Source organism: Littorina saxatilis, linkage group LG11 (genome assembly GCF_037325665.1).
Source record: "Littorina saxatilis isolate snail1 linkage group LG11, US_GU_Lsax_2.0, whole genome shotgun sequence".
NCBI classification, from domain to species: Eukaryota; Metazoa; Mollusca; class Gastropoda; order Littorinimorpha; family Littorinidae; genus Littorina; species Littorina saxatilis.
In genome coordinates this window covers 33,455,660-33,527,748 of record NC_090255.1, presented here as the reverse complement: position 1 = coordinate 33,527,748, position 72,089 = coordinate 33,455,660, and the positions used below count along the sequence as shown (strand labels likewise).

Genomic DNA, 72,089 nt, shown 5'->3' with positions numbered 1-72,089 from the left:
TCTGCCTGCACATAAGTTGACCTGGGAGATCGAAAAAATTCTTCCCCCCAAATATATTTGGGCGACAGTCTTTTGCGATCTTGAGTGTGATAATTAAATACTTAAACCTCGCAGGTCCTTGTTGTTCGCGACCGGGATTCGAACCCGCTTTGGACGCCGGCGTTTTATCCACTAGGCAATCGATTCCGTCAGCCAGAAGCAATGACCGAGCTAACACACAGGAAAAACAAACAAAAAGGACCTGCGAGGTTTAAGTATTTAATTATCACACTCAAGATCGCAAAAGACTGTCGCCCAAATATATTTTTGGGGGAAGAAGGGACAGTATTTACCTGTTTCCTGTGTGTCAATCATGGCTGCAATGATGGTTTCAAGATACAAATGCATGTATGAGTGATGGTTTCGATTGTTCAGTACCTGTTTATGTCTGTGTGTAAGAGTGTATGTGTGTATGTGTGTGTGTGTGTGTGTTTAATTATCACACTCAAGATCGCAATAGACTGTCGCACACATATATTTTGAAGGACGACGGGACAGTATGTACCTGTTGCTGATCAGGGTGTGTCAGTTAGTGAAATCATGGCTGCAAAGTGGTTCTGATGGATATGTGGGGGTGTCGATTTTTACATAACATATTTATGTCTGTGTGTGTGTGAGTGTATGTGTGTGTTTGTATTTACTGATCACACCTAAATTCGCAAAAGACTGTCGCCAAAATTAATTTTGTGGAACGACGGGACAGTATTTACCTGTTGCTAGGCACGGCGGGGTCAGCAAACAGGACAAGACATCGTAATCAATCGATCAAGGTGTGTCAGTTTGTGCAGTCATGGCTGCAATGGGGTTTCAAGGTATGTTGGGGGTGTAGCTTGTTACATAAGATGTGTGTGTGTGTGTGTGTGTGTGTGTGTGTGTGTGTGTGTGTGTGGGGGGGTGTGTGTGTGTGTGTGTGTGTAGGGGAAGGGCTCCTAATATGGACCACTTTTTGTTTTATGCTGATAACTAGCTTGATTTCTTGCGAAGAAGTTTCATGTTGTGTTTGGTAGTCCTTCGCTCTTAGGTTAACCGTTAGGTCTAATCAGAGTGAAATAGCTTTGATAGACATTCAGCAAAAATTAAATACAGAAAAAAATCACAAATGGTCCATATTAAGAGCCTGGACCAGTAAAGCGGCCTTCACGAATCACTGTAAAAAGCCCCCTATACTTCAAAATAACATGATACAACTTTGTGTACAAGTCAGACTAATCAAAATATGCTTTAGATTTAGCTGTTTCGGGTTGATGAGAGCATTATTTGAAGCACACCAGGAAACTAAAGAAGCTTATCAAAAACAGAGTGAAAATAAGTGAAATTATCAACTTCCACGAAAAGAAGATTTTTTTTATATTTTTGTTAAATCTCGAGGGCTAGTTATAGGTTATTTCCAGCAAGCTTCTTAATGAATTAATAAATATAGCCTTTAGCTTTTATTTTCTTCGATTTGTTGAAGGTGGTCCATTTTAGGGAACTCGCACAGTATACTTTGAGATTGTGCTATTTTTTTTTTTCCAGTAGAAACTCGGGGTCAATACTGCTAAAATGTAACAAATACGGTCTTAGCCATTTTTGTGTGATAAAAGCTTTGGCTGTGGACAGAAACGAGTCCGTTTTAGGCAGCAAATTTAGAGTGAACGCTGCCAAAAGTGAGAAAAAAAAAGAGAAAAAGCCCAACGGTTTTATGATTTGTGTTTCTGCAACTGTTTTGACATGTGCAAGTTATCCAGAGAGGGTGAATACAGCGAATAAAACTTTTTTGAGCGCTCTAGCGCCGTTAGTTTGTCAGAACAGGAGGTGGTCCATATTAGGAGCCGGTTCATATTAGGAGCCCTTCCCCTATGTGTGTGTGTGTGTGTGTGTGTGTGTGTGTGTGTGTGTGTGTGTGTGTGTGTGTGTGTGTGTGTTTTTTTTTTCTGTCTGTCTGCCAGTATGTATGTATGTCTGTCTGTCTGTTTTTGTCTTCGTTTATCCTCCTTGAATTTGTCTGTCTTTTTATTTGTGTATCTGTCGGTCTGCCCGATTCTTGTTTCCAGTCACTGACCTGATCATCGTTCACTGCATGCTGGCTGAGGTGACAATAAAGTTGGTGTCACACTTGCGTTACGTCATGATAAGTCCCCCCCCCCCCCCCCCCCCCCATAAAATAAAAATTAAAAAATCCACTTTTATTCATGTACCTGTAAGTCTAACCGGTGTTGAAAGACAGACACTGTGCCAGCGACCGAGCTGTGTTGGCGGGTTGTTGACACACGGGTTGAACATTCCCCGTTTGTCGATCACCGTAAAGTGATCTGGCATGCGGTTTGCGATCAGTCAAGGGCGTTCGATCACTGATCACAGGCGCTTGAAAAGACATGCGATTATCTAGCGATGGCAAGAGTAATGCATACTTCATGTACATAAAAGACCGTGAGTTGAGTGCGGCATATTTCACACATGAAAGTTGTAAGGTACTTTTCAAGTCGTTTCTTCACATAAGTCTGCTCGTTCCAGGAAATGGACGGACGTCAAAAAGCGGTGTTCATATTTAACGATCCTTCATCTGTGTTTTGGAAGGTTCAGCCCATTATCAAACTATTCCATGAAAACCCAAACCGACCCTAGATGTACCTTTAAACTCTGCATGAACTACGTAGTAAACGTCGCAAAGCTACACTGATTTTTTTTTTAAGTCAGAACCTACGTTGCTATACCCAAAGATTGGAGGTGAGATGGCAGGACCGGGGGCGAGTCGGGACACTCACCGACTCAATGTGGTTAGCCCATGAAAATGTATTGTCAATCGTAAACCAATGACTTTATGGCTGTCGAATGTGAGCAAAGACACGACTCGTGAAACTCCAGTATGAAAATTAAAAACTAAATACATCTAACTAAACTTAGTTACCTTATTGTTTTACTCCAAAATGTCTTTCATTTTTTGTCTCCAAATGCCGCAACCACTCTTGGTATCCGAACGATGATACATTTTGGAACGTCGGGCACGTTTGCACTATTTTTCTACAGATCCACTTTCCAGATATCCACTGCCAACAGTGCGAATTGTACTAATTTGTCCTGATTGTGTTCCCAATTTGGCAATACATGTCTCCTGGAATTATATATCAGTACCTACGCACCCTTGCTGACCTCCTGTTCGTGACCTCGTTCGTTCGTTCGTTTATTGATTCCGTTACCTTTCCAATATTTCTCTGTCACGAACTCTTTCGTTCTACCTCCGACAATCCTACACTACCGCGTATACTCTTTCCTCATAGACAAAAAAAACACGGAAAACAATGTTTTTGTTTTTCACCTTCTTTTTCTTCTTCTTCTTGTCGATCACTCAGATGGAAACGCCGGTTCTCCGCGCAAATGTTGCCGTGCGCTGTAGGTCGTCCAGACTGCCATAGAGCTTCCCTTGCACCGTGGTCGCCTCCGCCCAGATCTGGCTCCTGAGGCCATCGTGTAGTGGGCAAGTCTGCAGCAGGTGTTCCGTTGTCATGCTGCCTGTTTGACAAGGACACTGGTCTGACTGGCCAATTCTGAACTTGGTGAAAAGGTGGTGGTTCATTCGGTTGTGGCCTGTCCGCAGCCTGAATATGAGGACCTGCTCAGACCTTGTGAGCAGGTGAAAGGCGTCGTTTTTGTTGTAGTGTGGGTGCTGCTGCAACCACTTTTTGTGTTGCTTGGCCTTGATGATGGTCTTGGTTTCTTTGAAGGTGGTTGATCTGTCATTCTGGTCCTTCGTAGTGCCCTCCTTTGCCAGAGTATCTGCGGCTTCGTTGCCTGGTATGTTGCAGTGAGAGGGGACCCATTGCAGCACGACAGTGTGGGCTCTGCACAGGGAGGTCAAGGCGGATGACAGTTCATTCAGTTCTTTGTCTCTGGCAGTGTCTAAGGCCTGCAGGACTGACTTTGCGTCGCTGAAGAACACAACGTTGTTGGAGGAGAGTGGACTGTGCTCAATGTGGGCTGCGCCTGTCTGGAGCGTTACTGCTTCAGCCTTGAAATTGGTAGAGTAGAGGCCGGTAGCGAGGGACATGTGTTCTTCTTCTCGACCTCCTGGGTACTTTATGTAGATTCCGGCACCACCACTTCTGACAGCCTGGTCGGCAGATCCGTCAGTGTATACATGAGTCCATTGGCGTTGGGGGTAGGAGTTGTGGATGTGTTCAATGGGTTTTTCACCTCACCTTTCAGTATTTCGAACGACATGGTCCACTGACCCCCCTGATCAGATTAGCCCCGAGACCAATCAAGCGAGACTGACAAGAAATACCGCATGATAATTCTCTAGTGGTGGATAAACGCTGCGTTAGCGGTCTCGTAATTTGCACTTCAGGTACGGGAATCCAAAAACAAGAAAGGTTAGTTTAATCGTAAGCTGAACGAACCACTCACTCACAATATTAGAACCTCGCACTACATAATACTCATATATTAGAAATACAGAACGTTCAAATAGGTGTCACTCTATTCAACGACAGATTTAGTCATTATAATAGATGATACTACATGGCTTGCTCTGTCCTATCAGATTTACACGAGTTGTTGTTTTTTGTTAATATTAAAATGCGAGCGAAAACTTCAAAAACATTTATTGAATATTCTGATTGTTGTGTGTGCAGTGAGCCAACCCCCGCCCCCCCCGCCCCCTTCAGGCCCCCCCCCCCCCCCCCGACCCCTAATTGGATAGCAGTGCAGTAGGTTTTTGTATGTGTGTGTCCAGAACAGGGGCGGTTGTTGAAAACCTACACAAATCTACTGGTAAACGTAAAATGATTAGTTGATGATTATCCTAGGAAATTGACTAACCACTGCTTGGCAAAATGATAGCCCAGGACAAACTCCCATTTAAGCCAAGCGTACGTGGTTCCAGATAATAGCCTTAATGTATGGTGTAGCTTCCAAGATATTCCTGATTTGTTTGCAGATAATCGGATTCTAAGCTATCAAAAAAAGACCTTTTGCCAGTTCAGAAAAATATTTCCGAAGCTTTTTCTGAAAGTCTTCTTTGCTTTAAGGATGCATAGCTTTGCACTTTAAAAGATAGTAACATCTGAAGATTATGCATTTGAACGGCGCATATACAATAACACCCCGTCCCCCAACCCCAATCACCCCCCCCTCCCCTCCCTCCCCCCCCCCCCCCCCCGTGTTTACACGGGATAAGGCCATTCTTCCCGTGGCAGTTCCACTTAATTCCACTAAACCACTTATTCGGCGCAGGCCTGCAGAAAGCCAATTCATCGATTATTCAGAGATGTGGCATAGTTGGAATTGTAATTGACTATGGGCTGTAAATAGGTTCATGGGCTGATTATAGCCATGATATCGTTTTACCCCCCGAGGGTTAGGGGGAAGAATTTACCCGATGCTCCCCAGCATGTCGTAAGAGGCGACTAACGGATTCTGTTTCTCCTTTTACCCTTGTTAAGTGTTTCTTGTATAGAATATAGTCAAATTTTGTAAAGATTTTAGTCAAGCAGTATGTAAGAAATGTTAAGTCCTTTGTACTGGAAACTTGCATTCTCCCAGTAAGGTAATATATTGTACTACGTTGCAAGCCCCTGGAGCAAATTTTTGATTAGTGCTTTTGTGAACAAGAAACAATTGACAAGTGGCTCTATCCCATCTCCCCCCTTTCCCCGTCGCGATATAACATTGAATGGTTGAAAACGACGTTAAACACCAAATAAAGAAAGAAGAAAAAGTTTTAGACAGTCGAGTCCGCTTTTTCGTTCACTGCCAGTGTCGAGTCGAGTCGTGAGCATGCAAAATTCTCACCTTTTTGAAAAGTGCACAAAATAAATGTACACAGTTTTGATGTGTGCATTATATTTAAAAGGGTTATTATTATTTTCATTTTTGTTTAAATATGTACCGAGAAACTGTTGAATTTGTTTGCTGAAAGTTACAACAAAACCATTTGAGTCGAGTCGTAAGCATGCGAATTTCTCACCCATTCGAACAGTGCTTGACATCAATTTAGACAATGTTCTGGCATTATATTCAAAGTGTTTTTATTATTATTATTTTATTTTTTAAATATGTACCGAGAAATTATTGATTTTCTTTTTTATAGAAGCACAGGCGTATGAAATTATTACGAAACTGTTTGATTGCAGATTGGTGTCCTCCGTATAATTCCAAATCTGTCAAATGTTTGAGTCATTTTTACTCACATTCTAAGATAAGTCGCAGCATCAATTATAATTATTGCCTGTTGTGTCTCTTAATGGTTGGTTTTGTTCTCAAGTAGACGTTCCAATAATTTAACCTTTCTTGTTTCGTTTTGTTTTCCTAATAATTGATCCAGTAATCCACTTTGATAATATAGAAGAACTGAAATTGTACGACCACAACAATTGTACGATCACAACAACAAACAACAACAACAACAACAACAACAACAATCAATCAATCAATCAATCAATGACGAAATCATGCACGAAATCATTGACGAAATCGGTTGTGGAAATCATTGACGGACGAAAGCAATGAAGCGAGTCGAGTAAAGCGTGACGCTCAGCCGGCACGCTCTTTGACATCAGGGTACAAGTGGAACCCCCCCCCCCCCCCCCCTTTACGACCTAAAAAAAAAATCCGAGAAAATCCGGTCTTTAAAGGGAGGGAGTCTTAAAAATGGGGGTACATTTACAGAGGTTATGAACAGAAAATGTGAAGAAGCAGCGTCTTCAAAGGGAAAAACCTTCAATCGGGGGGCCTGAAAAGTCAGGCTCTACTGTACCGTAAAAATCCAATCACCCGCGAAACGCTCATTAATTTTTCACGCAGGAGTCAAGCCAGCGAGCCTGGCCTAGGCCATAGCTGCTACCCGGAAAATCACAGCTTGCATGACTGAGGCTGCATTTACCCAGTCTACCCGTATGCATACATGTATACCCTTGATTGCTTGCTGATCGCTAGGTAGAGATTATGGGTTGCCAGCAACAAAAACAAATATATGTAGAGGGGTAGAATTGCTTGGGTCTTTTGTTGTTTTCTTGCTTCATTGTGTGTGCGTGTGTGTGTGTGCGTGTGCGTGCGTGCGCGCATGTGTGTGTACATGGTTTGTATCTGTGTATGAGAGAGAGAGAGAGAGAGAGAGAGTATATAAGTATGTATATGTGTTTGTGTGTCTGTGTGCGTGTGTTAATACGTGCATGTGTCTGTCAGTCAGTCTGTCTGTTCTTCGCAAGAACAAACAAAAACCCCGACTGTTACCTTGTGTAATAATTTGATATCACTGATAACTCGAAGGAAAGAATACTTTTTTTTTTAGTTTGTCAAATTCAGCGTAAACTCACTAAATCAGTATCAAATTCAGTTGGTCAGGCCACTGCAGGAACGTCATAATGTCAGCAAGTTTTTCGGGGGCCCGGTAGCTCAGTTGGTAGAGCACTGGACTTGTGATCGGAAGGTCGCAGGTTCGAATTCGGGCCGGGATGGACACGGGTCAACTTTATGTGCAGACCCAGAGACGGAAGCCATGTCCCACCCCCGTGTCATCACAATGGCACGTAAAAGACCTTGGTCATTCTGCCATAAGTGCAGGTGGCTGAATACACCTAAACACGCAGACACCTGGGTAGCGCGACTCCGTTGCTGCTAGCTTTCCACTGGGAGGAAGCGACCCGAATTTCCCAGCGATGGGACAATAAAGTAATGAAAATGTAAAAAAAATTTAAAAAAATGGGTCAAGTGACCAGCTCAAAGCCAGAGTGACCGGTCATTTCAAGTGTTAACACGCCAATGACCGATGAGTGACATCTACCTTTTACTCTGGCCACAGCCCTATCGAGGAACCTAAATCGGATCATTATGCACCTGCAACGCCTAAGTTACTCTTGATCTTGCAAGATTAGCCCAGAGATAAGCCACACAACCGACCGCTTTGACAACATGAGCGAAATCAAGGGTGAGTGACTTTACAGCTGAAACTATTTGGCCTCAAAATGTGTTTTAGTTTAAAAGCCTTTTCCTTCTTTGATAATCCAACTTAACGCATCAGATCTGCCCAGGCTTTTACACGGTGTAAGACAATCTGTTCACTTGGACATATATCAAAATTCAACAGCCAGGTTGCTCTGTGTGCACAGTGGAAAACACACACACACACACACGCACACACACATACACACGCACACACACATACACACGCGCGCACGCAAAAAACGAACGCACACGCAACAACGCATGAACGCACGCAAGCAAGCACGCACGCACACATACAGGGGCGGATCCAGGGGGTGTCCGGGGTTTCTGGACCCCCCCCCCCCCCCCCCGCCCTAAAAAGAAAAATAATGGAGAGAAAAAAAATTATACGCAAAATAAATAAATTTGAACAGAAAGAAAAAGTGTTGACTCAGATTGCGCCTGATTGCTCCATTTTCCTTGATTTGTATCAATTTTTCCGGGGGGGGGGGGGGGGCATGCCCCCGGAACCCCTAGGTGCCGGCCTTAGTTTTTTAAAATGACGATTTTGGAAGGTAGTTGGGTAATTTGCTGGCTCAGGTTGCAACAAATCGGTCAATTTTTCTTGTTTTGATCCAAATTTGTCATCTTAAATTTACTTTTTTGAAGGTGTATTCAATGGAAGTTTATTGGTTCAGATTGCTCCATTTTTGCGCCCTCAACTAAACGCTTCGCGTCGTCGAATTGTCCCTAAAAGAAATTTGACCCCCCCCCCCCCCCTTTAAAAATGATGTGATCCGCCCCTGACACACACACACACACATACATAAACACACACAAACACTCACACACACACACACACACACACACACACACACACACACACACACACACACACACACACACACACACACACACACTCTCTCTCTCTCTCTGAAAATGTTTAAGAGACAGTCGCGTCCACACATCATTTGTGAATGAAATGTCTTGTTCGATTGTTATTTTGTTAAACATTTTGTACTAATGTTAACGGATGTGTAGCTGATCGGAGCAACTTATTCCCAAATGAAAGGTATAACTATGTCAATGTAATTTTGTAATTTTTTGAGTTCTCCTATGCAATTCCTTAAATGCACATTGTGTTGCATTCTGTACAATGTATTTCTGTATTTTATATGATTGAATTTATATTTCTAATGTGCGTCTGTCTTTATCTGTTGTATAAAGGACAGGTTGGAAGAATAGGCGTTGTCTAAAACCTTTATCCTTTTGTAATAAAGTTCTGAGTCTGAGTCTGAATCTCTCTCTCTCGCAAGCACGCTCGCGAACTTCACCGCTGAACATGCTTTATACGAGATTATCACGCGAAAATAAAATCAAGCTTAGAATCAGTCTTAGCAGAAAGGTGTACACAATAGTTAATGTCTGGTGGCTCCTGAACTAATCAATGTGTACGGTAGCAAATCTAAGCGGCGCGAGAGAAAAGAAAGGGAGAGAAGCAGACCAGAAAATACGCGCATAAATGTACAACTTAGTGTATATAAACACGTGTAGTCCATGAACTATTTTTTTTTTCCTTGCAGAATTTGATTCAGAGAAAATGAACTTAATTGACATCTGAAAACTAATCGGTGATCCTCAATCAATATTTATGAAAGCGATCAGCACAATATGAACACACAAGTTCCATTTTGAAAGGTGAACTTACCAAAATCAAATAGTCTATCACTACCTGTGTCTCTCTGTCTGTTTTTACAGGCAGGAATTAACTTTACTGGAACAGACACGCTTCGACGCACGCATCCAAGAATGCACGTGCGCGCACATACGCACACGCACGCACGTGTTCACATTCACACTAAAGAAACAAACATGTAAATGTCATCAAAATCATCAAGCAAGATGTCTCTCTCAACAAAAGATGAGGAATAAGCGGATACATACGGTCATACTTATAGAGAGTGAGGGGGGGGGGGCAGAGAGGGGGGGAGGGAGAGAGAGAGAGAGAGAGAGAGAGAGAGAGAGAGAGCTTTAAATCACAGATCAACAATCTTCAAAGTCACTCACAAAGCATTTTAAAAACCCAATCGAGACTTTCACACTCAGATTGCAAATCTTTCACACACTGCCGAGCAGTTAAATCCCACTTACCATTTTCACTTCAAGTTAAAGCACCGAAGAATATCCACAAGCTTCGAAACTGCTAATCGCTTTAAAACTGGCAGAACCTCCGAATTTGAATCCGAATTTCCAGGCCTTTAAAAACACAAGCAACCACCTCCCAGCAACGGAGACACAAGCAATCCTAACACCCAGAAGACTAGTAGTAACGGCAGACGCTTATACAGGCATGAGACCAAGGGTAGGGCGGATGGTGGCGAGAGAGGTGTAGGGACGGGGAATGTTTACAGTGCCGTGTGCCTGGCTGTGAGCAGTGCCCACCAATGTTTAGCTCAGGCACCGTCGCGGCAGACACGACTTAGTTCTATGCAGGAAAATGCAGCGAGCTATTCTGGCCATCTGGCCAACTGTCGTCCTCATCTCTAAGGCAGACTGATACCAAGAGGTGTAAGTTACAACCGCCTTCCGGCTCAGGCATTTTCAAACGCTCGACTCAAGACTATATACTTTCAGGGACACTTAAAACTCTATATGGGTAACGGCAGGGGTAGAGTGGAAGGGAGGGGGTGGGCGTGGTGTGAAAGGGGGGGGGGGGGGGGGGGGGGCAGGGGTTCGAAGTAGAAAGGCGAGTCTCAGTAGAGTATACGTAATGGCTCCCTCTGGGTTGCTTACTGGTTGGTGTACCTGGAAACAAGGTATTGTGATTGTGTGTTTGATCAGCCCTCGCCAAAGCTCGCCGCGACGCTCTACTCATGCAGTCTTTGAGCTCTGATCGCTCAGTGCCACTTTTCAGCCGGTGTAACGCGTTCCTCTTTCCCCCGGCATTCAGGTTTCTTATTCGATATAGGCATATACTCGAGACTGAAATGTTGTTTCCTGGTCAAATTAAAGAAGTACACTTATTAAAGGAAGAAAAGCATGTTAGCTTCTTGCAAGTGAAGGAAATTGGTGGGGAAATTTAATAGATGTCACCCCAAAATTCGATTTTTTTCGAAAACGTGCACCGAGTGGTTATAAACGTCCCTGGATTGAGAAGGGAAGAAATTTTAAGATGAAGCACATTTCTAAGTTAAACAAGAAGAGCAAACGCTCGATCGAGTCACTTTCGCAGTTCTGAATATTATATGAGGCAATTTTTCCTTCAAGACATACCTGTGACCTTGAAAAAGGTCAAAGGTCACCAAAGCAGACGTCAAAGTGTAGAGGTCACTGGGAGTCACGTTCACATAAAATTTGAGCCCGGTCACTTTTATAGTTTCCGAGAAAAGCCCAACGTTAAGTTGTGTGTTGCCGAACAGAAAAGGCTAGTTATCTCCCTTGTTTTTCTGATAACGTTCGTAAAAGGCTACAGATGTAAATACTTTGATGTAAAGAATAATCCTACAAAGTTTCAATCACATCCGATGAACTTTGTCAAAGATATAAAATGTCTAATTTTTCCTTTGACGCTGACCTGTGACCTTGAAAAAGGTCAAAGAAACCATCGTTAAAGTGTAGAGGTCATTGGAGGTCACGACTAAACAAAATATGAGCCCGATCGCTTTGATAGTTTCCGAGAAAAGTCCAACGTTAAGGTGGTGTCTACGGACGGCCGGCCGGACAGACTAACACTGACCGATTACATAGAGTCACTTTTTCTCAAGTGACTCAAAAAAAAATTGGTTGAACGAATTTGACCCCATGAATTATGTAAAATACCTAAGCTCGATCGTACTATGGAAGGGTAGGGGTGGGGGGTGGGGGGGGGGGAGCTTTTCAGTGTGAAGTTTATACAAGATCAACGAGGCCGAAACAGAAACCGGAAAGCTGAACGCGTAACACCGGGGTCCGTGTGGGGTGATTATATATAGTCGCTGTGTGTGCCTGTGTATATATGTGGGTGTGTGCCAGTGTATGTCTATGTATACAATTCATTCAGTGCTTCGCGACAGAGAGGCCCCTGTTTGCGTTACACATATACACATACAACATTCGGGTGGACAGACTATAGAGGGAAAGAGACTGAGGGGGACTAAAAGCGGATGGGAAGGGGGAGGGGTATGATTTTGGGGTGACAATAGTGAACCTTGTTTCCGTAGTTTCGTCGAAAATTGCGGGAAGGTTGCCGGTGGTGGTGGTGGTGGTGGTGGTGACGGTGGTGGTGAAAATACAGGTCTACCTTTCCTTGTAAACTTTTTTCCAAATCAGTTTGGGAACATGTTAACACACTAAATCATATGACATACAAGTTTTGCAAGAGAAACACGGCATGACATGTTCCTTGAACGATGTTTCATTGGTTTCAGGTTTGTAATTGAATTAAATCAGGAATCAGTGGTGTTTCACATAGACTGAGGGCGCCAGAATATATAGTGAGACAGGACTTGTACAGCCGGGTCGGCAACTGATTCTTGTGGTTGCCGGTGTCATTATTTTTGTTTAAAAACCCAAAAACAGAAAGACTGACTTCCAACGTTCCAACTGATGATTCAAAATACAACAAGAGGCGAAGGCCTTCGATCAAGGCTCACGTAACAGGGGCGGACGAGGGGGGGGGGTTTCAGGGGTTTCCGGAAACCCCCCCCCAGCCAAAAATTTTTTTTTTAAATGGTGTTTTTTTGGGGTATTAATCAGTGACAAAATCTGCTGCCTGAAACTGGTAATGATCATCCTCAAAATGCACCAGATTGCACCATTTTGCATCCTTTTTTACAAAATTTTCCGGGGGGGCATGCCCCCGGACCCCCCTAGCAAGCTAGGCGCTTTGCGCCGTCGGCTCGGCGCTTCGCGCCTTCACACCCATATCTTCACAATATACTTTTGGAAACCCCCCCCATAAAATGAACTGATCCGCCCCTGCGTAAGAAATCGACAAACAGTCACACAACTGAACTCAATCACTCCGTCACACCATAAGGGATATCTATGGTCACACATACACACTGACACACAGTAAGCATAGGTGACACGGTGCAAGAGTGCGAGACACTAGATCTAGATCTGTCTGTCCGTAGCCTACTTACGGGGACACGACTGACTGCGAGATGGCCAGATCCGACACTGCGCTTTCGACCGCGCTTCCTCGCGCAGACACTGGAAACACGCTGTGCAGATTAACCTGTAGGAAATCTCCTTTGTATCTTCTTTATCTATTTTCTGGAGCTACGAAACCGAACAATGTGAAATAGTCTTCTTCGAATCGGCGAACTGCAGCAACTGTAGTCTATACCACAATCCTTCACGCGATCTGACCTAACCTTGACCCCTGACCTGGTCTACATACCACACACGACACAAACCAGTCACCTGTTTTTACCCCCCCCCCCCCCCCCCCAAAAAAAAAAACCACCCGTTTTCTTTGGATACACACTTTAACTACATACGTGCCGACGAAATGTTGATCATTGGTTCAATATTTTGAAGCTGTTGCGGCTTGGATAATAACCAGGTAAAATTAGTATTTCGGTGTTCAGTCAAATGTTAAAAGTTTCTACCACAGACATACATACATACATACAAACATAGGCCTACATACATACATACATAAATACATACATACATACGCACGCACGCACAGACTGACAGACAAAGACAGAAAGACAGACACTTTTTATGAAACAGATAACTTAGAACTTATCTCAAGATCGTGTGGCTATTTTTGTTTAGTTTTCTTGAAATATTAATTTTGAAATTTGAGGCAATAATAATAATAATAATAAATGAGCATTTATATAGCGCAACATCATAACTTTACAATTATGCTCTTTGCGCTTGACACATTTAAAATTAAAACACAGTTATACAAGCATTTACATCTACATTCATAGTCAGCAACGGTTTAATTAAAAGCATACACCATCAAACATACATTACAAAAGATTTTTCCACTAACTAAGTAATAAAAACATGAATAAAATAGGTAGTGAAATGAGCCTGTAGGTACATTCCCTGACATAATTATATCCATCATCACACCCGCTTTAATAGGCAAATCTAAATTTGATAGCCGGAAGACTATCGGTAGTAAAGTCTTTTATCGTAATCAGACGTGGAAATATATATATGTATTTTTCAGAGTTAAAAGAATGAATTGAACTCGTATAGATGTAAACTGCCCAAGTGGTTAAAGGTTTTTGCACTTGCAGAATCCCGCACTGTGAAAGCATCTATCTATCTATATATATATACGACTTGTGTCTGTGTGTGTGTGTGTGTGTGTGTGATTGATCGCCATGCACGGCCAAAGTTCTCGATGGATCTGCTTCAAATTTGGTGGGCTTATTGACAGAGACCCCGGACACAACCTGATCGATGAGATATTTCAACACGTGCTCTCAGCGCGCAGCGCTGAACCGATTTTCGTTTTTCACTGCACGTTACTATTTTTAGATCTCCCTTCCTTCGTGCGCTGGCGTCAATCGATATTCCCGTTTGTACGTTTATATTTAGAAGGTCACTGCACGTTACTATTTTTAGATCTCCCTTCCTTCGTGCGCCGGCGATGCCGGCGTACACCCGGCAAAGCCGGGTCCCCGGCGACGGCCGGGTATTCGGCTCTACTTCTTCCCGGCGAAGCGGGTAATCATCTAGTAGTCAATAGCTGACTAAATATGTGCCTGGGAAAACCCCCAGTTTCAGTGTCCGTGGGACTTGGAAGTGTTTAATTTTTGATAACTAATGTAACTTTTTTTTTAGATGTGTTTCAACAAGTGTATCTACCTGTTTTGGTCAAGACAGGTTATCATCGATGGTTATTCCCAAGACTTTATGGCTATCAACTTCGGCCAATAAAGAACTTGTCATTGTAACTCTCTCTTTCTCTCATTGGAAATCCTATAGTCCAGGCATCTTAGCCACTTTAGTGAAGGGAACGTTGAAGTGACAATGACTAGGTTTAAAATGTCCCTTATCAGAAAGTTCAACCTCAGTCCTTTGATGTTTATTAAACACATTTTCATATAAAGTTGGCGCTTCATACGGAAAAATGGCTTTGAAATTGACCCAAATCCTTCTTTGGGCTCTGTAAATGTCGTTTGGGGGTATGGTTGTAAAATGGTATCTACTGGTCACCCCAATGTATAAACTGAAAACTCTTTCTGCACCAGAACACGCAGAAAGGATTGTATCTGCCTGATGTCTGATGCTTTTCAAAATCCCCAACCACTAACACCTTCAAAACGGACATTAACTGACACTGTTGTTTTTCCCTATATAATCCTTACTATTTTTCCGAGACGTCGTCGTGTTGTGTATTTAGCTTGCCACAACCTCATACATCGTCCTAAAAGTTAAAGTTGAAGAAAATACTAAAGATAAATGAACAAGCTGACGCAGTGTCATTCGCACCGTGAATCCCCCCATGGGAACATACTAAAGTCTGGTTCCAAATAGGCTCAATTTCCTTCTATTTCTTTGTATTTCTGCCTCGTAGGGGTAGGGGTGTTCAAACCAAAGGCACCTTTAAACCAAAATTCAAATCACACATCTTACAATACTAAGACACTCAGCAGTAAAAGGGTGTCTGCTGGTAAAAAATTCCAAACAATCCTAAAAGTACTTCACTACTAAAAGTGCTTTTAAAAAGAGCCGTTATTTTTCCCTCTATATTCAGTATTGTGTTTTCTGCGAACATGTAGTCTATTTAGATGGTTGTCGTGTGCACTTGAGTTGCTAAAGCGTTTTCAGTTGGGCATATGTCGAAAAGCAAAGAATTAGCCCTTTGAAAACCATCAGAACTGTCACACAAAAATAACATTTACCTATCTCACCAACTGACCAAACATAGGGCTTTTCCTTATGTATTATGTATTGTCGTGTTTTTTGTAGCATACTTGTGAAAACAGCCACCACTGTTGTAAATGATACTTTAAAGAGCATTATTTCATTTTTACAGTTGAAGGACAACCTGGACTGCCGTATATTACAGCTGTTTTACAATCAGCCAAAATTTTCTTAACAAACGTATGTTAAGAACAACTCCCATAGTGAAATTGAAGGAAAACAAATTGAAAATCCCCCTGCCATAGAGGAGCTAAAGAATCAACAATAAACGACTGCATGGATAGCTTGATGCACGAATGCATTGCGGACATGTTTGTCTCCAACCAAGAGAAAGTTCCAAAAAATCCCTTTTGTGCTTCTTATTATACAGTGACGTCAAAGACAGCCTTTTCTGCTGTTCATACATTCAGGGGTTATGGTTACACTAAACGACGTAGTTGTAGCCATACTGCCATCCAGATTTATTTTTTCCTTGCGAGCAGTCACAGGGTGTTTGTGCTGTCTGCCAACCGTTAGATGACCCCGCCCAAGTCTGTTAAGGGACCGTTTGACCGTTATAGAACGCGTCTTTTTGATTTTTTGGCACATTTGGAAACGGTTGATTTTTATCCCTACCATTGTTTCCAAACATTATATAGGAATGTTTTGTGAACAACGGATAATAGCCGCTACTCGCATGTGTAGCAAAAGTGAGCGTACATACTCACCCTGGTCGTCCAGCCGTTGTCCGTTGCCCGTCTTTATCTGTCTGTACTGAACATTACCTTTGGATTTTTCTCGAACGCTATGAAGTGAAGAAACACCAAATGTTGCAAAATGTTGTATGACCCCAAGAGCTCAAAAAAGATACTTGAGAACCTTGACCTTACCTTAAGGTCAAGGTCACAGGGAGAATGAATGTGGTCTAAAAACTGCAAAATTTCACATTGTGCCAGTTTTCTGGAAAACAAATTAAAAACAGCGGGCTTAGTTTTGTATGGTATACAAGAAAAAGAAAGCCTTATCTTCTGATACCATTTTGGTTGACCTCGCTTCAATGTCAAGGTCAGAGGAGCCCTTCAAAGTTAAATTGTAGACATATTTTGATGTGAGCTTGCCCCTTTAACTTTACTATGGACGATATCTCTTACAAACTTAAACACTAAGTGGGGCGTTTGTTAGAATTTCATAGTGAGCCACATCTGGTCACATATCGTTAGGGTCAAGGTCACATTGACCCCTATGAAAAATGTGACCAAGCCGGGTAAAGAAATCCATGTGTCTTGGTAAAAAATCTTAACAAAGCAAAGCCCATGCGACTCTCATGCTTGACCTTTGTCTTAAAGTGACCTTGACCTTCAGGTGACCTTGAAGGTGAAGGTCTAACAACTGAAGCTTGCAAGGACATTGTACACTATTAGAACTGGTTTACAGATTTTTCCTACCAAATTACACATGACCTTTGGCCAAGGTCAAGATCATCAAAGGTCACACATCACAAGGCTATCAATTCAAGACATAGGAAGCATAAACATACTTATTGGCACTTTCTACAAAGAGACATTGTCACTTTTAGTGATTCAATTGCCCGTTTCAGTCACATTTCATAAGGGGCAAAGTGACCTTGACCTTGATGATATGTGACTAAATGTGGCTCAATATCAGTATATAACATGTGCCCCACACAATTATGAAGTTTGAAAGATTTTTTTCATAGTTCAGGGTCAAGGTCACTTCAAAACATGTATACAATTCAACTTTGAAGGGCTCCTCTGACCTTGACATTGAAGCGAGGTCAACCAAAATGGTATCAGAAGATAAGGCTTTCTTTTTCTTGTATACCATACAAAACTAAGCCCGCTGTTTTTAATTTGTTTTCCAGAAAACTGGCACAATGTGAAATTTTGCAGTTTTTAGACCACATTCATTCTCCCTGTGACCTTGACCTTAAGGTAAGGTCAAGGTTCTCAAGTATCTTTTTTGAGCTCTTGGGGTCATACAACATTTTGCAACATTTGGTGTTTCTTCACTTCATAGCGTTCGAGAAAAATCCAAAGGTAATGATTTGTACAGACAGATGAAGACGGGCAACGGACAACGGCTGTACGACCAGGGTGAGTATGTACGCTCACTTTTGCTACACATGCGAGTAGCGGCTATTATCCGTTGTTCACAAAACATTCCTATATAATGTTTGAAAACAAAGGTAGGGATAAAAATCAACCGTTTCCAAATGTGCCAAAAAATCAAAAAGACGCGTTCTATAACGGTCAAACGGTCCCTTAACAGACTTGGGCGGGGTCGTCTGACGGTTGGCAGACAGCACAAACACCCTGTGACTGCTCGCAAGGAAAAAATAAATCTGGATGGCAGTATGGCTACAACTACGTCGTTTAGTGTAACCATAACCCCTGAATGTATGAACAGCAGAAAAGGCTGTCTTTGACGTCACTGTATAATAAGAAGCACAAAAGGGATTTTTTGGAACTTTCTCTTGGTTGGAGACAAACATGTCCGCAATGCATTCGTGCATCAAGCTATCCATGCAGTCGTTTATTGTTGATTCTTTAGCTCCTCTATGGCAGGGGGGTTTTCACTTTGTTTTCCTTCAATTTCACTATGGGAGTTGTTCTTAACATACGTTTGTTAAGAAAATTTTGGCTGATTGTAAAACAGCTGTAATATACGGCAGTCCAGGTTGTCCTTCAACTGTAAAAATGAAATAATGCTCTTTAAAGTATCATTTACAACAGTGGTGGCTGTTTTCACAAGTATGCTACAAAAAACACGACAATACATAATACATAAGGAAAAGCCCTATGTTTGGTCAGTTGGTGAGATAGGTAAATGTTATTTTTGTTTGACAGTTCTGATGGTTTTCAAAGGGCTAATTCTTTGCTTTTCGACATATGCCCAACTGAAAACGCTTTAGCAACTCATGTGCACATGACAACCATCTAAATAGACTACATGTTCGCAGAAAACACAATACTGATTATAGAGGGAAAAATAACGGCTCTTTTTAAAAGCACGTTTAGTAGTGAAGTACTTTTAGGATTGTTTGGAATTTTTTACCAGCAGACACCCTTTCACTGCTGAGTGTCTTAGTATTGTAAGATGTGTGATTTGAATTTTGGTTTAAAGGTGCCTTTGGTTTGAACACCCCTACCCCTACGAGGCAGAAATACAAAGAAATAGAAGGAAATTGAGCCTATTTGGAACCAGACTTTAGTATGTTCCCATGGGGGGATTCACGGTGCGAATGACACTGCGTCAGCTTGTTCATTTATCTTTAGTATTTTCTTCAACTTTAACTTTTAGGACGATGTATGAGGTTGTGGCAAGCTAAATACACAACAGGACGACGTCTCGGAAAAATAGTAAGGATTATATAGGGAAAAACAACAGTGTCAGTTAATGTCCGTTTTGAAGGTGTTAGTGGTTGGGGATTTTGAAAAGCATCAGACATCAGGCAGATACAATCCTTTCTGCGTGTTCTGGTGCAGAAAGAGTTTTCAGTTTATACATTGGGGTGACCAGTAGATACCATTTTACAACCATACCCCCAAACGACATTTACAGAGCCCAAAGAAGGATTTGGGTCAATTTCAAAGCCATTTTTCCGTATGAAGCGCCAACTTTATATGAAAATGTGTTTAATAAACATCAAAGGACTGAGGTTGAACTTTCTGATAAGGGACATTTTCAAGTAAACCTAGTCATTGTCACTTCAACGTTGTTCTCTAATATGCTTGGACTACTAAGGGGGAGAAACACGAAAAGTCTTCGCGCTTTTGTCTTTTGATTAGCTCCCCCTGCCAAGGGGAAACCATCCCACCTAACCTACCTGTACTTCCGGATTTTTGGCTCGAAAAATGAACGGATGATTTGCCTTCTGCAAACTGTTTTCTTCCTGATTGATTGAGGCTTAAAATGACCCAATCTATTGTCGTGCAAGGTGAGAAAGATCGTCTTAGTTTGGTTTTTAGGTGTTTTCAATAACATGACTTTTTCTTTGAACGATTCTTTGCAACTGCTATGCAATCGTGTGGGAGGAGTCCGTAGCAACGTTGTTTGCTCTCTCTGTCTCTGTCTCTCTCTCTTGTGTCTCTCTCTCTTGATATGGCTCCTGTAACTCCCTTTGCGAATCTGTGCACGTTTGTGTGTGTGTGTGTGTGTGTGTGTGTGTGTGTGTGTGTGTGTGTGTGTGTGTGTGTGTGTGTGTGTGTGAGGGAGCGATATGGAGAGACACAGGTTCTTATGTTATGTTTTTAATTGTAATGGGTCAGTTGCCCATGCATGTAAAACCATGTCTGAGTACTCTCTCTCTCTTCTGTTTTTACGCATAATATTCCTGAATTTACAGAGGTAGAAAGATGTTCCAACATTAACCACTGCATAAATGCTTAGCCTAGGATTATAATCCTATAGGACCTTTTAGATTTAAATTAAACGAACATATGGATGGAGTACCTCAGAAAGTGGTGTTGGTGTTATCATTGCTAATGCTAGGTCAGTAGGAGCCAGAACCAAACTTTTTTTTAGACGTTGTTGGTCATGTGCTGACTGTAATTTTCAGTTGGGCAGTGTGGCAACCAGATTGGATGTCGCTTCTGGGATCTTGCTCTGAGAGAACATGCAGCTGTGAATAAGGTAATACAGAGCATAGCCAGACCATATACTGAGATAGACAGGCACACGCACACACACACACATATACGCACACACACACACACATATTCGCACACACATGCACACTCACATGTATGTATACACACACAAACACGCGGACTCACACAGAGATACAGACACACACACACACTCTCTGTCTCTGTCTCGATCTCTCTCCTAGGTCTTGGATTGACAGATACATATTAACACAGGTATAGGCAGACAGATAACATATACACACAGACAAACAGTTTTATTTTATTTTAAATCAGACGAATGGACAGACAGATGAACTGTTAGACAGACAGACTATCTATATCTTTTTCTCCCCTCTTTCTCTGCTTGTCTTTTTACCAGTTTCTTTTTTTTCCCATCAGTCCGCTGTCCTTCGTTTTTTTCCTTGCATCATTCCTAAATCTCTGTAAAAAAAAAAATCATTTGCTTTTTTGTGTATCAACAATTTAGCTTCATTTTTCTGCATTCTACATTTCAGCAAGGTGTCTATGATGAGCCCCTCAGTAGTTTCTTCAGGAATGTGGACAGTCGCTATGACGACCCAGCCAACATTCCTGTTGGCAGCGGCAAGGGCAAGGTCAAATCTCTTAAAGCTCGGGTAAGAGTGCGTTAAGTAGGTAGATCTAGTCATTAGTTTGTAGAAAAGTAGACTTATTTTGGGCGGCTGTGACACATGACAAGTTATCGTGTGTAACCATCTAAAAACAATTGTTAGCAATAAATACATTAATCCTTTGTTTTAGGGCATCTAAAAAAATGTTTTCCACACAGTTGTGTTGATCCATATATAATAATAATAAAGTGTATTTATATTGCGCCTATCCCTTACAAAAAAAAATATTTGGCTCTAAGCGCCATTGCTGCCCTACACGCCACCAGGCGTGAAAGGCAGTAAGTAAGTAATATATGCCATCTCAGATAAATTATAACAAAGAATAAAATGATCTACAAAAGACATGTAACTTGCAAGTTACTTTCATATATAAAAATACGACTTGTGTCTGTTCGCGATGCGCGGCCAAGGTTCTCGATGGATCTGTTTCAAATTTGGTGGGCATATTCAGGTACACCCGGGACAGGACACAACCCGGTCGATGAGATATTTCAACACGTGCTCTCAGCGCGCAGCGCTGAACCGATTTTTTTTTCTTCTGGATCCACTACCAGTAACTCTTCCTTATCTTCTCCAGTGTTTTCAGCGTTTATCTCCCTTCCTTCGTGTGGCGTCAATCCATATTCCCGTTTCTATTTTTAGAAGGTCACTGTCGACAACGCTCAATCCATATTACCGTTATACTATTTTTAGACTCTTCTCCAGTGTTTTGTGCGTTTATCTCCCTTCCTTCGTGCGGTGCGCCGGCAAAGCCGGCGTACACCCGGATAAGCCGGGTCCCCGGTGCAGCCGGGTATTCGGCTCGACTTCTTCCCGGCGAAGCCGTACCCGGCGAAGCGGGTATTCATCTAGTCTATATATATATATATGGAATCATTCTAGGAGACGGCCTGCTGCATTTACCCCAAAGTCTTTTTTATAGTTCTAAGAAGTTTCATGAATATGATGCAGATGAATATACCATTTTTAGTTTTACTACGTGAATGCTGCTTGCATTGAATTTATTTCAAGAGCACAGATGTCTATTTAGTAAATTGATGAGTCATGATCACAATAGACAAATTCCAAAAATAACTGTCGGCTTTGCATGGGTTGTGAAAGAGTGAGTGCCCTTGTTTTTTGTACATGGCAAAATATTGGAGGGGCCAATCACTAGGGAGGGGTGTGTCGGAAACACATGGAGTACGTGTGAAGTTATTTGTCAGAGGAAAAGCAAGGTATTCACTCTTTCCGAACCTATACAAACTTGACAGAGTTATGAATATTTCCGAAAATCATCTATTGTGATGAAACAACACATGCTAACTAGCCAGTGGTCATTTTCAGGCAGTGCTTGTGGACATGGAGGAGGGGGTGGTCAGTGAGATGATGAAGGGACCGCTGCGCGAGGTCTTTGATTTTCGCCAGCATATCACTGACGTTTCTGGCTCCGGCAACAACTGGTATGACTGGTTCTGTTTTGTTTTGTTTTTTTCAACATGTTTTTACTTTTTTTTGTACAAATATGACATTACAACAACATCAGACATAAAAGACTATGCTAGATGCATCTTAAAACAAAAAACACACACCAGAAATAGCCCATACTCATTTCGAAAATATATAAACATACTCTTCATCTCCTTTCTTATCTTTCCATAAACAAAATTATGTAATAATACTAGCAACAACGAAATCCTGTTCTCTGCATAATTCCTAATCGTGGATTAGAGAAATAATAAGGAACAACATATAAATCATCCTTATGTTTTATGTTTTTGAAATTGTGACAGGGAGACTACCGTCGCCCTTCACAGCAGACTCTGCAGAGTTGTTCGCCTTAGAAGTTGCGAGCTATTAGCTCGCAAGGCAACACCTGTGGATTGTAGAGTTCTGTTTGTGATGGGGTCTGGGGGCTTTTGTCTCTCTGTATGTTCATGGATTCCTTTGCGAATGCATAACAGTTTTTATAGGGCTTAGAAATAAGCTCTAAAATTCTCAATCCCGTGTGATTGGACTTCGCCTCCAAAGGTGATTGTGGTGTTTCAGCATTCGGTTACATAATTATACTCAGAATGCACACACATATATATAGACTACATACATGCAGTTATAATAAATGATCCTGTTTACACAGACAGATACACACAGACTACATACATGTAGTTATAACAAATGATCCTGTTTACACAGACAGATACACACAGACACATACTTGCAGAGACATAGGTAAGACCTGTGCAATACCTACACACACATATGGCATGCACGCATTGACACAAACATACACGCACATGGAGGCCCTGCCCAGATGGGGAACTACGTGTACTTTCATGTGCTGAAATACACTAGTGCTAAAAAGTAAAGCAACCCTGATATTCAATCTGAAATGTAATATTTAAAAATTCATCAACAAAATTTCATTGAACTGCTAGAATAACTTCATTTGTGATGTAAGTAATTAGGCATGGTCCTGTGTTACTTTTCAAACATTATTTGAGGACATCAATATTACAACAGAGTGTTTGCTGATTTTTGCAGATAAATCAACTTTTTTGAAAAAGATTACTATAGTAATACATAATCCCCAGTGTACACAAAGAGCCCTGAAGCTGTTCATTTTTGGCTCGCGTAAGTGTAGCCTATGCGATCGTAACTGTGTCTGTCTGTGCGTGCGTGCGTGTGTATGTCTGTGGTAGAAACTTTAACATTTCGTCATTTGAAGACGTCACATTATGACGTAAGAGGGTTAGACGTCACGCAAAGGAATTACTGAAAGTCTCGGTCATTGTTATTTTGAGCGGGCCGAGACTAGTTGGCAGTCGTGTCCCTGTAAGTAGGCTACATGCAGACAGACAGATCTAGATCTAGTGTCTCGCTTTCTTGCACAGTGTCACCTATGCTTACTGTGTGTGTGTGTGTGTGTATGTGTGACGGAGTGATTGAGTTTGTGTTACTGTTTGTCGATTTCTTACGTGAGCCGTGAAGGCTTCGCCTCTTGTTTAGTATCATGTATGTGACCAAGTAGAGGGATGGTCTCATTCCAATGAAAACCTGGCCACATCTCAGACGGTGAGTAGTACTGTTTTTACGGGGAAGGAGTGTACCTTTCATTCACTGTTCTGTACCGGCACGGTTGGCCTAGTGGTAAGGCGTCCGCCCCGTGATCGGGAGGTCGTGGGTTCGAACCCCGGCCGGGTCATACCTAAGACTTTAAAATTGGCAATCTAGTGGCTGCTCCACCTGACGTCTGGCATTATGGGGTCAGTGCTAGGACTGGTTGGTTCGGTGTCAGAATAATGTGACTGGGTGAGACATGAAGCCTGTGCTGCGACTTCTGTCTTGTGTGTGGCGCACGTTACATGTCAAAGCAGCACCGCCCTGATATGGCCCTTCATGGTCGGCTGGGCGTTAAGCAAACAAACAAACAAAAATTCACTGTTCTGCTTGTTTTCAGGGCAGTGGGACACAAGATGTACGGTCCGCAGTACCGTGAACAGCTGTCAGACGTGATACGACGGGCAGCAGAGTTCTGCGACTGCCTGCAGTGCTTCTTTGTCATCCACTCTATGGGGGGAGGTATGTTGTTTGCTTGTTGAGACAGTGGAACCTGCCCTCGCGACCACCTCTTGGTTGATATCACCTGCCCTCAACAACCTTAATTCCCATAGGATCCCTTGTGAAGTTCGTTCCTATGAAATCCACCTGTCCATTAAGACAACATTTGGTCAGTCCCTAGGTTGGTCGTTATAGACAGGTTCGACCCCCGTTTTAAGACCCCCCTCCCCAATTTAAGACTCTGTTCATAACCTTTGTGAATTTACCCCCATTTTAAGACTTCCTCTTTTTACATTTAGTCAAGTTATGACTAAATGTTTTAACATAGAGGGGGGAATCGAGACGAGGGTCGTGTGTGTCTGTGTGTGTGTGTCTGTGCGTGTGTGTGTGTGTGTGTAGAGCGATTCAGAGTAAACTACTGGACCGATCTTTATGAAATTTGACATGAGAGTTCCTGGGTATGATATCCCCAGATGTTTTTTTCATTTTTTCGATAAATGTCTTTTATGACGTCATATCCGGCACTGTCACACCTTCATTTTTCATTGAAATTTTGGCCAAGCAATCTTCGAAGAAGGCCCGACTTTGGTATTGCATTTGAGCATGTAGGCTTAAAAATTAATGAATGACTTTGGTCATTAAAAATCTGAAATTTGTAATTAAAATTATTTTTTCTATAAAACGATCCAAAGACAATTTCATCTTATTTGTCATTATTTGCTGATTCCAAAAACATTAACAGCTATTGTGTTTTCAGCGTAGCAATAGGGTCCGATATTTAGACGAGACAAGTATAATGCCGACGAGTCGAAGACGAGTCGCATTATACTTGTTCGAGTCTAAATATCGGACCCTATTGCTACGCTGAAAACACAATAGCGATTATATAGCTGTTATGACCTTGATTTGTTGTTCCAAACTTACAAAATGACAGTTTTTGCGTCGATGCGTTGATCTCAGGTTTTGATAGCAGACAAACTTCTTACGCGCATCATGTTCGCGCAGACATGCACACCGCTACACGCTTTCTGACTTTGGAAGAAAAACTGACTCCAAGTGCATTCGACTTCACAACACAGTTGTTGAAACAGCTTTTTAAGTTGTCAGTGTATGCTGTTGTCGATAGAAACATCGCCGTGGTACAGATGGGTAAAGCGGAATCATGCGTCGGCCATTTTTCTCAATATGCTTTTGGATATTGAGTAAAATGGCCGACTTCCGCCGCATTATGCTTTGATGATCGGAAGAGACCATCCAATCACAGCCCCCGAATTCCCCCACGTGTTCATCAGAATAGCTATATATATGTTATATTTGGATTAAAAACAAGCTCTGAAAATTAAAAATATAAAAATTATGATTAAAATTAAATTTCCGAAATCGATTTAAAAACAATTTCATCTTATTCCTTGTCGGTTCCTGATTCCAAAAACATATAGATATGATATGTTTGGATTAAAAACACGCTCAGAAAGTTAAAACGAAGAGAGGTATAGTAAAGCGTGCTATGCAGCACAGCGCAACCGCTACCGCGCTAAACATGTACAGGCTCGTCACTTTCACTGCCTTTTGCACTAGCGGCGGACTACGGTCATTGTGAAAAAAATGCAGTGCGTTCAGTTTCATTCTGTGAGTTCCACAGCTTGACTAAATGTAGTAATTTCGCCTTACGCGACTTGTTTAAGAACCAATTTTCTCAGATTTTTTTAGGTTCTTATGAAATTCACCTTTCCATAATGTCCACCTGTCCATTCAGACAACATTTGGTGAGTCCCTAGGTTGGTCGTTATAGACAGGTTCGCCCCCGTTTTAAGACACCCCTGATACAACGAATAATGTAACAAAAACGAATAATGTAACAATTCTTACATTCGAGGTTTTTCTTTTCGGGAGACTCCGGATATAAGAAATATTTTTCTCTCATCATATTTTTGGAAATGCATTGCATTATATGCCCGCAGGCAGGTGCATGAATGTGTATGTGATAATAAATATTTATGTTTGTAAATGTGCGTGCGAATTAATATGTGTATTTTAATGTTATTCCCAACTTGTAGTAGGGTTTGGGACATAGCACATGGTGGCCGCCATTATTAGCCTCGGCTTTCCCATATATGTGTGTGGGGCTTCAAACCTCCTCTTAAAATAAACATGAAAAAAACACTTTTGGACAGGAATTAAGATAAGTGTCGTCGCGGTTTTGTTTGCTTGTTTTGGGATGTTGTTTTTTTCCCACATCAGTTCCATTCTTTTTTGTTCTGTAACTTGTTCTTTTCTTTGATTCTATGTTCCTAAACCTTTATTCGTAACTAAAAATGTGTCTAGTTTCTAATGGAGTTCCATATCGATACACACCGACACATATTTTGCAAGCACAAGAAGAGTAATTGCTATCTGAGTGTAAATATTCAAAATTATGTACAATACCAATGAATAATTATACAAATTAGATTGTTGTTTGCTTTTTTAAGATAGAATTTCTGTTTATTGTTTTACCAATATTTTTGTTTGTTACAGGAATAGAACAAAAGGTCAATGAAATCTATTTCTCTAACACAATACGAGCTATGTTAAATCTGCACAATGGGATTTACCCATTCTAACAACAGAATATTTATGGAATGTACCACAACGCAACAGTCTCAATCTTGTTTCTTTCATTAAACTGGTAACATTGTTTTTGTACAAGCTCGAAACCGAATTTATATTTCCAAAATAGTACTGTAATAGGTTTGCCAACTGTGTTTTGTTAAGGATTATTCGGATCTGCAGGGAATTCATGAAAAACGTTTGACAGCAAATGTGTGTTGTTAACCCGTGATTTGTAAAAATGTAAAAACATTTGACAAATCATGTCGAACCTAAAACCGCGATTTGTAAAAATGTAAAAATATCACATTCCACAAAGTAATGCATGCCTTTTATTATTATTAATTTTTCTTGTTTACAGCCTCTACGCTGAGTGGTGGGGGTGGCTTTAGATCCACATCCCATTTTTGTGCAATCCCATTTTGCCACCGTCCCATTTTTTGCCCCATCCCATTTTCGCGACATTTCACAAGCCAAGCGTCATTTTACTAACATGTCATAACAATAACGCGACATCCCATTTTGACACCATATCCCATTTGGCCGCCATGCCGTTTCACCGCCATTCCAATTCGCCCCCATCCCATTGTCACGACATTTCACAAGCCAAGCGTCATTTTACTACCATGTCATAACAATAGAGTGACATCCCATTTTGACACCCTCCCATTTGGCCGCCATCCCATTTTTGATTTATTCTTCTTGCCAAGCCTCACTATACTACTAAACTGCGTTATTCAACTAGGAAGACATTCCGTTTACGCGAAATCCCATTTTTGCCACAATCCAAAATGTCGCGAAATAGGGATGGCGGCGAAATGGGATGACGGCGAAATGGGATGACGGCAAAACGGCATGGCGACAAAATGGAATGTGGCGCTAGTGGTATGACACGGTGGTAAAATGACACTTGGCCTGACATGTCGCAAAAATGGGATGGGGGCGAAATGGGATAACGGCAAAACGGGATTGCGCCAAAATGGGATGTGGAGCTAAAGGTACATGACATGGTGGTAACATGACACTTGGCCTGTGAAATGTCGCAAAATGGGTTGGGGGTAAAATGGGATAACGGCGAAACGGGACTAATAGATCCCTTGACTTTGGGGTAGCGCGACTCTGTTACTGCTAGCTTTCCACTGGGAGGAAGCGACCCGAATTTCCAAGCGATGGGACAAAAAAGTAATTGACTTTTTTTTTCTCTCAATTCCCCTCACTTTGGAGATGATGAGTTAAATATCGGGCGCATTTACGTGATTTGTAAAACATTTTACAAATCGCGGGAAGGGGGTAGAATCAGAGTATAACGGCGTGTGTCTATCTGTCTGTGCATGTGTGCGAGTGGCGTCACTGATTCTGCAAAAAGCGTGCATGCAATGTGAGTGACATGTGATTTTTGAGAGTGGATGCTAACCCTAACCCGAGACTGTATTATGAGCTATTTTACACTTTTTCTAATCTAAGTCTAACTTTTTGTAAGTTGAAAAAAGGGCTACCCCCGAATAATGTAACAATTGTTACATTATTCGTTTTTGTTACATTATTCGTTGTATCACACACCCCCCTCCCCCCACCCCCCCCAATTTAAGACTCCTTCTCTTTTTACACCCTGTTTTTTTCTGATTTTCTGTTCATACCCTTTGTGAATTTACCCCCATTCCTCTTTTTTAAGAATCGATTTTCTCAGATTTTTTGAGGTCTAATACAATGGGGGTTCTACTGGGCCAACTCCTAGTATTTCATGGTACTTGCTTTAGTTTTCCTTCTTTTTCTTCAGCATTCGATGGTGAAAGACGATGTTCGGAAATAACTCTGTCGGGTTTGTATGGGTTGTGAAAGAGTGAGTGCCCTTGCTTCTTCAAGGACAAATACATTCACATGTGCTCCCCGTCCACGTGTTTCAAACACACCCTTCACTAGTGATTGGCCCCTCCAATGTTTGTCCAAATACAAGCAAGGGTATTAACTCTTTCACAACCCATACAAACCCGACAGTTATTTTTGGAATTTGTACATTAACTCTTTAGCTGTCCATTTTGAATCACACTCCACGGCACAGTTATCGCGAGGTAGGGCGATCGACAGACCAGCTTCTTGCTGGTGGAACGTGCACCAAATGGAACAGAACACTATATATAGTATACACTGTTTTACGATTTAGGTACATTGTTTAATACACATTCAGGGAAGAAAAAGACAATTGGACATTTGTCCCCCTCAACCAAATTCTGATGGGACATCATAGTCGAAGGCAAGAAGCGCAAAGCAGGCTAGGCGGTCCGAAAATGCAAAATATAGTTGTATTTGGTGCCATATGATGATATGCGAATGTGCCTGTGTATCAGGTTAGTGTGTGTGTGTGCGTGTGCGTTTTTGCTCAGGTCTTTCCGAACACTGTACTCCCGTGAAAAGTGTGCATGGGGTGGCGCAGTGGTACGTAATCTCAGTGCGCCCTTTGACGCACTGAAGGGAATTCCAATGGGACATTTTGAGATGTTATGCGCCAATGGCGCAAGGCGCACTAGTAAATGAAACCCTGCACATTTCTTGACATAAAGCTACATGTACTCAAAATTTCAAGTTCTCGCGATATTTGAGTGGTGCATTCACAGCTTATTTGCTTGTGTTGGTTGGTTATTTGTGTTTTTGTCAATATTTTATGATGTTCGAGAAGTTTTATGAAAAAAATGCAAAGTCAATATTGATGGGGTGCGGAACAAACTTGTGCGCTGAGATGCTCGCACTCACACACACACACCCACACAAACATATATACAACACCACTTTGACAACTAAACAGACAAACTTACACTCGAACATACAGAGGCAACTGCAAACGGAGTACACTGCAAATAGCTTTATTGCACAATCACCTGGTGCAGTATTTTAAGAACAAAAGATTTCAAACAAATTGCAAGGGTCAGGTAAAATATTGTTTCAACCTTGATGAAAACTAAAAATCACAAATGTAATGAAATAAACATAAAACAGCATGATCTATATATGTGTTACAGAATGAAAGTAACTTCAGTTTAGGACATGTATATAAACAGTTTCTAATGGTTCAAGGCCTTTAAACTTGAAAGCATGGCAATAGAACTGTCGTAGATTATGATTTAAAAAAAAGTTTGCTGTTTATGTCCCGCTTCGTTCTTGCAGCAGTCAAGCATCACATTAAAAATAAACAAGAAGGGCAAAGCCCATACGACTCACATGCTTGACCTTGACCTTTCCATGACCTTTACCTTCAGGGTCAAGGACAAATAACTAAACCTAGCAATGACATCATACACTAAGAACCGCTTTACACATTTTTCCTACCAAAATACATGTGACCTTGACCCAAGGTCAAGGTCATGCAACACAAAGCTGTTAATTCAAGACATAGGAAGTACAATGGTGCTTATTGGCTCTTTCTACCATGAGATATGGTCACTTTTAGTGGTTCACTACCTTATTTTGGTCACATTTCATAAGGGTCAAAGTGACCTTGACCTTGATCATATGTGACCAAATGTGTCTCATGATGAAAGCATAACATGTGCCCCACATAATTTTTAAGTTTGAAACAGTTATCTTCCATAGTTCAGGGTCAAGGTCACTTCAAAATATGTATACAATCCAACTTTGAAGAGCTCCTGTGACCTTGACCTTGAAGCAAGGTAAACCAAACTGGTATCAAAAGATGGGGCTTACTTTGCCCTATATATCATATATAGGTGAGGTATTGAATCTCAAAAACTTCAGAGAAAATGGGAAAAATAGCTGTTTTTAGACAACATTTATGGCCCCTGCGACCTTGACCTTAAAGCAAGGTCAAGATGCTATGTATGTTTTTTTGCGCCTTGTCATCATACACCATCTTGTCAAATTTGGTACTGATAGACTGAATAGTGTCCAAGAAATATCCAACGTTAAAGTTTTCCGGACGGACGGACGACTCGGGTGAGTACATAGACTCACTTTTGCTTCGCATGTGAGTCAAAAAGGGCATTTAAATTTTTTTTTTTAATTGAAATAAACAAATCAGGCAAAAAATATGGGTTGAAGCATCCTGCATGCAACTGAGGTCAGAAAAAAAAGGGGAAAAAAGGGCAGTTGATACTACAAAAAAATGTACGGTGATATTTATTTATATGAATGAAAAAAAACTTGTTTACAACTACATGTACGGTATTTTATGTTTCTGGTGCATTCATGGTCACGTGACGTCTCTAGAACTTTCTGTACACAAAAGGTTAAATCATTTTTAACTGGAATAAAACTGAAGTAGGTTTAGCACCTGCCACTAAGCACTCACTATAACTGCCGCCCGGGCATACTTATCAATACAGATGTTTGTTATTTGTAGAAGTTTGTGGATTTTCAAGTCACATGTATATAAAACAAAATTGTTCTAAGGCCAAAAACAAAATAGGTCTGTTTACGGTAACATAGGCCCAAAAAATAGGGTCGGTAGGTCGGGATACCCCCCCCCCCCCCCCCCCCCCCCCCAAAAACCCATATTTTTACGTTATTTTGCAAAAAACCCCAAAGTTTTTTGGTTTTTTTCCCCAAATGCCAAAAAAGTCTAGGGTCGCGCGAAAAAAATAGGGTCGGTCGGGTTACTGTAAACAGACTATGTTTTTGGGGGGGCCTAAAAAAAATAATCAATCAGTCTTTCTTTTCCTTCAGCCAGACACATGAATTAGTTACACGTAACAGATGTCTGATTGAATCAGAATCATTGTGCATTTTTATCGAATATCCCTGTCCGTTCATAAATAGACAGTTATCTGAACCATCATGCCTTTTTATTACAAAATACCCCTATCCCTTAATAAGTATACCAGACAGGATTCTAATACATTGATTTATCAAACAGAGCCACACACCCACATAAATAGACTCATTAAGGCTAAATAGATGTTCAGTTGCATTATACAATACAGAATGAAAATCATAAAGAAAAGCAAAAAATAAATTTTTTCTTGGAATGGGAGAGGACTGATGTTAAGAACAAATATTGAATATACAATAATTTGACTTACAGGTCACAACCTCTGGTACACAGTATACATGAATTGCATATTTACAACACAATATCACAGACCTCTAAACAGTCAAACAGACATCCATCCATATGTGTGCAGAATTCACGAAATTGCCGAATTTGCGGAATCTGCAACAGTATTGCCATTTCACGTAATTCGGCAAAACACTCATCGGCAGTATTTTAACTACGTGAAATGGGCAAAAATGTTGCCAATTCTGTGAATTTGGGATGAGATATTATAGATAACAATAAGTTAAGCATGAAGTCATGTACAGGAAATTGGATCCAAGGCTCAGTGACAGTGTAATAATTATCTTCTCTTTGGACTCTTTTGCGTCAGCAAACTTAAGCTGCAAAATTACAGATCATGAAAGATCAAAAATAGACTGTTTCACCTTGTCAAATTTTATACATTAGCAGCAGTGTGTGCAAAATGATTTGATCAGCAATGTCTTCCTTCCCTGAATCAGTAAGTTTAATTTAAAAAAATGTACATGTACAAAAAGTAAAGTGAATTGAAGAGGAAATTATGACAGGCCACCTGCAATTGCAGGCACACTATTAACTGGTAGGCTGGTTGTCGCTACATATGTCGCACTACTTTAGTATACTGTCATCTGGTTGTCACGACATATGTCGCGCGACTGGTTGGTTCCGATTACCTCCCTTGGATGCAAAAACATGATATATGTCCGTTTTTCTCTCTGTTAATTCACCAGTGACTCTGTAACATGTTACAGAATTGCACCAGTGTAAGGGTTAACTCGTCCCAAGGGTGTCCTTTCATGGCAGGTACCCCTGTATATTAAAACTTAACTAAAATCATTAAAAAAAAAAAAGCTGCACTTCAACATGAGCGGCTGGTGCCATGAAGAAAGTGTTTTCACAAGGTACAATGGGCATGAACTGTATTAACATTTTTAGAGCGATCTTTGACAGTCTATTTTGATCTTTTAATGTTTGTGAGTCAAATACTAACTTCCTTCATTGAATCAAGGGTTGATAAAAATGTTAATTTATGCCAACAAAAAGTTAAATGACTTCATGAATACAAAATGGTGAATCGTTCTTTATGATGATAGGCTTCTTGGAACACACACATTCACTGTGATGAACCACTCTTCCTCTGCAGTTTCAACAGTATTTAACTACTACAGGATTCACAGTCTAATTATCACAATTAATTATAGATCAGTCATCAAATGTCAGGGATGATATGAATGTATGGGGTCTGATGGGATGACAGTAATTTCTGCGTCTTCATGCTGCTCTTGGCTCTCTTGATGATGATGATCAACACATTAAGCAATAACACTGAAATCAGACAAAATCAACCCGTTCATTGTTTGTTCCAATCAAATTGAAAGGACAAGTTTATAAAACTATATCAAAACAAGGCGATTGATTGTCAGTTGAACGGATGACGTTTGGAAATAACTCTATCTCCAGGGTTTTTCATGCACTACAGAAGTGTTAATTATTCCTTAAAGGTGAGTCAAATTGTCAACAGGTAAAGCTACCGTAATGTTACACTCACAGTGAACAAAGAGCTTGGATGTTCATGTTTTCAAACAAAAATAGCATTATATTGCGCGGACACTGCATTGACTTAGACATAATAATTTAAAGAAAAAGATCACCTTGAACATTGTAAGTTTAGCAAGCCATGATACTTATTAGGTAGGTACTCAACAACAAGGATAATATTTAACCGCTTGACTGATTTGGACTTGAGCATTGATGTATACCACAAGCTTAAAGGGCACTAGGAAACATTTGAATGATCAACTTAGGCCAAAAAAAATAATAGGTGTGGTTACGGTAACATAGCCAAAAAAAATAGGGTAGGAAGGTAGGCAATCACTTTTTTTTTTTAACTTTTTTTTCTAATGTGTACAAATTAAACCTACTTGACAGGGAAATAAGTGTGCGACTCGGGCGCTTTCGCTTTCATTGCGTTTTCTGCACTCGTTTACTTGTTGTTTTGGGTATTTTTTTGACAAATGTAATAAAAAGTTATAGGGTCGGCCCCAAAAAATAGGGTAGGTCGGGTTACCGTAACCACACCTATTTTTTTTTTAGGCCTTTTTAAATTGTAGTGAGTATTGCACACATTTATCATGCTGTGCGATGCGAGGCATGGTACAAACATGTGTTGTCAATCAGAAACTTTGTAAAAGAAGTACAATAAAGAACAAATCAGTTCAAGATGTGAAACATGCACAGTGACAGTTCGGCAGTTGTTCTGAAATTCATAAATGATTTAATATTAAATGCCCAATAAAATGTAACAGTCACAGGTGTGATTTAAAAGAACACAATGAAATAACACCAATGATCATTGATGCAGATGTAGAGCCTGCAGGAGATGATTTCAATACTTGTTCCGTCTGTATACTTTCCCGGATTAAACTTTTTACAGTTTGGAATTTAGCTAATACTTGATTCATGAAGTGCATATTGATATGGCTAAGAACAAGATATATATATATGCAAATTGTTAGTACATGTTTGAATCAAAAGACTGTTTAGTACTAGCAGTAGCAGTGAGTAGAAATGAAAGAGTAATAACACTTAGTAATACTAATAGTAATAGTAATAATATATCAATATAGTGACAGAAAAAGTACAATATTCATCTGAGAATATAATGACAAAGACTTGGTGCTGATATCAGTCTTACTCTTAGCATACATTTGATAAAAAATAAAAATAAATGATAATTATCCACATGTCAAAACACTCTTATTAGCACCCGTATACATTGATCATGTACACAAATGGTGAAAAAATTGCCTGTTGATCTTTGACAAAAATTAAGTCAAATGAAACCTCACGACTGCAAGATAAATGTGTGTGTCTGTGAGTTTTCAAACATCTAGGGTATACAACTCTTTTCTCCAGCAAAATTGTGTAAACGCCAATTCATGACTGTGCATTTTGCTTTGAAACCAAAGCAAGCTGTTGTCACTGCTTCAAACAAAGATCAACCACATCCAATCCTTCCCCACAAAATGCAATAGCCTTAGATGTTAGATTAGAAGACAGGTTAACCTGCAGTTTTTTGTTTGACTAAAAGCAACCTTAGAAACTTGTAGAATAGATGTATGACAAACAAACATTTAAATTTTGTTTTATCATTTCAACTTTTCTTCAAAAAGCAACATTCTTGGAACAGACTCAGACCACACATTTTTTTGTATTCAAGCTTTAAATTTAATTAATGTTAGTTCCCAAGGCACCAGGCAAAACAGCAGAAAAGGCCTTTTTTTTCTTCCTTTCTTGTTGCTTGTTTGCAATTAAAATTTTGTAATTTGCAAGATTGGACTTTGGTCAGCAGTATAATGTATACATGTGTCAGCAGCTAAAGCAAAGCAAAACCAAAAAGACCAAACACAGCACACAGGTGACAAGAAAACCCGGGGAAAGGGAAATCAGTTCACAAGGTACCATGTGGCGGAGTCCTTTACCGAAGTTGGATCATGGCCAGAGGAGGCGCTGGTGTAGGGATTGTAGACTCGAACCTCCGCAAAGTAGTTCCCCTTCAGCAGCACGGCCACATCCCCCCTTGGTGTCATGGCGACGTTGACCGGACGGACGTCCTCCCCCAGCTGATGCGTCCCGCTGACCACAGTACGGGTGTAGGCACCTTTTGACGTGAACATCTCCACACGACAGTTTCCCGTGTCAGCGACGATGATGTTGTCGTCTGCGGTGGCGACTACCCCCATGGGTTGAAACAGCTGACCTGGAGCTGACCCCTTGCTGCCGAAGCGGACCTTGAACTTGCCCTGACTGTTGAAGACCTGGACGTTGTGATTGACGTTGTCGGACACTATGATGTGGTTCTTGCTGTCCGTCGCCACAAAGGCAGGCGATTGGAAATACCCGTCACCGGTGCCTTTTCGACCGAACTTGGAGGATAGTTTGTACTGATCAGTCATGATGTATACACTGTGGTTTTGGATGCCGGTGATGACAGCGCCACCGTTGATGAAGGGCGAAATGCCCTGAGTCTCTTCGTGCGTGATAAACTTTCCGTGCTCACCCAAATACCTGCCTGACATATCGTAGCAAATTAGTGCCGCACCAGGCTTGTTTACGACCACCAGGATCTCATTCTTAGAGTTCACAGCAACATCCTTGATGCGACTGTCACAGTGGAACGCTTTCTTTGGTTCTCCACGATAGTTAAACACAAAGATTCTGTTTCCGCCCACGTCCGTTACGATGAAATCACAAGCATCACTGATGGCTAGGCCGAAAGGCTTGTGAAAGTCTGTCACGCTTGCGCCCTTTTTACCAAACTTCAGCTGAAGTCCTTTAGAACAAGAATCGCCACTTTCTGAAGAAGGTGGGGGTATTGTGGGGTAGAGCAGTGGGGCAGGGTATGGGTTGGGGGCACTGTGTCCAGCTCCAGGCTGCACGCTGGAAGTAGGGGGCACTGGATTGCCCCCAACGTGCATGTACGAGGGGCTGGGACCGGGATAATTCACAGGTGGAGGGTAGTAGGGTGGAGGGTTGTAACCTGTTTGAGGGTTGAAGTTGTACCCGGGTGGAGCAAATGGAGGTGGGTTTACTCTGGGTGGAGGATGCTGCGGCTGCCCGACTCCTCCTCCTCCTTCCATGCCCCCGTAGCAGCCAGCAGCAGAACTAGCAGCACCCCCTTCAGCGAAGGGCGTTGGTGTGTAGGGGGGTGGAGCGCCCGTGGCACCATCGTCATCAGTTTTGGGTTGAAGTGACCTCCGCGGTTTCGGCGTCGGTCTGACCACAGGCTGTGGTCTGACCTTGGTGTTGTCCACTGTGTGCGACAGACTTTGCACCAAATGATTGTCTGCGAACTGGTCCACCCCTCCGCTGGGAATCTTGACCGTTACGCGACAGATTGGGCAGGGAAACTCCCCGGAAGGCTCGTAGCCTCTCGACACGACGTACTCACGTAGACAGTGCTCGCAAAAAGTGTGCAGACATGGTAGCGCTTTGGGTCGCGTGAACGGCTGGAAACATATCGTACACGTCAAATGGTCCTCTTCAATTCGATTACGAAGGTTGAGGGTCGACATGGTAGGCAGCGAACTATCTCTGTGTTGTCTCAATTTTGAAGGCGCTTCCTGTTTGTGTTCAGCAGATGTTCGTTGTTTGGCTCAGATTCAAAACCACGGGATCTCTGCTTCCGGCCGCGACTTCGTATTTTTAGCTTTCCGATTGTCAAGCAGGTTAACGTAATTTTACGCCAGTTTTGCAAACTGTAAAACTTTCCAAAGGATCATGTGATAGTTTTGAGCTGCAGTTTGTGTCTAGTATTCCGTTAATACGCGTTTGAAGGTGGTGTTTTCTCGGTTAGCTAGCATCAGTTTCGTATTTTGTGACTCATAGCTGACGTCAGAACACGGGATTCCCTGTTATCTTGTACGTCAGGTCAGGTGCTTGCGTAGGTGCGAGCGGTGACCATGTTGTGTGCAAGAGATCAAGCGACGATGAGACAGTGTATAGTTCACATAGACGCAAGACAAACACGTCATTTGATGTGTATGTAGATAGATAACGAAGCACAGTTCTTGTTGTGCGTAAAAATAGCAGGGAAAACAGAGGGGGCGGGATAGGGGTCATCTCCAAACAATGTTTGGGGGGGGGGGGGGGGGGGGGGGGGGGTCAGCTGTCATACTTTGCACATTTGTAAGAATCTTTTGAGGCTGAACACATTCACTTGTTATTTTAAGTCATTTGAGTGTACCCTGCACTCTGATGTTAGTTGCTAAACAAAAGTTGACATGCACTCTCTGCTCTCTCCCTCTCCCTCCCTCCCTCCCTCCCTCCCCAACCCCCCCTCCCCCTTGCACACATACACACACAGGTACTGTACTTGGGCGCACTAAACTAGCTAGCTGACCTATTTTACAGCTGTGCTGTTTATTTACAAATGTACATAACATTTGGTGCCCACATCTTGTAATGTTCAGTGTGACACTAGATATTGTACAGAAAGGACAGAACAGTTATAAATCTGTCAAGCCTGCATACCAGCCGATATTGGCCTCTAATCATTTATTCGAACTGACTGGAATGTTGCAGGGACTGGATCTGGCGTGGGAACTTACATCTTGAATCTTCTTGAGGAGGAATACCCTGATGTCTACAGGTTATATATTTATTATCAGAGCTTTTACTCTACTGTAGGATCTGCATTTTTCAGTCTATCTCTTAAGCATAAAAAATAATTTGCATCAACTTACCGGTTTTGTTGTTTGAGTTTTGATTTTGCAGTGTCAGTACTCTACTCTAGTATCTGTTTTGGATTTTTTTTTTCTAAATGTGTTTTTTTTTTTGGGGGGGGGGGGTCTATTTCCTTATAGTCCCTTGTTCTGTTTGCTTGCCTATTTCACGTCATCTGTTTTCTCACAAGAAATTGATTGCTTCTCTTTTTGATAGCAGCATCGTTGTGTGAGCACTTGTTTGGCGAGTTGTTGTTTGTTGAATAGCTAGCTCAGTGCTTTTTTCTTCCTTTTTTTTTGAATGTTTGTAGTGAGATGGACGCACTGTACTGCTATGTTCAGTATAAAATTCTTTATTTTATATTTTTCCTCATTAAGAGTAAGACATTTTTTTTTTAAATGTTTTTGTTTTGTTTGTTCTTTGTTTGCCAGCAAATGGAAAAGAAAAGTGTTTTGAATATATGTTTTATGTGTGATTGCGTTTTAAGTTACAAAATAAAAACGAAAAACAAAAAGACATATATATATACAGGGATCGCGCTAGCTTTTTAAAAAACGCGTAAGTCATACGCAACGAAACGAAAAAAACGCGTCACGGACCAATATTTTTGCGTACTACGAAAACACGTACAGACACAAACAAAACACGCACGAAAGACTTAAAGACACTCCTTACCTAAATACGGCGAGTTTTCCTGTCGAACTCCGCGCACGCCTGTCGAATAACACCCCTGCTGTCTCCAACCTTCGGGCCTTGCGAGTTTGTTTCCCGCTCTAATACGACTAGACACACTTTCCGCCTTTTGGAAGCGCGAGATGGGAGAGCAGCTAATGTCTGTTTCATTATCCGACAAGACATTATCTGGTAATACCCTCGTTACGTTCGTTTGCGATACTTCGATGCAAAAAGAAACGGACTTTAGTTTTGACGCGCAGATTTCATGTGTGTCGTCACTTCTCGATCCCTATAGTCAGTTTCAGGATCGGGTGATTATTAAGTCAGAGCAAAAGCGCTGCGTGAAGACAAGAAAAAGTTACAATATTTTTGCGTATGGCTTACGCGGCGCGGCGAAAAAAACGCGTCAGCGACTTTTAAAATGCGTCAAATACGCAAAAATTGTGCGTAAACGCGATCCCTGTATATATCCCGTGTGAACATGAAGAAAATTGACCTAACTCTTTACCGTTTACTTTTCAGATTTGTGACTTCAGTGTATCCGTCTGCTGAGGATGATGTGATTACCTCCCCTTACAACAGTGTTCTTGCCATGAGGGAGCTGACAGAGCATGCAGACTGTGTTCTTCCTGTCGAAAACCAGGTTAGTCAAATTAGGGTCCACTGAGGGGAGGGTCCCTGAAAAATACGCAACATTGAAAAAAATAAGGAAAAACAGAAGGCAGGAAAGAATAAAGTGCAGGTCAATATAGATATATTTCTTGTTATCGAGTCACAGTTATTCATGGTCGTTTTTTTCTGGATTTACTTTTTGGAATGAGGAATATGATTGAGTTTCTTTTGGTGTTATTTATTCATTGGTTAATAGATATTGTGATAAAGACAACAAGTAGTTGCTGTTGTTTGCCAAGGAGTAGTCTGTAGAGCATGACTGCGAAAACACGCCCCAAAAACAAAAACAAAAATGATGGAGACTAACCATGCATATAAAATATTTGAGCAAAATTACAACAACAGAAGCAACACGACACTCCAAGAGTTTTCAAGATTATGTTGTCTTACTATGTTCACTGGTGCTCCAACTTTGTGTGTCGTGTCTATAGTCTGTGACAGTGCGAAGACCATGTCTTATTTGTTTCTCTACATTATGCTTTGCTTTGTAACGATTATGTGATTTCACTGAAATGTGTATTCCATTGCCAATGTGCAATTGAGCCCTGACGTATAAAATTGCTGGGGATTCTGGGTAAGAATCATGGTGGAATAAACTACACCATCCCTCCATGCTGCCTGTGTCTGGTTTATTTCTACCAGTATGTTTGTATTTGTGACTGTCCCATACGACGAGAACTCGACAGATTAGGCATGCCTAAGTCTTTTCTTCTGGCAATATTCTCCATGATTTCCAGTTGTTGGTATTGTTTAAGTGGAGCTGGTTTGTTTTTAGGCTCTGGCGGAGATCGTGAATAAGATATCCCAAGCCATTCCCTCGTCAAAGACTGGCAAGAGGACTTACGGCACGAATTTGGGGTCAGAGGTCAAGCACGGAACGGCCATCAGTACGGGTGACGGAGGGATGAGCAAGGTGAAGGACGAACGTCCATTCGACACCATGAACAACATAGTAGCTAACCTGCTGCTTAATCTGACAAGGTATGGCACTTGAAACTGACAAGCGCTGCTCTTAGGTGATCCCCCGGAGTTGGTCGTTTTGCGATTTATTCAGGACAGAATTCATAAAACAAAACTAACGGGGGGAAAAAAATTACAAGTATCATACTTAGTGTGGATCTGGTATGGCTCATGCATGCCGATAGACATTAGAAGCTAGGAACCTCTTTTTTTTTTTCAACGCTCGTGTTTCTCACTACATACTAAATTTTAGCTGAGTCAGCCCATCAGATATATATATTAGTGTGGACAAAAGGACACAAAGATAAACAAAAGAACCTTGGCTGTTTGGCATAATTACTCACATTGCGGAGGTTGGTTCTGCATAGCTCTCATTTTCCCATGTTCTGTATTTAGAGCTCTTCAGACCGTTGTTATTTGATACTGGAAAAGAAACAGTCTGATCTTATATTTAGAGGCTTTGGAAAAGATAAATCACTGGCATTTGGGTATCCATGTTTGTCACGTATCATACTGCTTTGCAAATGAAATGTTTGTACATCTGTCCACAGTTCTGCCAGATTTGAAGGGTCGTTGAACGTAGATCTGAACGAAATCACCATGAACCTGGTGCCGTTTCCACGACTACACTACTTGGTGGCCAGTCAGGCGCCGCTCTACGCACTGAATGACGTCAACCTTCCTCCCCGCAGGTTCGAACCCCAGTTTCAGTTTGATAGTTATCTCGATGTAGCAGGTAGTCAAACACAACTGTTGAGGGCAAATGTGATGTGAAACCCCTCCATGGAGCGGACACCCCCTAAGAAAGAACAATTTCTGTTGTCCCTTTCACTGTTAATTATTAGAAAATATATAGTCCAACCTGTCTTCTTCTTCTTCTTCTTCTGCGTTCGTGGGCTGAAACTCCCATGTACACTCGTGTTTTTGCACGAGTGGAATTGTACGTGTATGACCGTTTTTACCCCGCCATTTAGGCAGCCATACGCCGCTTTCTGAGGAAGCATGCTGGGTATTTTCGTGTTTCTATAACCCACCGAACTCTGACATGGATTACAGGGTCTTTTACATGCGCACTTGGTCTTGTGCTTGCGTGTATACACACGAAGGGGGATAAGCCACTAAGCAGGTCTGCACCTAAGTTGACCTGGGAGATCGGAAAAATCTCCACACTTAACCCACCAGGCGGCCGCGGCCGGGATTCGAACCCTCGACCTTCCGATTGAGAGGCCGACGTCTTACCACCCCGCCACTTCGCCCGTCTAGTCCAACCTGTCAAAAGGGGTCATTTTAGACAGGGGGTTGTTTTGGAAAGATGAAGTACAGTGCAACCCCCCTTTTAAGACCTCCAAACATCTGAGAAAATCAGGTCTTAAACAGAAGTCTTAAAACTGGGGTAAATTTACAGAGGTTATGTTCGAGAAAACAGAAGTCTTAAAATGGGGGTAAATTTACAGAGGTTATGTTCGAGAAAACAGAGTCTTAAACAGAAGTCTTCTTCTTCTTCTTCTTGTCGATCACTCAGATGGAAACGCCGGTTCTCCGCGCAAATGTTGCTGTGCGCTGTAGGTCGTCCAGACTGCCATAGAGCTTCCCTTGCACCGTGGTCACCTCCGCCCAGATCTAGCTCCTGAGGCCATCGTGTAGTGGGCAAGTCTGCAGCAGGTGTTCCGTTGTCATGCTGCCTGTTTGACAAGGGCACTGGTCTGACTGGCCAATTCTGAACTTGGTGAAAAGGTGGTGGTTCATTCGGTTGTGGCCTGTCCGCAGCCTGAATATGAGGACCTGAAACAGAAGTCTTAAAACGGGGGGTAAATTTACAGAGGTTATGTTCGAGAAAACAGAAGTCTTAAAATGGGGGTAAATTTACAGAGGTTATGTTCGAGAAAACAGAGTCTTAAACAGAAGTCTTAAAACGGGGGTAAATTTACAGAGGTTATGTTCGAGAAAACAGAAGTCTTAAAATGGGGGTAAATTTACAGAGGTTATGTTTGAGAAAACAGAAGTCTTAAAATGGGGGTAAATTTACAGAGGTTATGTTCGAGAAAACAGAAGTCTTAAAATGGGGGTAAATTTACAGAGGTTATGTTTGAGAAAACAGAAGTCTTAAAATGGGGGTAAATTTACAGAGGTTATGTTCAAGAAAATAGAAGTCTTAAAATGGGGGTAAATTTACAGAGGTTATGTTCGAGAAAACAGAAGTCTTAAAAGGAGGAAGTGTTAATTTTGGGTTCTTAAAAGAGAGAACCTTGTCTTGGTTTCTCTGGGTTGGTTGTATGTAATGGCCAGGTTATCAAGAGGTGGTCGCCAGGGCAGTTTTGCCTGTATCGGTCATGAAACCAAGGTCCACAGTGTAGGAACATTTTTGGCTGATCCCAAGTGTGTCCTCACATCACGTCTACCACTGTACAACTGAACCCAGAATTTATTGTCAATGTCGAGCATCGTCAGTTGGGCTGATGGGGTCTATGTCGACCAAAAGAGTGGGATTCCCTGTAGGTGGAGTTCCTGTAGGTGGGATTTCCTGTACACAGGGAATCCCACAGGGTCTAGTTCCAGTAGTGTTTCGCTGATATTGCTGAAAGTCACGTGATGCTTGAGCGACATCGGTAGAATTTGATGTTTTTCGATCTTCAGTGATAATTCTTAGAAATTCGAGTATGGTTTGCAAGTTTTATTGAAAAACTCTAACCTGTGGGATTCCCTGTATACAGGGAATCCCTCTGCAGGAACTCCACCTACAGGGAATCCCACTCTTTTGGTCGACATAGACCCCATCAGTGTCAGTTGGTGTATTCGCAAGACTGCATAAGTATTTTAGTGAAAGGAAATACATTGTTTTTCCTTTTGGAGGTAAACAATGGCACCTTCAAAAGAATAAGAAAAGGTAACAAAATGTAAAGGGATGATTTTTCTGCACAAAATAAACAGTTGCAGTTAGATGGTCTTCTTACAAGCATGCCTCTTAATGTGTGCTTGTTTTGCAGATTAGATCAGATGTTTTCTGATGCGTTTTCTCGAGACCACCAGCTGATACGAGCGGATCCCAAACGCTCTCTCTACCTGGCCTGCGCTTTGATGGTGCGAGGGGGTGTGGAGTTGTCAGACATCAGACGTAACATTGACAGGTGCGGTTTTTTTGTTTTGATTTTTATCATTGTGGATTGATAACGTTTGCTTTTTGACTCACATGCGAAGCAAAAGTGAGTCTATGTACTCACCCGAGTCGTCCGTCCGTCCGTCCGTCCCGGCGTCCGTCCCGGCGTCCGTCCGGAAAACTTTAACGTTGGATATTTCTTGGACACTATTAAGTCTATCAACACCTGATGTGGCCTGATGGTGTATGGTTACAAGATCTCAAAAAACATGTGCGGCAACTTGACCTCTCTTCAAGGTCACAGGGGCCGTAATTGTCTTATAAACGACCATTTTTCACATTTTCGCATTTTTTTCTGAAGTTATCGAGAATGGCAACCTTAGCTATGTATGCTATACAGGGCAATGTAAGCCCTATCTTTGGACACCAGTTTGGTTGACCTTGCTTCAAGGTCAAGGTCGCAAGGGTCCTTTAAAGTTGGATTGTATACATATTTTGAAGTGACCTTGACCCTGAACTATGGAAGATAACTGTTTCAAACTTAAAAATTATGTGGGGCACATGTTATGCTTTCATCATGAGACACATTTGGTCACATATAATCAAGGTCAAGGTCACTTTGACCCTTATGAAATGTGACCAAAATAAGGTAGTGAACCACTAAAAGTGACCATATCTCATGGTAGAAAGAGCCAATAAGCACCATTGTACTTCCTATGTCTTGAATTAACAGCTTTGTGTTGCATGACCTTGGATCAAGGTCACATGTATTTTGGTAGGAAAAATGTGTAAAGCAGAACTTTCTTAGTGTATGATGTCATTGCTAGGTTTAGTTATTTGACCTTGACTCTGAAGGTCAAGGTCATGTAAAGGTCAAGATCAAGCATGTGAGTCGTATGGGCTTTGCCCTTCTTGTTGTTACATTTAGTCAAGTTTTGACTAAATGTTTTAACACTTTCGTGACGGGAGGTGACTATATTAGTAATAGCGCTGCAACGCCCACGGACGGGAAGTGACTATTTTAGTATTAGACATACAAGGTACACGACTCGTGATTGCTTCCCGGTTTTTGAAGCTTGCAGTAAATTGAGTTGTTTCCCTTGATACACGTGGTTTTCTCTTCCGGCTTGATCAAATTAGTGCAGATTTGCGTGGTGTTTTCGAACACAAAAAAATGAATCGAAGGCGAGCCTTGTCACGGGAGGAGATTCTCCGGATGTTGGATCTTGAGGATCCTGTAGATCATGATACATCGTGTCGTTTTAGCCTCAAGAAAGCGATAATAGCAGTGATATTGAGGAAGAAACAGTCCCGTTGTTGCTAGTACGAGTCGGCAACTACACGGGGTAGGGGGTGATACTGCTAGACGAACATGTATCTCGGAATCGTGCAGGAGCTATAGGGGCGTGGCAGCACTGATAACAATGGATGGCTGGAGCCTTCAAATCCTTTTGGAATTGTTCATAGGTGTACAGTTGGTACTTTGTTGTGAAAATGTGACTTATATTCAATATGGATTACCTAGACATCATTTGGTGAGTGTTACAGTTTTGTTTCATTTGAGTCAGGATGCTGTGAGTGAATGCGTGATTTGCTTGTTTTTTTCTTTGTACTGTCTCCTTATTTCTGTGTACAATGTTAACAATATTTCAGCTAATTCATAGGTTTTACACCTTGTTTGGTTATAACATTATTTATAATACTTTCTGTTAAAAAATAACTTTTAAAAAAAGCAGTGGAAAATAAAACACACACAAAAAAACGTTAAAAAACACAAATTATTCCCCTTTCACCCCCCTTTCACCCCCCTTTCACCCCCCTTTGCTAAAACAAATCGCGTGACAAACTTATAAATAGCACGACTGAACTGGGCATCCATTGTTGAATTAGTACACAAAATTTGGTGGTGATTGGACTTAATTCAAGCTTGCTAGACAGATTTCTTTACAGTTACTGATTTTTGGGAAGTTTCTTGGTGGCAAGCTTGGGCAGGCAGGACGTTAACGCCGTGGCAGTGCTAGTCACAATAGTGTTAACATAGATTCAAAAATGATTGCATCGTATTCCCCAATTTCTCCTGATTTCAAAAACATATACATATGTCATGTTTACTATACAAGTATGCTCAGAATTACAGGAAATAGGTTTAAGAAAGTACTGCGTTCGCGCGCTACGCGGAGACGAGCGTGACCCGTCTCGGTTTTTCGGTGTGGTTAGTCAAGACTAATATGGTGTCGGCGATGACTTTTTTGGTGTTAATCTGTTACTCTAATGCCGACAGCTTGACTAAATGTTTTTATATCGCTTCACGCGACTTGTTTTACCTATTGCAGCATCAGCCTCAGGTATCTGTTTTTATCGATAGATTGCAGATGGGTGATTTTTTTTTGGAGTTTATTATTTGAGTTAAACATCTACTATGTAAGAAAAAACAAGTCGCGTAAGGCGAAAATACAATATTTAGTCAAGTAGCTGTCGAACTCACAGAATGAAACTGAACGCAATGCAACGCAGCAAGACCGTATACTCGTGGTCCACCGCTCACGGCATAGGCAGTGAAATTGACAAGAAGAGCGCGCGAGCGGGGTAGTGGTTACGCTATGCTGCATAGCACGCTTTTCTGTACCTCTCTTCGTTTTAACTTTCTGAGCGTGTTTTTAATCCAAACATATCATATCTATATATTTTTGGAATCAGGAACCGACAAGGAATAAGATGAAAGTGTTTTTAAATTGATTTCGAAAAAAAAATTTGATAATAATTTTTATATATTTAATTTTCAGAGCTTGTTTTTAATCCGAATATAACATATTTTTATGTTTTTGGAATCAGCAAATGATGGAGAATAAGATAAACGTAAATTTGGATCGTTTTATAAATTTTTATTTTTTTTTACAATTTTCAGATTTTTAATGACCAAAGTCATTAATTAATTTTTAAGCCACCAAGCTGAAATGCAATACCGAACCCCGGGCTTCGTCGAAGATTACTTGACCCAAATTTCAACCAATTTGGTTGAAAAATGAGGGCGTGACAGTGCCGCCTCAACTTTCACGAAAAGCCGGATATGACGTCATCAAAGACATTTATCAAAAAAATGAAAAAAACGTTCGGGGATTTCATACCCAGGAACTCTCATGTCAAATTTCATAAAGATCGGTCCAGTAGTTTAGTCTGAATCGCTCTACACACACACACACACACACAGACACACAGACACACACACACACACACGCACATACACCACGACCCTCGTTTCGATTCCCCCTCGATGTTAAAATATTTAGTCAAAACTTGACTAAATATAAAAACTAAACCGTGCACTTAATAAAACAGAACTGTACACTAAACACAACGGAACCGTAAACTACACAGCGGAACTGTACACTCCTCATCGGAACCGTACATGCCTCAGAGGAACCTTACACTATACACAGTGGAACCAAACACGCCTCAGAGGAACCGAACACGCCTCAAAGGAACTTTACACAATACACAGCGGAACCAAACACGCCTCAGAGGAACCTTACACTATACACAGCGAAACCGTACACTCCTCAGAGGAACCTTACACTACACACAGCGGAACCAAACACGCCTCAGAGGAACCTTACACTATACACAGCGGAACCTCAGAGGAACCTTACACTACACACAGCGGAACCAAACACGCCTCAGAGGAACCTTACACTACACACAGCGGAACCAAACACGCCTCAGAGGAACCTTACACTACACACAGCGGAACCGTACATGCCTCAGAGGAACCTTACACTATACACAGCGGAACCAAACACGCCTCAGAGGAACCTTACACTATACACAGCGGAACCGAACACGCCTCAAAGGAACCGAACACTACACACAGCAGAACCAAACACGCCTCAGAGGAACCTTACACTATACACAGTAGAATCATCACTACACAGCGGAACCGTACACTCCTCAGCGGAACCGTACACTCCTCAACGGAACCGTACACTCCTCAACAAAACCGTACACTCCTCAGCGGAACCATACACTCCTCAGCGGAACCGTACACTCCTCAACGGAACCGTACACTCCTCAGCGGAACCGTACACTCCTCAACGGAACCGTACACTCCTCAGCGGAACCCTACACTCCTCAACGGAACCGTACACTACTCAACGGAACCGTACACTCCTCAACGGAACCGTACACTCCTCAGCAGAACCCTAAACTACACAGCAGAACCGTTCACTACACGTACAGCGGAACAGTACATTCCTCAACGGTACCGTACACTAGACAGTGGAACCGTACACACCTCAACGGAACAGTACACTAAACACAACAGAACGTGTGAACGAAGAATACAGAACGAATACCAGCAATGTTTCAACCCTAGGGTCTTCTTCAGGCACACGACCAAACAAAGAAGAAAAGAAAATTTTAGTACAAATGTATCAGCCTTCATCTGGGGAAGTTTAAAAAAAAAATTTTTTAAATGTTCTTCTAGACATTATAAGATGTTTGGTGGCTTGTTGACAGACCAGCTTTTTTGTTGGTCCAAGGGGACCATATCGTCTTTTGTTTCATCTTTATCGACCAAGGCTGAAGGCCGCGGTTGATAAATATGAGACAAAAGGCGATATGCTCCCCGAGGACCAACAACAAAATGCTGGTCTGACAATAAGCCATCAAACATCATTTTTGTCATCATTTTGGTTGTGCAACAAAATGCACAATAACCCACAGGGAGACGAATTTTTAGAATCCAACTCCGGGCCACAAAGCATCGTCACAGTAGCACGAGATAACACGTCAACCTTGTATGTGACGTCAAACGTAGCTTGTTGACGCTTTTCTTCCAGTCTGAAAATGTACAGAGCTGCGATCATACCTGTGAGTTCAGTAAGTGTTGAGCATATTTCTTTTCTTTGTGTAAGTGCATGTGCTAACAAACTGAATTACAGCTGGTTACTGTCCATCAGAGCTGTACTGAACGCGCACTCATCCGCTCGTTCCATTCTTATCAGTCACTCCAACAAATCAAATGTCCACACCAGCTGTTTGCAGTTAAGTCCACGTAAAGTGAAATGTTATTGAATTAAATGAAAGCTTTTTATGATTTAACTTTTGTGAAAAATCATAGCAATTTCAAAATCAATTTTCCAAAACATATTTACAAAAAACATGAAAAAGTTTAGCATCAAATTATAGCACAGCATGCAGGGCACTGCTGGCCGATTGTCTCCCCTGCCCTTCTGTTGGGTCAACAAAGGGGCCATAAATACAACTGTACAAAAACATGAAAAAGTTAGCATCAAATAGCACAGCAGAGCACTGCTGACCGATTGTCTCCCTTGCCCTTCTGTTGGGTCAAGCGAAGGGATTAAATGTAGCAAATTAAACATCAACTTGCCAAAATATATTTACCAAGGAATAAGAAGAAAAAGTTTAGCGTCAGTAGCCCAGCAGAGCAGCTGACTTAATGTCTCCCCTGCTCTACTGTTGGGTGAAACAAAGGGGGCCCTTTGCGGGTCGCAAAAACGATTGAGGCAGACCTACAGAAACTGATAAAAATAGTAGAATGAGCCCGGGGATTACTTCCCTCGACCTGACCCTAAGGATCAACCAGGTTAGAAAGTAAACCGAAAAAATAATGCCAGCTGCCACAGTCGCGGGCTACTCAACCCAAACCACTCAGGGCGAAGGGAAGTAGGCTGTGGACCGATGCGATCTGTGAACTAAAGCTAAAGCTTCGGTTCCGGACCTGTCAATGACGGTACTGCACCGAAGCTCAAACGGTGGTGTCAGCTCACCCTGGCATGGCATGCAAGAAAAACAACAACAGCGAAATGTACAGCAGGAAACTGATCGGAACATACGAATTATCTCTCTTGACTATTACAATGGACATCAACCAGCGACATGAAACAAAGCTCCAGCTCCACAAAGTTACAAAATGCATGCCTCCATGATTGATAAAATGGAGGAGGGGTGGGTGGTGGAAACATTTTCACCAAATGCAAAAACTTGACCTTTCAGCTCGCTGGCATCTTGCGTAGTGACGCTAAGCTAAGCTGTGTGCGGGGCACTGTCCGCCGCACAGGTCAGTTCCAACGGTCCGCTACGAGCCAATCAAAGAAAGGCGCATGCAATCACACAAACTGCCCATCGCCACGCCAGCGTTGCGAGAAGCTCTTTTGTGTAAGTGCATGTGCTAACAAACTGAATTACAGCTGGTTACTGTCCATCAGAGCTGTACTGAACGCGCACTCATCCGCTCGTTCCATTCTTATCAGTCACTCCAACAAATCAAATGTCCACACCAGCTGTTTGCAGTTAAGTCCACGTAAAGTGAAATGTTATTGAATTAAATGAAAGCTTTTTATGATTTAACTTTTGTGAAAAATCATAGCAATTTCAAAATCAATTTTCCAAAACATATTTACAAAAAACATGAAAAAGTTTAGCATCAAATTATAGCACAGCATGCAGGGCACTGCTGGCCGATTGTCTCCCCTGCCCTTCTGTTGGGTCAACAAAGGGGCCATAAACACTTCCCTTTTGCCTTAAAAAAGAAGTGTTGACCCCACAGGAGGTAGGGAATGAGATGGACTGAACTGCAAATTACCTGAGCTTGCTTTTAACTGTACACAATGCAAAAATACACAGTTCTGGACTGTCGTTATCTCCCGTGTCTCGGGGCGATCTTTTGCGTCCGCGAAGTACCAGGCCTGAGAACCCTCGAGACCTGCAACATAAGAAAACAACACCGCGGCAGAGAAAAGCTTGTGTATTGCATATCCAGTAACGTAAAGTTCAGTGTACCAATGATGGACTGCAGATCTCTTAACTGTACTTTTTTGTTTTCGCAGGCAAGCCTGAATAGCATTTGGCTAACTTGTCTAGCGGGAGTCTGATCTCCATTCGTCCACCACTGTGGGATCGTTTAAAGCTGACTTCAAATTTTTTGGGTTTGACCTAGGCTAAAGAACCCTTGTAGCCAATGTCGAAACCATCCCTAAAAACCTGAAACTAATCTGTTGGCGAGATCCGGCCTGTAGCCTTCGAGCCACTTTTGCAATGGCTCACTTTGAACCGGTTTTGGGCCCGCCCCAAATCTTCTGTTTGATTCTTAATGGTACCAGTGATGGTAGGCCCAGCGCGGCTGATGTAAACCCTCCAGACGTACCTGCTATGCGTTCGGTGACTGCAAACGTGGCTGCAGTGCAGGCTTGGGTGGCCAGGTCCTCGCCAGGTCTGCCGACTGTTGGGGTGTCTGGCTTGTTGTTGGGGCGTCAGTGTTGGCCGGCCCTGCCATTTGATTGGGCTGGGGCGTCGTGCAGGTGTCCCTGACCTGAGCCGCAACTGCCCGCTGCTTCAATTTTTCCCTCCAACGCCTGGAGGAGCTGGGCCATCCCAGGAGGTGGTGTCCCTTGTGGCTCTGTAGCCACTGTCTGTGCTGAGGTTGGGCTGGAGGATCCCCTGTCCTCGTCTTTGTAGCCCTCTTATTTGCCGGCCATGTCTGCCTATTCTGGGCTGCAGGTCCAGGGCGGGTAGGCTTGTGTTTTGGCATCTAACCGACTGAGGAGAGAGCATCTTTGATCGTAAGGACTGGCTTAAACTGCTCATACCCGAGCTTACTACAGGCTGCTGGTGCCCAGGCAACTGGAATAAAAATGGTTAAAACAACCAGGTTGTTGGTGCTCAGGCAACTGGAATTAATTGGTTAAAACCATGAGGCTGTTGGTGCTCAGGCAACTGGAATTAAAGTGGTTAACACAACCAGGCTGTTGGTGCTCAAGCAACTGGAATAAAAGTGGTTAACACAACCAGGCAACTCAGGCAACTGGAATGAAACTAGTTAACACAACCAAGCTGTTGGTGCTCAGGCAACTGGAATAAAAGTAGTTAACACCACGAGGCTGTTGGTGCTCAGGCAACTGAAATAAAAGTGGTTAAACTGAGTTTCATGCGAAAAACGTGTGGCTGTGTTTCAAGCGCACTCAAAACGGCTGTGTTTCAAGCACCTCAAAACTGTGGCTGTGTTTCAAGCGCACATAACTGGCTGTGTTTCAAGCGCCGAAAAGTTGTGGTCGTGTCTCAAGCGCACGCAAAATGGCTGTGTTTCAAGCACATCAAAATTGTGGCTGTGTTTCAAGCGCACATAAACTGGCTGTGTTTCAAGCGCAGAAACGTTGTGGCTGTGTCTCAAGCGCACGCAAAAAGGCTGTGTTTCAAGCACATAAAACTTGTGGCTGTGTTTCAAGCACATGAAAATTGTGGCTGTGTTTCTAGCGCACATACACTGGCTGTGTTTAGAGCGCAGCAAACTGGTGGCTGTGTTTCAAGCGCCCCAAAACACGATTGGAGCTGTGGCTGTTGGTGCCCAGGCAACTGGAATTAAGTGGTTAAAACAATGAGGCTGTTGGTGCTCAGGCAACTGGAATTAAACTGGTTAACACACCAAGCTGTTGGTGCTCAGGCAACTGGAATTAACGAGGTTAACACAACCAAGCTGTTGGTGCTCAGGCAACTGAAATAAAAGTGGTTAAACTGAGTTTCATGCAGCAAAATGTGTGGCTGTGTTTCAAACGCACTCAACATGGCTGTGTTTCAAGTACCCACAAATTGTGGCTGTGTTTCAAGCGCACATAAACTGGCTGTGTTTCAAGCGAGAGAAGTTGTGGCTGTGTCGCAAGCGCACACAAAATAGCTGTGTTCCGAGCACATACAAATTGTGGCTGTGTTTCAAGCGCACACAAAACACGATTGGAGCCGTGGCTGCTGGTGCCCCGGCAACTGGAATTAATTGGTTAAAACCATGAGGCTGTTGGTGCTCAGGCAACTGGAACTAAACTGGTTAACCCAACCAAGCTGTTGGTGCTCAGGCAACTGGAATTAAAGTGGTTAACACAACCAGGCTGTTGGTGCTCAGGCAACTGAAATAAAAGTGGTTAAACTGAGTTTCATGCAGTAACATGTGTGGCTGTGTTTCAAGCGCACTCAACATGGCTGAGTTTCAAGCACCTACAAATTGTGGCTGTGTTTCAAGCGCACCTAAACTGGCTGTGTTTCAAGCGCAGAGAAGTTGTGGCTGTGTCGCAAGCGCACGCAAAATAGCTGTGTTCCGAGCACATACAAATTGTGGCTGTGTTTCAAGCGCACACAAAACACGATTGGAGCCGTGGCTGCTGGTGCCCCGGCAACTGGAATTAAGTGGTTAAAACAATGAGGCTGTTGGTGCTCAGGCAACTGGAACTAAACTGGTTAACACAACCAAGCTGTTGGTGCTCAGGCAACTGGAATTAAAGTGGTTAACACCACGAGGCTGTTGGTGCTCAGGCAACTGAAATAAAAGTGGTTAAACTGAGTTTCATGCGAAAAACGTGTGGCTGTGTTTCAAGCGCACTCAAAACGGCTGTGTTTCAAGCACCTAAAAACTGTGGCTGTGTTTCAAGCGCACCTAAACTGGCTGTGTTTCAAGCGCCGAAAAGTTGTGGCTGTGTCTCAAGCGCACGCAAAATGGCTGTGTTTCAAGCACATCAAAATTGTGGCTGTGTTTCAAGCGCACATAAACTGGCTGTGTTTCAAGCGCAGAAACGTTGTGGCTGTGTCTCAAGCGCACGCAAAAAGGCTGTGTAACGTTCAAGCACATAAAACTTGTGGCTGTGTTTCAAGCACATGAAAATTGTGGCTGTGTTTCAAGCGCACATACATTGGCTGTGTTTAGAGCGCAGCAAACTGGTGGCTGTGTTTCAAGCGCACCAAAACACGATTGGAGCTGTGGCTGTTGGTGCCCAGGTAGCTGGAATTAAGTGGTTAAAACAATGTGGCTGTTGGTGCTCAGGCAACTGGAATTAAACTGGTTAACACGACCAAGCTGTTGGTGCTCAGGCAACTGGAATTAACGAGGTTAACACAACCAAGCTGTTGGTGCTCAGGCAACTGAAATAAAAGTGGTTAAACTGAGTTTCATGCAGCAAAATGTGTGTCTGTGTTTCAAGCGTACTCAACATGGCTGTGTTTCAAGCACCTACAAATTGTGGCTGTGTTTCAAGCGCACATAAACTGGCTGTGTTTCAAGCGTAGAGAAGTTGTGGCTGTGTCGCAAGCGCACGCAAAATAGCTCAGCTGTGTTCTGAGTACATACAAATTGTGGCTGTGTTTCAAGCGCACACAAAACACGATTGGAGCCGTGGCTGCTGGTGCCCCGGCAACTGGAATTAATTGGTTAAAACCATGAGGCTGTTGTTGCTCAGGCAACTGGAACTAACCTGGTTAACACAACCACGCTGTTGGTGCTCAGGCAACTGGAATTAAAGTGGTTAACACAACCAGGCTGTTGGTGCTCAGGCAACTGGAATTAACGAGGTTAACACAACCAGGCTGTTGGTGCTCAGGCAACTGAAATAAAAGTGGTTAAACTGAGTTTCATGCCAAAAAATGTGTGGCTGTGTTTCAAGCGCACTCAAAATGGCTGTGTTTCAAGCACCTACAAATTGTGGCTGTGTTTCAAACGCAGAAAAGTTGTGGCTGTGTTTCAAGCACATACAAATTGTGGCTGTGTTTCAAGCGCACGCAAAATGGCTGTGTTTCAAGCACATACAAATTGTGGCTGTGTTTCAAGCGCACCCAAAACACGATTGGAGCTGTGGCTGCTGGTGCCCAGGCAACTGGAATTAAGTGGTTAAAACAATGAGGCTGTTGGTGCTCAGGCAACTGGAATTAAACTGGTTAACACGACCAAGCTGTTGGTGCTCCGGCAACTGGAATTAAAGTGGTTAACACAACCAGGCAGTTGGCGCTCAGGCAACTGAAATTTTATCAAAGTGGTTAAACTGAGTTTCATGCAGCAAAACGTGTGGCTGTGTTTCAAGCGCACTCAACATGGCTGTGTTTCAAGCACCTAATAATTTTTGCTGTGTTTCAAGCGCACATAAACTGGCTGTGTTTCAAGCGCAGAAAAGTTGTGGCTGTGTCTCTAGCGCACGCAAAATGGCTGTGTTTAAAGCACATAAAAATTGTGGCTGTGTTTCAAGCGCACACAAAACACGATTGGAGCTGTGGCTGCTGGTGCCCAGGCAACTGGAATTAAGGGGTTAAAACAATGAGGCTGTTGGTGCTCAGGCAACTGGAATTAAACTGGTTAACACAACCAAGCTGTTGGTGCTCAGGCAACTGGAATTAAAGTGGTTAATGTGTGTTTTGAGCCATAGAAAACCCCTTGGCTGTGTTTCAAGCGCAGAAACGTGTGGCTGTGTATCCAGCGCACCCAAAAACATTTTAGAGAAAACATCATAATTATGCATTTCCCCCACATATATAAGTTTTTCAAGCGCATACAAGATAACTGGAATAAAAGTGGATAAAACAACAAGGCTGTTGGTGCTCGAGCAACTGGAATAAAAGTGTATCAAATAACCAAAGGGAAGTAATCGCTCAATGCATACGACATGTGTAATAGAGTAAGCGAGAGTTGTACGGAACCTTTTCTCCTGGCACCTGAGAGAATAACAAGCATTGAAATGAACAAGCGACTTTCGGATGGCAGCCGATGACCACTGGCTTCCGACGCCGCTAGGCGTCAACGCAACCCAAAATATCAGGTGCAGCGTGGCCCTGGCTAAAAATAGCCGCCACGCATGTACAAGTCTGAGCCTTCACCGTGTAACCTATCGGAAAGTAGGTCGCTGGTACACGGCCCGTCAGTGCTTCTGCGAGAGTCTGGTCACAAACACAGCGCTGGAGACTGTCTGCCTCCAGCCAAATAGGTCACGCTGTCAGCGCGGCTCGTACACGTGTACAGCGTTTGCTGGCCGCGATCAGAGCGCCTCGTACCGATTGATACATTATGTAACTGCCCTATTCAGACAAATATACGCCGTCAGCCGCAAACAAGCCTCTTTTCTCCTCCTGAAATTGAAACTTGTCATGGCACCAAACCGTGACGTAATGCAAGTCAGCACTGTGTTCTGCCAATTTGGCGTTAATATCTGGCCCAGGCGTGATAGCGTTGCTGTCTTGTGGCCGATAAGCCCCGCGATCCTCTGTAATCGGCGGTTGGACTGAAGCGAGGCAGAATGCCACAAACCACAACTTGTTTAACTTTGTAAATCCCATAGAGGAGGCCAGCGAATGCCAGCATCGTCAAGGCAAACTCCTCAGCATCCATAGGTTCTGCAAACCTGAAATCATTTCCCCCAAGTTGTAAGATCACAACGTCAGGTGCAGTGCGAAAATCTTTCGCAAGTAGTTGGATCCGGCGCCATCTTTTCCAACCAATTGCTGGAGGCGTAAGTTTGAAATCAGGACGCATGCGAGGATCGCATCCCGACTCAATGCCGTTCCCGCAACCGTCTGCAAATGGAATGACCAAAAACATATGCTTGTAACATCGTTAAAAACCAACAAAGAAATAAAACATTTTCACCAAATACAAAAACTTGACCTTTCAGCTCGCTGGCATCTTGCGTAGTGACGCTAAGCTAAGCTGTGTGCGGGGCACTGTCCGCCGCACAGGTCAGTTCCAACGGTCCGCTACGAGCCAATCAAAGAAAGGCGCATGCAATCACACAAACTGCCCATCGCCACGCCAGCGTTGCGAGAAGCTCTTTTCTTTTAAGTGTTTATGACTTTTCGTTGTGGATTTTGCGATTACAGAGATAAGTTGCAAATTGACCATGAGTCGCCGCGGTAATTATCAACATTGATTGGGTCTTTGAGAGTGAATGCTTACAATCGTTGTCCTCGGAAACACAAATCCAAAGCCGCGATGGTTCCACACATCAAACAATCAGCCTGATTGGCTTTTACTTTGACAATCCACGTTTCACCTGAAAGCTCAAACCCATTCACCACCTCGAGTTATTGCATGGGAAACATGAGATTTAATTCCCGGGTGATTGTGAATGAAAACTCGTGAAAATGATGACAATAATTTATATCCTTACGTTTATGTTTCAGACTTGTTATGCCCTTTAATTTTGTGTGTGTGTTTCAGGTTAAAACCCAAGCTGAATTTCATCCACTGGAACACGGAGGGGTGGAAGACAGGGCTGTGTTCTGTGCCTCCTGTGGGTCAGCCCTACTCTCTGCTCACCCTGGCCAACAACACCTGTGTCGTTAACACCTTCACCGATCTGCGTGATCGCTTCACGCGTCTTTACAAGAGAAAGGTAAGAAGATGTACAGTGGAACCTGTCTATTACAAGCGACCAACCCCAACAGTGGTCTTTATTGACAGGTGGTCGTTATGGAAAGGTAAATTATAGAGAGAAAAAGCCCGTCCGAGACCCTTTGGGGAGGTCGTTTTGGACAGGTGGTCGCGCTGATTATTTTGTGTGTGCGTGTGTGTGGTTTTATGTTTCTGGTACATGTATTGGAATTATAAAGCGCTTGGTGCTGTTATCAGGACTTGTGCTATAGAAAATAATTTATTATTGTTATCATTAACATTTCCCTTGACCTTTTTTCTGTCCAGGCTCACCTACATCACTACACTCACGTGGATACCATGGAGATGGAGGATTTCGCTCAAAGCCTCGAATCGCTCAACTCCATCGTGGCAGACTACTCGCAGCTGCAGCAGCAGATGGGCCAACCTTCAAATCCACAGCCCCGTTTGAAAGTTGTATGACACACAAGGTTGAGTCAGGGTCAAGGTCAAAACTCAAGGTCAAGGTGAATGTCAGGGCTCATGCTTCCTGGATGTGTGAGGCTGAAGCAAGTACCTTCTGGTATCAGCGATCTACATCTGAGCGTATTTTGTGAAAGGTCATACTCATTCGTGATTTTCTTCAGCAACAATGAGAATTACATTCAAGGTCTCGTGATTGACACCGTTGTGCATTACCTTGGTGTATAGCTATGCTTTGTATGAGAACATCGAGAGTATGGTTCCAACAATTAATGGACTTCTGGACATTAGGATTATCATGCTCCCTCATGGTTTTCTTTAGTGACCTGGTATTTCCAAGCCATTACTCAACACAAAACCAACCTCCCGCGGGTTAGGGGGAAGGATTTACCCCTCCCTGGTCCCCCCGCGGGTTAGGGGGAAGAATTTACCCGATGCTCCCCAGCATGTCGTAAGAGGCGACTAACGGATTCTGTTTCTCCTTTTACCCTTGTTAAGTGTTTCTTGTATAGAATATAGTCAATTTTTGTAAAGATTTTAGTCAAGCAGTATGTAAGAAATGTTAAGTCCTTTATACTGGAAACTTGCATTACTCCGGAGTAAAAATGTCGTACGAAAATTGTACTCCCTTCACGAAAAACTTACTCCCCCATAACACGAGAAAATTACTCCCCACGACAGGTGTGTTCCGAGTCACATTTCGGTCGAAAATGTTACTCCCCTGACGAATAAATAACGAATAAATTATTCCACCCTAACACGAGCAATTTACTGCCCACGCCAGGTGTACGCAACTTTTACTCCCCTGTCCCCTGTTAGTCTTGGTGGTGGAAGGGGTGGAGGGAGGGTAGCGCGACATTTGTTTGCGCGAGATCACATATTGGCATTATCCCTTCGCCCGCATCCCATTTTCGCGTACGAGATTTTTACTGGAAGTAAAAAAATTGGGGAGTCAAAATTTCGTGGAGGGAGTAATTTTTTCGTGCCTTGGGGAGTTCTTTTCTCGTACGAAAGGTGTACTCGGAGTAAGAATTTCGTACGAAATATTTACTCTGGAGTAAATTTTTCGTGGGAGTAATTTTCTTGTGTTACACCGGCGTGTTCCAGTGCGTATAGGACGCAGCGACGCGCACTTTGGGGAGCCCTGGTTAACACTAGTATCAGTTACACAATCAATTCACCACAAAATGCTCACTCTGCACAGGAATGAACTGGGCCGTTGAATGTTGAGATGTGTTCCAAGTCAGTTGCAGTATGATTTTCATCCCGTGGGTAGAAGGTGGTTGTCATCGTCGTTTTCGTGAGAAGGAAGGTGTCTATAAATTACCCTCTGTACATTTAATTTTGTAATAAACTGGGTAATAATACGTTAGAATTATGAGGCCATATGTTGTGTATGCATTAAGTTCTTCAAAGTGTTATCGAGCTGCTTTTGCCCAACAAATTGTGCATGTTTATCTGCCACAGTGGCATAAAACGCATGTTTCCCTACCTCGAACTCCAATTAAATTTGTTCCAGTTTGTACTGGTTTTTATGTAGTAGCTGTGTGTTTAGGCTTGCTATTCGTGATGACCCATGCTGTGTGTTTAGGCTTGCTATTCGTGATGACCCATGCTGTGTGTTTAGGCTTGCTATTCGTGATGACCCATGCTGTGTGTTTAGGCTTGCTATTCGTGATGACCATGCTGTGTGTTTAGGCTTGCTATTCGTGATGACCCATGCTGTGTGTTTAGGCTTGCTATTCGTGATGACCCATGCTGTGTGTTTAGGCTTGCTATTCGTGATGACCCATGCTGTGTGTTGAGGCTTGCTATTCGTGATGATCCATGCTGTGTGTTTAGGCTTGCTATTCGTGATGACCCATGCTGTGTGTTTAGGCTTGCTATTCGTGATGACCCATGCTGTGTGTTTAGGCTTGCTATTCGTGATGACCCATGCTGTGTGTTTAGGCTTGCTATTCGTGATGATCCATGCTGTGTGTTTAGGCTTGCTATTCGTGATGATCCATGCTGTGTGTTTAGGCTTGCTATTCGTGATGATCCATGCTGTGTGTTTAGGCTTGCTATTCGTGATGATCCATGCTGTGTATTTGCCTGAACTATTTTTATGCGTAAAATGTTGAATTTTAATGTCCAGCGTATTTTAAATGTTTGTAAAGCGCCACGAGGCTGCTATTTGGCGAAAAGCGTGGTTTTTGACTCACATGCGAAGCAAAAGTGAGTCTATGTACTCACCCGAGTCGTCCGTCCGTCCGTCCGGACGTCCGTCCGGACGTCCGTCCGTCCGGAAAACTTTAACGTTGGATATTTCTTGGACACTATTCAGTTTATCAGTACCAAATTTGGCAAGATGGTGTATGATGACAAGGCCCCAAAAAACATACATAGCATCTTGACCTTGCTTCAAGGTCAAGGTCGCAGGGGCCATAAATGTTGCCTAAAAACCAGCTATTTTTCACATTTTTCCCATTTTCTCTGAAGTTTTTGAGATTCAATACCTCACCTATATATGATATATAGGGCAAAGTAAGCCCCATCTTTTGATACCAGTTTGGTTTACCTTGCTTCAAGGTCAAGGTCACAGGAGCTCTTCAAAGTTGGATTGTATACATATTTTGAAGTGACCTTGACCCTGAACTATGGAAGATAACTGTTTCAAACTTAAAAATTATGTGGGGCACATGTTATGCTTTCATCGTGAGACACATTTGGTCACATATGATCAAGGTCAAGGTCACTTTGACCCTTATGAAATGTGACCAAAATAAGGTAGTGAACCACTAAAAGTGACCATATCTCATGGTAGAAAGAGCCAATAAGCACCATTGTACTTCCTATGTCTTGAATTAACAGCTTTGTGTTGCATGACCTTGGATGACCTTGACCTTGGGTCAAGGTCACATGTATTTTGGTAGGAAAATGTGTAAAGCATGTGAGTCGTATGGGCTTTGCCCTTCTTGTTCTTTTTTTAATGTATTATTCTCGTTGTTTAACCTTTGCCGGATGCCGCTTTTGACTACACACGCCCAACGATGCGGGTTTGTCTGAACCCATACATTTGAAAGAGGGTTTTTACCGTTTATTTCTCTAACGACGATGCGGGTTTGTCTGAACCCATACATTTGAAAGAGGGTTTTTACTGTTTATTTCTCTAACGACGATGCGGGTTTGTCTGAACCCATACATTTGAAAGAGGGTTTTTACCGTTTATTTCTCTAACGACGATGCGGGTTTGTCTGAACCCATACATTTGAAAGAGGGTTTTTACCGTTTATTTCTCTAACGACGGGGTGGGTTCAGGGAAAACCCACAGCGCTACTTCAGTGGGTGCATCGAGTTTCTCCCTTCACCGACCGCTTGCAGGGGAGGGAGAGGGGAGGGAGAGGGGAGGGAGAGGGGGAGGGAGAGACTGAGAGACTAAGAAAGAGAGAGAGAGAGACTAAGAAAGAGAGAGAGAGAGAGACTAAGAAAGAGAGAGAGAGACTAAGAAAGAGAGAGAGAAAGAGAGAGAGACTAAGAAAGAGAGAGAGACTAAGAAAGAGAGAGAGAGAGACTAAGAAAGAGAGAGAGAGAGAGACTAAGAAAGAGAGAGACTAAGAAAGAGAGAGAGACTAAGAAAGAGAGAGAGACTAAGAAAGAGAGAGAGAGACTGAGAAAGAGAGAGAGACTAAGAAAGAGAGAGAGAGACTAAGAAAGAGAGAGAGAGAGAGAGAGAGACTAAGAAAGAGAGAGAGATAGAGACTAAGAAAGAGAGAGAGACTAAGAAAGAGAGAGAGAGAGACTAAGAAAGAGAGAGAGACTAAGAAAGAGAGAGAGAGACTAAGAAAGAGAGAGAGGGAGACTAAGAAAGAGAGAGAGAGAGAGACTAAGAAGGAGAGAGAGAGAGAGAGACTAAGAAAGAGAGAGAGAGACTAAGAAAGAGAGAGAAAGAGAGACTAAGAAAGAGAGAGAGAGAGACTAAGAAAGAGAGAGAGAGAGACTAAGAAAGAGAGAGAGAGAGAGACTAAGAAAGAGAGAGAGAGAGAGAGAGACTAAGAAAGAGAGAGAGAGAGAGACTAAGAAAGAGAGAGAGACTAAGAAAGAGAGAGAGAGAGACTAAGAAAGAGAGAGAGAGACTAAGAAAGAGAGAGAGAGAGACTAAGAAAGAGAGAGAGAGAGACTAAGAAAGAGAGAGAGAGAGACTAAGAAAGAGAGAGACTAAGAAAGAGAGAGAGAGAGAGACTAAGAAAGAGAGAGAGAGACTAAGAAAGAGAGAGAGAGAGACTAAGAAAGAGAGAGAGAGAGACTAAGAAAGAGAGAGAGACTAAGAAAGAGAGACAGAGAGAGAGACTAAGAGAGAGAGACAGAGAGAGAGAGACAGAGACAGACAGTCAGATAGACAGACAGTCAGATAGACAGACAGAGAGATACGGACAGACAGACAGAGAGACAGACAGTCTCTTGGAGACAAACAGGCAGACAGACACTGTTCCGCCGCTTTGGTAATTATGGGTGTAGCAGAACCCGCGCCGTCGGCAGAGGGATAGTTACAATCACTACTACTCTTTAAAAGTATGGGTTTGTGTGAACCCAGGAAGCACGGCAAAGGTTATATTGTGACAAATGTTGTTTTGTGGTTGCCTTATTTTCAAATTTGAAAAGAAGAACTTTACAGAGAACAAGAAGAATTTATTCCGTGTGCTGAAGAAATAAAAGTTTTACCGTCCACGGGGAGTGTTTAGTGTGTGTATAGTACGTTCAGTGTGTGTGGAGAGCGTGTATTCGTGTCGAGATAATTCCGTACTGCACGTGAAAACATCACACACTCAGTCAATGCGCAAACACCCCTACATATATAGGAAGATACCATTATTCCATGTTCGCTATGGGAGATACCAACGCCACATAAGGGGTGATGGGTAGTTCCAAATGGTAAAAATGGCTAAAAATCATGATTACATGGTTACATTAGTAGTCCATTATTGACATTTTAGGGGGATCAGGTTGGAACATATGGACAAAATTTGCAATGGGCATACACCCCTACATCGGAAGATACCATTATTTAGAACGGCCCGGGTTGCCAGTATTCCATGTTCGCTATGGGAGATACCAATACCAACGGCCTATGAGGGGTGATGGGTAGTTCCCGGCATTTGGTAAAAATGGCTTAACCGGGATTATATGGACTCGTCCGGCAGGGGTGTCAGGTTAGTCCATTGTTGAATTTGAGGGGGGACAGGTTGGGAAATTTGGACGAAATTTGAGGAACGGGGCTGATGGGCTATTCCATGTTTGCTATGGGAGATACCAACGGCATATCACTTAAGGGTGATAGGTAGTTCCAAGCATGGCGTAAAATCGGGGATGATATGGACTCGTCCGGCAGGGGTGTCAGGTTAGTACATTATTGACATTCTAGGGGGAACAGGCTGGAGAATTTGGACACATTTGGGCTGATGGGCTATTCCATTTTAGCTATGGGAGATACCAACGGCATAAAAGGGGTGATGGGTAGTTCCATTTGGTAAAAATGGCCTAAAATCCAGTATGATATGGACTCGTCCGGCAGGGGTGTCAGGTTAGTTTATTATTGACATTCTAGGGAGAACAGGTTGGACAATCGAGATTTGGGCTGATGGGCTATTCCATTTTAGCTATGGGAGATACCAACGGCATAAAAGGGGTGATTGGTAGTTCCATTTGGTAAAAATGGCCTAAAATCCAGTGTGATATGGACTCGTCCGGCAGGGGAGTCAGGTTAGTTCATTATTGACATTCTAGGGGGAACAGGTTGGACAATCGAGATTTGGGCTGATGGGCTATTCCATTTTAGCCATGGGAGATACCAACAGCATAAAAGAGGTGATGGTTTGTTCCATTTGGTGAAAATGGCCTTTAAATCCAGTATGATATGGACTCGTCCGGCAGGGGTGTCAGGTTAGTTTATTATTGACATTCTAAGGGGAACAGGCTGGACAATTTGGACAAATTTAGGCTGATGGGCTATTCCATTTTAGCTCTGGGAGATACCAACGGCATAAAAGAGGTGATGGTTTGTTCCATTTGGTGAAAATGGCCTTTCAATCCAGTATGATATGGACTCGTCCGGCAGGGGTGTCAGGTTAGTTAAATATTGACATTCTAGGGGGAACAGGTTGAACAATTTGGGCTGATGGGCTATTCCATTTTAGCTATGGGAGATACCAACGGCATAAAAGGGGTGATGGGTAGTTCCATTTGGTAAAAAATGGCTTAAAATTCGGATTATATGGATTCGTCCGGCAGGGGTGTCAGGTTAGTTCATTATTGACATTTTAGGGGGAACAAGTTTGGACAAAATTTGCAATGTACTGGGTGCATTTTCAGTACATTTAGAGTACAATAAAAGTACATTAATAGTGCAAATGGTCTTGGTCAGTTTAGGGTACTGGAAGCTTCCATTTTCATGGACTCTTCCATTTTAAGGGTAGTAAGTTTAACCCCACCTACAGTGTTTGATCTGTCTGTTGTTGACTTATTTTTCACTTTCGTTGATTTGTTTTCATGTTGAGTTTGTTGTTTAAATGCACAAACTCGCACACAAACAGAGTACAAGCAGGAAATGAGAGAAACCAAAAGTAAGGCACTCAAACTTTCTCATTCATTACAATCATTCAAAAAGTGCTTCAATCAGTATCAACAAATCTCAAGTGTTCTTTCATTTCCATTTTATTTTTAGTTGTACCAATCTTGAGTTTCATCAAACAAACTACACAATAACATTTCTATTCAAAATGTATATACACTTGATCATCAAAGTAGTACAGTGCATTATCAAACAGTATTAAAAAGTAAAGAACGAAACCTGAAAACATGCAAATCAAACATTATGTGAAGAATATGCAAGCCATTTACAAAACACACTGCTAATAATAAGCAGGCATGGGATTTAAAAATAAATTAATTCTGAAAATAGGCCGAGGTCCAGGGACCGCCCAGGCCCCAGCGGGGTACAGGGGCATAGCCCCCGCTGGGGGGAATTTTTAGCATTTTAGACCAATATTTTGATGGTTCTCATGTAAGCAAATAATGGATAGAGAGACAGTAGTATACATATAATTTAAAATACCTTTTTTTTGCCACGGACTATTCTTTATTTTTGCTGAAACGTAATAATTTCCTTTTCGCGGAAATCCGCAATTTCGCGGACAATTCCCATGCCTGTGAGATGAATTATCAGTCTAATCATTAAAATCAATAACTTTCAAAACAAACGAACATACACTGTTGAAAACTTTCCCTCAAACTAAGCCAATCCAAGTCCAACTCAAAGCAGAAGTCCATCAGATAAAAACTAGCTTTCACATAATGTACAGCAATAATCGTTTGCTTAAAACTTGTATTTGTTTGTTTATTTTTTAACACATTGCAAAACCTCTACACACATTTCAAGACCTTATTTTTATCAGATTTTCTCTTGATACCCTCTGTAACTTGACCTCCATTTAAAGACTCCGTCCCTTTCAAGATGTAACCGAGTGCAAAGCTTATCAAACAGGGTAGCGATTTTAGAGCTAATTTAATAGCCCAATAAAAACTGCCACAGATATGGGCACGCATAGGTTCATAAGGAAACAGAAGCAGCCAGACACCATCACAAACAGAACTCTACAATTGACAGGTGTCTAGCCGGCAACGTAGAGAAAACCTCAAGCTACTATAAATAGCCCGTGCTCTTCGACGGCAGACGACTCTGCAGAGCCTGCTGTGAAGGGAGACGACCGAGTCACTCTGTCATAAAGATGTGATTTTCTCAGATTTTGGGAGTTTTAAAATGTGGGTTCCACTGCACCTGTCAGTGTACAAGAGACACGTGCTTGCAGTTTCAGTCCTTCTTTCTATTCATGTTATTTTACTCTTCCAATTCACTTTACTCCTTGCAAATTCAAATGTAAACCAAACTTAACTCATTGTCTCCCAGGTACGGATATATCCGTACCCACTCATATGGCTCTATCTGACCAAGTACGGATATATCCGCTCAGACTGTTAGCTTCAGTCGCTTCCTGTAAATTCCATCTAACGCCTGCATTCCAGCATGTTGATACACAGTTACTACACAGTTACTACAATTCTGAGTGACCTGCTACAGCACAGCTGGTCTCTGCTAAAAAAAAGTTGCTCAACATAGGTGGGGTAGAAAGTGTTAAGATGTATAGAAACAAGAAGGGCAAAGCCATCAAGGCTCACGTAAGAATTCGACAAACACACACACACACACACACACACAGAAAGAGCATAGGTGAAACTGTGCAAGAAAGCGAGACACTAGATCTAGATCTGTCTGTCTGCATGTAGTCTACTTACAGGGACACGACTGCCAACTAGTCTCGGCCCGCTCAAAATAATAATGACCGAGACTTTCAGTACTTCCATCGCGTGACGTCTAACCCTCTTACGTCATAATGTGACGTCAATGTAATGTGACGTCTTCAAATGTTAGAGTTTCTACCACAGACATACACACGCACGCACGCACGCACATACGCACGCACGCACAGACAGACAAAGTTACGATCGCATAGGCTACACTTACATGAGCCAAAATTCAAAAGAGCCTCACTGATATGATGTCATGATATATTGAAAATGCATTGTGATTTCAACTATGCAGTGGATGTTCGGGTTCCTGAACAGAGTACAGTGCTCTTTTTCTGTAGAGCCAAATGTGAATAAGGTGATACATTTGCACCAGTTATCAGTTATTGTTTGGCTTTATGTGCGTGTGTCAAAAGCATATGCATGCACAACAAACTTACTATTGAACTAATGTGGTCTTAATTTGCTTGTGTGCATGTGTGCGTGCATGCTTGCGTGTGTGTGCGTGTGCATGCTTGTATGTGTGTGTGTGTGTATGTGTGAGTGTGGGTGTGTGTATACATGTGTGTGAGCACACAGAGTAAACAATGAGCAAGATTGAATCTTTTTCAAATAATTTACACGAGTTTTGAGCAGCTATAATGATAAAGCGTCTAATTACTACTTAAATATTTCAACATGGTTAATAACAAGTGCACTTTTGTGTGTGAAGATTGTCAAGTATTACCTGAACAAAAACACAAGCCAGCAACAAAAGTCATTCTGCACAATATTCCTGCTGTTTGGTGGTATAAATAGAGAATACTACATGGCTTGCTGTGTCGTACCAGATTTACACGAGTTGTTTTTTTAAATATTGAACTGCGAGCGAAAGCGAGCTGTTCACGATTTGAAAAAGCAACTCGTGTAAATTTGGTACGAAACAGCAAGCCATGTAGTATTCTGTTTATCCTACATACTGTACTTACGTGTATTTTACTGAAAATGTCCTGCAGACGAGGCAGCTAAATTGAAGACGCTTGTTTTGGAACCTTGATCTCTTCTAAAGCCTCGTGCAATCTATTACGTCAAAGTAAAAAAAAACGTCACTCTGAAAGTGTGGCATGACGTGTTAGTTCTAAAAATTCATCGAGAATAATTAGCGAGCGCAATTTTTTTCTCTCTATAATGACGTTTGTCTCAGTGACTTTGGCATCATAAGCAGTGGAAAAAGAGGTCCCTACCAGACTTGCTTGACATGACCACATTTACCGTACTTTCCGGGTTACAAGGCGCTACAGCGCATAAGGCGCACCCCCTTCTTTTTAAACAAAATTGTAATCCAGTCACCCATTGGGCGCAGGGGGCCGATAGGGCGCACCAAAATTAAACAAGAAGGGCAAAGCCCATACGACTCACATGCTTTACACATTTTTCCTACCAAAATACATGTGACCTTGACCCAAGGTCAAGGTCATCCAAGGTCATGCAACACAAAGCTGTTAATTTAAGACATAGGAAGTACAATAGTGCTTATTGGCTCTTTCTACCATGAGATATGGTCACTTTTAGTGGTTCACTACCTTATTTTGGTCACATTTCATAAGGGTCAAAGTGACCTTGACCTTGATCATATGTGACCAAATGTGTCTCATGATGAAAGCATAACATGTGCCCCACATAATTTTTAAGTTTGAAACAGTTATCTTCCATAGTTCAGGGTCAAGGTCACTTCAAAATATGTATACAATCCAACTTTGAAGAGCTCCTGTGACCTTGACCTTGAAGCAAGGTAAACCAAACTGGTATCAAAAGATGGGGCTTACTTTGCCCTATATATCATATATAGGTGAGGTATTCAATCTCAAAAACTTCAGAGAAAATGTGAAAAATAGCTGTTTTTTAGGCAACATTTATGGCCCCTGCGACCTTGACCTTGAAGCAAGGTCAAGATGCTATGTATGTTTTTTGGGGCCTTGTCATCATACACCATCTTGCCAAATTTGGTACTGATAGACTGAATAGTGTCCAAGAAATATCCAACGTTAAAGTTTTCCGGACGTCCGGACGTCCGGACGGACGGACGGACGGACGACTCGGGTGAGTACATAGACTCACTTTTGCTTCGCATGTGAGTCAAAAAGTATACCGGTAACAAACGGTCGAAGAATGAAAATAAGCCGCACATCAAAGGAAGAATACAGAGTGGAAATATGTGTGCTCTGTGTGTGCGGCGAGATCAAAGGCAGGTCCATTGTGATAGCTGGGTTGCCTTGTTTAGACACTGACCTTCTTCCAGGAAACACTTCCTGCACCGGGGTCAGTGACCGAGTTTAACCTATGGGGCGGTCTCTTTGATGTCTTGAGAGGAAACTTGGCCAGGGTAGTACCTAGTAGCTGAAACATGCATTATCACAAGTTGTTTGACTGGTACTCAGGCGGTCTCTTTGATTTTTTTCGTATTTCATACACGGATTAGGCGCTTCGTTATACAAGACGCAGGGGTCAAACTCGAGGAAAAAAGTCGCGCCTTATGACCCGGAAAGTACGGTACATGATATACACACGTGTGATTTAAACGATTATTATCTCAGGAGTGTCTCTCTCCTCTCACGTATGTAGGATAAATACAGTCGTAAAGTTGTACACAAACAATGAAACATCCGGAGTGCAAACATTTTTTTCTAAAAGGGGTTACAAAATCATTGACAAGTATGGTAATGCTGCTAGGTATCTGTTGTTTTAGTTCTGTGCAATATCATTGCCTGTGTGGTCTCCACAGAATCTAAATGCAACGTTGTAATAAAGCATGAACACAATACGCATCAAAAAAGTTTGTGGTTACTTCAGTAACATACACACGCTCTTGTCCACCTCCTCTTTTCTCTTCAGTTCCATGTGGTGTTTGTGTTTTTATGGCATGCACATTTCTAACCGATAAAATAAAGCATGCATAATACAGAGTACATCAAACCTTGTTGTTTCTTCAACAGCGCACACGTTTACACAAAGCTGCATATTTGGTAGTAATAATAATTATTATGTGAAAGCATGGCTTGAATAACATCATCAAAATGTGAACACTGGCGACAAAATAAAATTGATGTTATTGATGAACAGTTTCAGATATTTGGATTAATTTGTCCCAGCTGGTGTGGAAGGAATATCAAACACTTGTGACTGAATATTTTTAGTATCCCTGAAGAAAAAAACTGCTGAGTCTTTTAGACATTTTTTTTTAATGTTTGGCCGACAGAAATTGTTTCCTCTTTGATTAGATAAAAAGAGTAGGTACCCACCCACAGAACAAGGTTTTACGTTAAAAGAACAAGAATAAATGCAGGTTACATAAACAACTTGACGGCAGAATAATTTAACAGCGGAAGTAGGAGCAACATTGGGCTCAGTTTATAGTGCACATGAGTGTATTCGGTAGGGCAGAATATGATCATCATGGTTCTTGTCTGGATTAAAATATGGGGTAACAGATCTCCAATATCTAGATTAATTCCAAGAAAATAAGAAGCGTGAAAAGACAGAAACGGGGGGAGGAGAGAGAGAGAGAGAGAGAGAGAGAGAGAGAGAGAGAGAGAGAGAGAGAGAGAGAGAGAGAGAGAGAGACAGAGACAGAGAGAGAGAGAGAGTTGTAATCTGCTAGGACACAAACTATTCAACAGCTGAAACAAATCTTCTCCTGATGTACTGAACCAATCCTTAGCTACAGAGTTCAAAGCCAGCTTCTTGGTTACAAGGTTCCTGTCTTCCAGTGATGAAGACACAGCAGTATTTCTCATGCCCACAGTTTGGCTCGCCATGTCAGATCTTGCAAGGCTTTTACATCGAATAAAAACATCCCTCCACTTTGACAAATACCAAAATTCAACAGCCTGAATGCTTCATGTGCAGCGTCAGAATTTTGTTGTGAATTAAATTTTACAAAAAGCAACAGAAATATTAAGAAATTGTTTCATAGAGAAATTCAAATTCTACACCGATAGCACCCATGCTGTTGATTTTTGGTATGTGACCAAGTGGAGGGATGGCCTTATCCCATGTAAAAGCCTGGCAAGATCTGAGTGTGTGTGTCAAATAGTTTACACAGGAAGGACTTAGCCATACAATGATACATCAGGCTCTAAGTACAAAGATAACATGGATGACTGAGCACCAAAAAAAACACATAACATTATGCAGTCCACAGAACAGGTGCAGGATTTTACACTATCCTATGTTCAATAAAATACACAAATGAAAAGAATGTACATCTTTGAAATGCAATGTGAACACTCAAACTGAAAGCGTACGAAAAAACGCTCAGACTCGTGAAAACATGGAAAGCATGTGAGCACAACATATTGCCAAGAAAAGGCCATTTGAAGTAGAAATTTCAACCTGTGTGGAGAATTTGCAAATAAATTACTTTCATTTGGGCGGAAGAAGCAGATCACAAGATGATATGTCAACATTGAAAACGAAGATTCAGTTCAGCCTGCTCTGGGCAGAATGTTCGTGTTCACAACCACGTCTTGCCATCAACTTTTCAACAGTTTCTCCATCACCGAGTTTGTACTGACAAAACTTTGTTCCAAAGCCGATAAGAAGACATCAATGTGAATACTGCTTAACTTATGCAAAACCAAGCTGTAATGACCACAACTTTGACACATTTTTTAAAACAAATAAATGACAGTGTTGTCCACTAAAGCTAATAGAATTGAGGCAGAAGTCTTTTTTGCTGGTAGAAATATTTCCAACCTAGCTTGTTCAAATGTCTATCATAAGTTTGCTGCTCTTTTCAATTTCAAAATGTTTTTCTTGTCTTTATACTCCAATTTGACCAACTAAGAGAGGAAGGGACTTAAAGGCATATGTACGCGCTCCCGTGTTTACAAAGTGTAGTTTGCCCATAATCGATGTCAAACGCACCATAAGACCATGTAATGACGATATGTCGCCATGCGCGGACCATATACATGCATTACAGCTTGTTTTAGAGTCTCAAAAACTTTGGATGTAAACAAAGACGCGGAGTTATTTCCCTTGCGTCAACGCTACCTCTGTTGGCAAATCTATAAATAGGACGATCCAGATCAAAATGAAAATTAACATATCTCAACATTGAAGGGGTCCTAGACCACAATATTTTGCAGGGAACTTAATTTAGCATGTCTTCAGCTGTTGGTAAAGCAATTAGCGTGTATAGTCATCGAGTACATATGGCTTTAAGCTTCCTTGTTCTACAGGGTGATTGTACTTAGCAGACACCAACCTACAAAATCTGAACAACTTTTTAAACATTGTAACTTGAAGCAGTGCTTGCCTGAAACAATAAGCGTGGCTGGCAGTGATTGCTTATATTTCTAATTTCTACAGACTATAATACAACACTATGTTTAAAATGCACAACTGGCATTCGGCGGTTTCAACCAGTCACTGCTGTGACCATTGAGAAAAAGAAAAAAAATAAATAAATCACTGGGATTGTCATGCATGTACAGCTGATGATATAACGCCTTCAATCCTACAGTGGAACCTCCCTTTTAAGACTGCCTCCTTTTTATGACCTTGTTTTCTCTGACTTTCTGTTCGTAACCTCTTGTCAAATGACCCCCATTTTACAGGGCCTAGCATTGGAAAAAGTGAGTTCAGCTTACAAAGGCATCTGGGGGCCGCAGGGCGAAGCTCCCCGAATTTGAAGATTTGTTTTACCTAAAATGCCCCCCCCCCCCCCCCCCCAAAGAAGATTGAGCAACTAAATTATGCCTTCACCAACAAGCAAAACACACAGTGGCCTGTGATAGCAGCGAAGCCCTTGTTCGCGTAACCTATTTCTTTCCGGCACAACTTACAGTATGCTTTGCCAGAAATAGCAACCTTTCGGAGCCATAGTCCGTATCGGCACATTACTTCTTCTGACTTGCCTTCCGCCTTCGGAACAAAATCCAGCCATTCCCACTTCCAGGAATACATGGATTCTTTGTCACTGAATGGCTGACCACGTTCAACAATGTCGCTTCGATACATTATTTCAAGTCTAGAGCCACAAAACACCGGCACAAAGCATGCTCACGCGATGACAGAGGAAGTGCGTGCTCAAGCAAACTGTCAAACCGATTGAGAATTGAACCGAACGGCGCACAAAACGAAAGCTGATACTGTTTGGGTTTACCGTTTGAGAATAACAAGTTTTTGCATTTCGGAGTACACCAAATCGAGTTCCGCGTGATGGAGATGATATTTGGGCGTAAAGTACGCTGAACGGCTTACAATGCTAGGCCCTGATTTTAAG

The 72,089-nt window shown here is 42.2% G+C and overlaps 3 protein-coding genes and 2 long non-coding RNA genes across 6 annotated transcripts in view; 1 reads left to right on the top strand and 4 right to left on the bottom strand.

Annotated features, from left to right (window-relative positions):
* The first annotated feature begins 19,646 nt into the window (after positions 1 to 19,646).
* LOC138980289 (tubulin epsilon chain-like) lies at positions 19,647 to 60,831 on the top strand. The gene is made up of 12 exons (XM_070353154.1): positions 19,647 to 19,756; positions 20,378 to 20,451; positions 20,963 to 21,082; positions 22,424 to 22,539; positions 24,534 to 24,655; positions 38,331 to 38,397; positions 39,669 to 39,789; positions 40,594 to 40,799; positions 41,330 to 41,470; positions 43,763 to 43,903; positions 56,846 to 57,020; positions 57,326 to 60,831. The coding sequence occupies exons 1-12, from the start codon at positions 19,732 to 19,734 to the stop codon at positions 57,479 to 57,481; spliced, it is 1,464 nt and encodes a 487-aa protein (XP_070209255.1). The 5' UTR covers positions 19,647 to 19,731; the 3' UTR covers positions 57,482 to 60,831.
* On the bottom strand, positions 31,725 to 37,501 carry LOC138980287 (tripartite motif-containing protein 2-like). Of its 2 annotated transcripts, none has more exons than XM_070353152.1 (2): positions 35,709 to 37,501; positions 31,725 to 33,572 (listed from the first exon to the last, which is right to left on the bottom strand). In XM_070353152.1, the coding sequence occupies exons 1-2, from the start codon at positions 37,319 to 37,321 to the stop codon at positions 33,560 to 33,562; spliced, it is 1,626 nt and encodes a 541-aa protein (XP_070209253.1). In that variant the 5' UTR covers positions 37,322 to 37,501; the 3' UTR covers positions 31,725 to 33,559. The 2 variants fall into 2 exon arrangements, with proteins under 2 accessions (XP_070209253.1, XP_070209254.1); XM_070353153.1 differs by having other exon boundaries at positions 35,729 to 37,499.
* Positions 49,888 to 52,416, bottom strand: LOC138980279 (uncharacterized). The gene is made up of 2 exons (XR_011460282.1): positions 51,035 to 52,416; positions 49,888 to 50,593 (listed from the first exon to the last, which is right to left on the bottom strand). It is a non-coding gene; the product is annotated as an uncharacterized lncRNA (long non-coding RNA).
* Positions 60,832 to 64,150: 3,319 nt separating the features above from the next.
* LOC138980293 (uncharacterized) overlaps positions 64,151 to 72,089 on the bottom strand; it is a 117,490-nt gene continuing 109,551 nt past the window's right edge. Inside the window, exon 2 of the long non-coding RNA XR_011460284.1 lies at positions 64,151 to 65,804. This is a non-coding gene — a long non-coding RNA (uncharacterized lncRNA). The remainder of the gene's footprint in view (positions 65,805 to 72,089) is intronic.
* Positions 71,521 to 72,089, bottom strand: part of LOC138980292 (PAS domain-containing serine/threonine-protein kinase-like) — a gene marked incomplete at its 5' end in the record, with an annotated part of 38,751 nt that continues 38,182 nt past the window's right edge. The window contains 1 exon segment of the mRNA XM_070353157.1: positions 71,521 to 72,089. This exon segment is cut by the window's right edge and continues 433 nt beyond it.

Bases quoted from the DNA above. Each gene is read 5' to 3' on its own strand.
- LOC138980287 (XM_070353152.1), bottom strand. From the start codon at position 37,321: ATGTCGACCCTCAACCTTCGTAATCGAATTGAAGAGGACCATTTGACG.
- LOC138980289 (XM_070353154.1), top strand. From the start codon at position 19,732: ATGACCCAATCTATTGTCGTGCAAG. The intron at 19,757-20,377 runs GTGAGAAAGATC...TGTAATTTTCAG, and splicing joins CCAATCTATTGTCGTGCAAG to TTGGGCAGTGTGGCAACCAG. The intron at 39,790-40,593 runs GTTAGTCAAATT...GTTTGTTTTTAG, and splicing joins TTCTTCCTGTCGAAAACCAG to GCTCTGGCGGAGATCGTGAA.